Here is a 70,889-nt window from a genome sequence, read left to right as displayed (position 1 = left end):
ATAGCGAGGGCGACAATTTCCTCCCGAAGTCACATTTAAGCCGCCTTCCCAGTGACTGGTAGCATTTATGAGTGCTTCCCTCCCCCACACCCTGTATCTCTTCCACTCGCAGGAAAACTTGAGTTATGGCACGATGTTCCGAGCATGAAAATACACACATTACTTCTGTGCAAGGGAAGGCCTACCTCGGACCGTTTGATGCTACGCCCGGTACCAACCCACGTTAAAATATGGTTTGCGTACGAAGACATCAAACCGGGCTGTAAAAAAACGATAAGCGTCCGTCCGTCCCCCTCCCCTCCTGCCCGTGGCCTGAAAGAAGCTGTCTGTAATTTGACTGCGACCGAAGAGAGACTCCGTCGCAACGGATGATGAAATTGCACTTTGAACGAGCGACCGGGCCCGAGTATCTTCCCCTCCTACAAAGATGGACGCGGAGATGGTTGGGATGTGAGGGAACGAAATAAATTTAAGGATATATTCCGTCCGTCCGACAGCGCTTCAAGTGGGACCATTCCTGATTTGTCCATGTTTGAACTCGTTTTGCCAAGGAATTGTGGAAGTCTTTCCCTGGTTCGTTTAATTTGAAACTATTGTTTGCTGTAACATGATAGGAAAGTAGAAACATACCCATGCGGTTGTATGTTGTAGTGTTATTTTAGCTCAAGAGTATCCACCTGTCAACAACTTCAAAGTATTTTCTAGCTTTTGATGACATTTCACCGATAGTGCATCTGACAGCCGTTTGTTTTGATTTGGTTGAAATAGATTCGATTCCGAAACGAAACACTGTCGGGTGATGCAATTTCAAGATGAAGTGTGATACGAACCGGACGTCACAAGGGCCTCGAGTGCCTTCTTGTACTCTGTGTTATCTTTGTCGGGTTTTTTTTTTCATACAGAGAGCTTAACCGGGCGGTACACAAAAAGTGCATAAAACAGCCCGTTCTCCCCCCACTCGGCCACGATGTAACCTAATAAAGCGGACATCACACATCCTCTTTGTGCTGTTGTTCCGTTTACTTATTTTCCCGGTTGCCAGCTCCGGATCCCGGGTTTACGCCGAGGGGGAACACTATCCCCTTCGTCCCGAACCGACCTAGGCTAAGGTACGCCGTTTTTCCCCAAAGTGAAGTGTGCTATAAGATTTCATAAACACCTGCAGCCCTCGAAGCGGTTCGCCGGGAGAAGATCCGGTGCCCGTCCTTCGCCTCTTTGGCAGTTTTACATTTCGGAACGTCGACGTTCCCCGAGCAAAGTGCAGTGCACTCCTGCTGTTGTTTTCACAGGGCACTTACTGCCCCTTTTTTTCCATTCTCTTGCTTTTTTCCTTCCTTTTCAAGGGTGTACTGGATTCTCGCTGATGAAAGATAGTTTTTGTGTGTGTGTATGGGTGTTGGTCCACCCCCTTGGCTATTATTCTTGTTTTTTTTTTCCTTCTCTTTTCACATATCCTTTTCTGCCCCTTTCCTTCCTTCCTCCCCCAGCACCGAGCATCATCAGCTGGTGCTCGGTGCATTTGCATCACACGATTATGTAAATCGCTCACTGATGGTGTTAAAACGATGCTCCCGGCAACCCCCGCCTCACCGAAGTTCGCCTTTTTCCTCGTTCCTACCTGAGCGAAACGGAGGCGAATTTCCCGGAGGATGGTTATTATGATGTTGTTTTTCCCCGTTAACATTGTTTTGCATTCTACTGCGCCCTTCCGGGCAATCCCAGTGACACACTTTGCTTTCTTACAAGTTTTATGTGTGTGTGTGTGTGTGTGTGTTTGTGTTTGGGAGAGAAAACTTTTTTTTTACCTCCTTTTTCATGTATCCTTTTTAAAGTATCCCCTTTGTCATACATTCTTGGCAGGTCAACACTAAAACGGTTCAACACTTTACGATGATCCCAATCCGGATATTCCCTTTCAGACCACATAATTATAGTACATTTTGAGCTAATCAAAGTTTGCAATTAAACACAACAACGAACTGTGTTTGGTACGAATGTAAACACATTAATTCCTTGTTCAATCGTAACAGCAAAGCAAAGCGTTCAAACATTCGGCCATTTTGGGATTTTCTAGTTCGGAAAAACTTTCTTTCTTAAGTATGTTCATCATCGCTAATGGAATTTATTTTATGCTCAGGATTTATTATCCTTGTCATTGGAGTGTTGCAGCATTTTTGTACTTTTCCGTTATGCTTTGATTCATTTGTAAAAAAAAGTTGGCCAGGATAGAAAGCTGTTTCCTTAATATCGATGTAATGTTTGCTGTAAATTTAATTAAACTTTGAATCGTTCGGAATAAGTTTTTTTTTATAGAATGCACTTCAAAGCAGCTTATGTAAACTTCTCCTTTAAATTTGTTTTAGAATGCACTCTCATTCATTGGAACCGGGTAGAAATCCGTCGCAAGCGCATTGAAGACTTGCAATCATTTTCAAAATTCTAACGAAATCATATCAAGTTTATTTAAACATCTTTTGCTCTTCAACATTATTGTGCTTTTTGGTAGAGAGTTACCTAGTTATTCAAAGAAATTAATAAGAGATTTACCGATATGATTCTCAGCAAATTTATAAGCGGTAATATATTTCACCAAACTTTTCAATGTGTTTATCATGATAGACTGTTAAATAAAAAGCACACTGATAAGAACATATTTTCATAAATTGGAAGGATTTGCGGAATGCTCAACTGAATTTGACATCACTGCTTTATATCTTTCAGCAAAATGGTGAAAAAGCTCGATGCACTATTGAACTGTTATGCGAAGCTGCGTACTATAAAATTCTAATATGAAACTATTAAAACAATAACATTGAATCTTTACGTTTAAAGGTGATATGCAAAAGGTTTGGAAAACAGAAACGGGAAAACCACGACCCAAACGGGCCGTCTTTCGGCAAGCCGGTTGAAGAAAACCAACGCGGGGGAAAATTAAACATCAACAAAAAAGCACCGAATCGCAAACTGCAAACTGTTGTAATGTGCTGACTCGAAGCGGAAAAGCGGCAAACTGCGCACCGCCACGGTCCGGTGCACTGGATTAGCTTTTCCGCGGACACGGCAGCAGCAGCGAAAAACAAAACCAGCCAAACAAACGCGAACATAAATAAAACAATGCACACAAGCACACAAAGTAAAACGGCTACAGCCCGGAGTGGAAAGCGCCATTTTCCGGACGGCACAGCAGGGTGCCCCGTCTCTCTGCTGCGATTCAAATTCATATAATTGGGGCGGGAGGGTAAGTGCCCCTGTCACATCTGTTTCGTTTCACGGTCCCACGGTTTTGGGGGCGGCGTTGTTTGCATGTTCGCACACATACGAGACCTTTAAAGCTTGAGCTTTATTTAAACTTTGGCTGTCCGTTTCTTGGACCGTCGCGGTTATTGTGTCTGCGTTCCATGTTAGGGTGATTCTTGGTGGCTTAGTGTTTATCCTCCGATTCTCAACGACACACACACACACAAACACCGCACATTACCTCCTTCGCTCGGGTGGAAGTGTTCACACAAAAAGAGCAGCGACTTCAGCGGGGTAATGTGCTCAAGGTGCAGCCTCAGGTGTTTCGTTTGAGTAATCCTTTTGAAAATGTTGAAGCAGGTTTATCTAGCACCACGCACTCGCAAAGCACGGTGCCCTACACCCTCGAGGACACTCAGCCAGTTCTACATTGTGCTGGAAGACGTACGTCACTTAACGAAGCTATTTCCAGCTGGAGTTTTATGCAGTTTGTTTTGCTTTTGATCGTTAGATCATCTTTTGAATTATGAAAATCAACCAAAAACTGGTGAGAAGATTAACTAGGTTGGAAAATTACTATACATAGAACTTTGTTTCGATATCGATCAAACAAGCAGGGAAGGAATTTGAAGCAGAGAGAAACTTCCGCCCGAAACTAATGAACAATGTTGGTAATGAAATCATCGACACAAGATCAACGAAGCAAAACAAACACTCTAAAATAAACCAAGCAAAATCTTACAATTTCCTCCGATTTTCCACATAGTTGAACCAGAACCCTACTATCCAGTGGATTGCGTACCGAAAACAGACATTCATTAATGGTACGTCGTTCACGAAGGAATACAGCTTCCCGATCTTGCTCGGATACACTTTCCGTCGACTCATTTTCCGGCTGACGCAGCACGCTTCGCTTTCGCCGAAACTTTTCCGATCGGCAATGAGCCGAACGGGTTATAGTTTGAAAAATGGAATCCTGATCCTCTCGAGGGAAAAACTCGGGCGTTTTCGCGCCTGCAATCGACGATGACCGAGCAGTTTGGGAATGGTGTTCGCTCGATTTGGCTCGCCGCCTGTCTTTGATTTTTATTCCGCATTTTATTTGACCCCTCCCTCCACCGTCATTTCCATTTTTCCGGGCGCGCAGAAGAAAGTTCACCCTAAGTGAGACAAATGGGCAAATTGTAGCACCTGGCCAGAGAGCTGGCCCCCTTTTATGCGGTGCAGTATTACACTTGTGCAATTTCCTTAATCGAACTGCCCATCAAAAGAAGATTTTCCTCGCATAGTGAAGCTGGGAAAATATTCTAAAGATATTACCGTTTCATAAGGAAACACAATTAATATATTGTGAAGTATGGATTGATCGAAAAACATACATAAAAATTTCTGTAAAATGATAAAAGTTCGAAAGCATAGCTGAACAGTGGTATTTTAATGTCAATTCAACTCATACACTCTCGAAAAGAATCACAGTTGATCAAATAAATCTGAAAAATTTAATAAAATCACGATACCAAACTAAAACAATTAATTTTCACGGTAAAATAAGGGTATTACATAACACTCAAATGTAAACATTGAAGAGAAACAACATAATTCATCAAACCGAGGTATTAAATGTTAAGTTTAACCAAAGTTTGACATTAGTGTAAAGTTTGCAATGCGTTTATCATTTAACGGCTTATATCTTGAAAGTTTCAACTTTATAACTCGAAAGTTGCGATAGTTTAAATAAGCTTTTACACTTACTTCTCAACGTAGAGAAGATTTGTTGTTTACTCTTCGCTCTGCTGTGCCTCTAGGTGCACTTTAATTTTTGTTTCCATTTCGGAGGTTGAAGAAAATGTTCGTTTATTGTTTTTTTCATTTTAAAGTAATTTATATTGTTCTTTGACACAGCCGTTGTTTTATATTTTAGAAAGTCTACTTTTGAACAAAGTGTCATAGGCTGAATTAATTACCTATATTTGTGCACGAAATTTGTTACACTAGTGCAAATTTAGTTTACCTCAAAGTCAATAGATTTGAAAGCAGAGCAATTGACCTTTTTTACTAAGTGTGCCAATGCATGAACTTCTCTCGCACAAGTTAGTTCATAATCATATCCATCTCACACCGGTCTTAAATTGTTTGCCACTACTGGAAAACGACCTGCTTTGCACTCTAAGACGGATAAAGTTAAAATTTGATCGCATCCGAACCCACGCTCGCAGCCCTCCACTCGATTCGGCCCATTAAAACGTAGCGAGCGGCCCAGGTAGGGTCTCTCGGGCGTCCGGTAAGCATTTTCCGAACCCACCGGAGGGTTGACTTTTGCCGCCGAATGGGGGAAAACCGCCCCCCCCCCCCCCCCCTTTCGCGACCGGATTCGTCTAATTACAGTCATTTGGAGCAGGTTGCTGGCCGGGAGATCCCGTAATTTCGGGCTGCCGTAGCGGATAGCCCGACACTGCATCGCACCGCGCCCGCCTTCCTCCCCGCGGGAAGGGCAGGAAGGAAAAAGGGGGTCAAATTGCTGACCCCGTCCGCGGAAAGGAAAACCCGGGGAAGCCATTAAGAACATGCAGTCCCGTCTGGCAGCTGGCTTAAGGCGGTGGTTTTGCAGTAATTCTTCGCCCACTTTTCCCTGGCGCATGGTAATGACATCGGGAAGCGACTCAGGGAAAACACACAGCGGGATAGCAAACATACACGCGCAAGGGTTTTGGTAAGAAAACCAAAGAAAAAAGAAAATAGGGATCTAACGTTCGCGTTTTGGGAATCCTGCTGCATGGTTTTCGAACCCGATTTTCTTTTTGCTCCTTCGTCGGATTCGGAAAGAAAGGAAAAGGATCGGACACTGTCTTTGTCAGTGTCTTAGCCAAACCGGATATATAATTGTCCCCGAGGGAGGATGCTCCTAGGAAGCCACTGTCCACATGCACCACCGAGCCTGACGCTCATTACGGACGTGGCAGCAGTCCGAGCTGCAGCTGCCTTGCCCACGGGAAAACTTCCTTCGCTGGAGAAATCGACCTTCTGCTATTCGCTTCATTAAGTTTCATAAACGTTATTTTCGGGTCTCGCTTTCCATCCGAGTTGCGCCCGGCCCGCGTCCTGTGAAATGTGTTAATGTTCATTAGCAAATAAAGGGAAGGGAGCTGAAAAACTGGACGCGTTCTGCTCGAAGAAGTCAAAAGTGTGTGTTATTGGCTGGTGGTGGTGTTCCTCTTATTTACTTCCCTCCTCCTGAATAGAATTTGTGCCCCGCGTCGATGTTTTTCGGCTCGATTCTTTCCACTAATTATGTCGCCGTGGTCGAAAACTACAAACCGTACACCCTTTTGCTTCTGCCTCGGAAAATATAAACACACGGTTCTAAATAGACACAAAACTCCTGAGGCCACTCCTATGTTGATTCACCGGCGAAAGACCGGCGGTCGAAAATAGTCGTAAAGTAAACTGTCTCCAACGTCGGAACGCGGAGGGCTCGGGAAGAGATATTAAATTTTCCATCCTCACCTTCAGGTTGTTTTTTTTTAGGTTGCGGTGTAAGGGTTGTGGGAAGGGAGGTGGAGGTGGAACGGCCACTCCTACTACAGCCGGAAGCCGGAGCGCTGGACCGGATCCTTGTTGCGGGCAACACCCTTTATCGACGGTTGAGTTTGACGGCCAGCGCTCCTTCGGCTGACATTCGCCTTCTTCCAGCCAGTGGACTCGCCCCCTGCACGTTGCACGACGCCACAAGGCCACGGGGTTTAGTGCGAAACGGTCGCCGGTCACGTTTTTTTCGATGGGAGCACCCTGTGGGTGCGATGCAAGGTGCGGCCGCCTGCAGGTAGGCAATCGAAAACTAGCATCACAATCGAATATGGCTGCCAATATGGCGGCGCTTACCTGGTTGCTTGATTTATACATATATCGGTAGGTCGCCCACAATTGCAGCACACTCCCGCGATCCGCCGGTTCCAGATCGAACGCTGTCGGCCGAGGATGGCTAAGATGGCATCGAAACACTTGCCTACCATTAATTGCGTCACGCTAATGGGAAAATCGTTAAACCTTTCACACCCAGTCGCGCTCCCTTTCGCCAGCCAGCCACCTTGAGGGTACCTTCCTGCCCGGTTGCTTCCGCCCCGGGACGGGATGTCCGTACCGGCTGACTTCCTGCACGGTACGCCCTCGATAGTCCGGCAGTCCACCGGGTTATTTAAGCCTAAGGGTGATGCTTAACAGGAGGGGGGGACGGAGGGTGACGAGTTGGTTAGTAATTTGATTACATAATGATAGACGTTACGACACCTCCCATTGCCTCTTACCCATCCCGTTCGATCAGCTCTCCTGGCTGGCGAGATATTGCCGAGGCCAAGCAAAATACACCAGTAAGCAAAGGTGCGCCTCTTCCAGGTTCAAAGTCTGCAGCGAAAAACCGCTCGATAACGATAACGGCACTCTGTGCTGGAATGCGAAATTCCTTCCGAAGCCATAGCTCGAGCGGGTCGAGGCAATTTTGGGGGAAATCCACGTGCAGTTGAAATTCGCGAAAAACTTTGATGTCGGATATTGACATCCAAAAATGCTCCTGGAAGCTCCTAAATTCAATCAATTTTAATTCTGGTAACGATCTATTATCGTCTCTCAATGGCGGAACTTATTGCGTCGTGGTACTTGGCACGCGTAAGGAGTCTCCAATCTTTTTCATAGCCTCAACCCTGGGGTTCCTTATCCTTATGTCTAGATCATCTCTACCATCGGCTCAGTTATTAGCCACAAGGCACTTCCCGAAGTCTCTCCCTCAATGAAGCTCCAGAGGGAGAGACCTACTGTTCCGTTATCCAAAACAATATTTCATAAATTTATACATTGCCCCTGCCTTCCTGCTTCCGGCTTCCCTGCAGGATTTAGCAACCGTACGTTCCCTCTTTTTTTTTGCTGGCGCTCACTATTATGACCTGCCTGTTTGGGTTTTTTTCTCTCCCTTTAGGGGAGATCCACCATGGAGTGGAGACCGATGCCTGCAGGGCCGGAAGTTTGTATTTTGCATAAACGCCAGGTGCTAAACGAAACCGATGCAACACTTTCGTTCGTCTGGGGCCAAAGTCTGAGCCTTCGTCCCTAGACGGCAGACTCAGGGTGCTCCAGTTGTAAACAGGCACTCTTTGTGTGCTCGGGTCGGATAGAGGCGAGAAGTTGCCTAAAGAGAAGTTGCGCCCGGGTGATAGGTGACTATTTGACTGATAGTGATGCTTTTTCGGCCCCTCCCAGGACGAAGAATAACGTAGTCGGCTAGGAAAGCCTTCCAAACTCCTTGGATTGGGAATAAAAACAAACTTGCCATGAAGTTCGGGAGCGAGAGTTCGTTGGAAACCTTTTCATAACGCGCACATCGACAGCAGAGACAAGTCATTCATCTCGTTTGCCTGTCACTCAACTTCTCATCTATCCAATAGCTATCCAGTAGAGAGTTAACGCTTCGGGTACCGGAGGAATCGACACTTGACGGCGTGTAACAGCGCTTACACCTGGCCCTTCAGAGGTCGTTTCGCCTGCTGCTTCTTTTCGCTCACGAAGGATAGCATAAATCTGCAAGGTTCTGCCGATCTGGGTCTGCTGCACTCCCGGCCGGGACCAGAGTTTTCCCCCGGAAGGTCTACGGCGTTCCGGATCGCCGGATAATCGATCCGAAAACCCTCCCCCACGGTGAAGTTCCCATGATAGGTTCGCCCCGAGGAGGAGGAGTATGGATGAATGAAGTGCAAGTGCCCGGATGAAGGTAGTTCATCAAAACAGCACCGCCTCAAACCGAGAGGAGGGGGGTGCAGGGGGAGGAGGGTCGAGTCCTACCATGGCCGCCGATGCGATGGAAGCGATAAACTGGGAAGCATTTCACATTTCCACGCGGTCGGTGCAGGAGGTCGAAAGGTGTATAATTTTGTTGCCTCCATAATTCATCGGAACCATTTAGTCAAACGGTTCGCCATGGCGCTGGGAGGGGTTTGGGGAGTCGGTTGCGGTGTGGGTGCGCTATAAAATATGTTTCAGCACATACTCCCGGCCTTCACGGAGTCGGTGCGGCTTCCCTTTCTTCGACGAAGGCGAACCGAAATGTCCCTTTTATCGGCCACTTTGGTTAGTGGTGTTAACCGGCAGGAAGCACTATGTTGCCAGAAGTGGCTGAAACACCAAGTAAAGCATGTAAAAAAAATGCCTTCGCTGATAACGATTGAAGCAACTTGAAGACGACAAAGTTCTTAAAAGATAGATGGCTTTAAAAAACTGATAACAAAAGTTCAATTCCAAGATGATAATTAAGTATTAGATACATTTTAAATCCTTTTGACGAAATTGAAAACATTAATAATCAGGACATCAGATACAGGGAATGTTCAATACAATGGAATGTTTCAATAGGTAGAGGGAACATTTCAAAAGCATAGGGGAAATTTTCAACCGGTAGAGAGAACATTGTAATCATTTAGAGGAATGTGTCAGACAGCTAAGGAAAATGTGCATAACAAACAGAAAGCGTTACAACCGGTTACAGTACAGAGGAGCAAGTTGTCAACCTTACAAAAGCCTTGTTTTTTGTAATTTACTTGTCTACTTAGATCCGTGACTGTTTGTATGAATGTATGTATACAATATGTACCTTCGATTTTTCATCCACTTGTTTACACTCGTTTTTCAAGAAACGGATTTGTAACAGTAAACGTGGAGATCCTCGCATTAAATACAGGCTTTCGATCCATATAATGGAATGTTTCAATTGATATAGAGAACATTTTAAACGCATAGGGGATATTTTCAACCGATTGAGAGAACTTTGCAATCATATAGGGGAATGTGTCAGGTAGCTAGGGGAATAGTGGAAACTCACTGGGGAGATTAGCTCTTGCTGTTTGTAACATTCCCTTGTATGGTTGCAAAGTTCCCCGATGCGTCTGTAAACATCCCTAGTGTCCATGAAGCTTTCCATTTTCCACTTGAAACATTCCATTATATAGATCGAGACCCTGTAACGTGCCTATATTCTTTCAACCGCTTCATCTTCAATAGTAAACGACGTTCTGTCAACGGGGTAAATCTGTTTAATCATCCAGGAAAATTAAAACATTTTATGAGGTGAGAAGGGAACCTTACCCGCTCACCTGTTGGAAAGGAATCTTAGAGCTTAGGAAAACAGATTGTAAATGTTAAAGTGGTCGCAATGGCTACAAAGCCCTCTTTCGAAGTCTTCCGCGCTGTTGTGAACATCGAAACATTGCCGCGCCTGAAAAACCTTTCCACGGGGTGAACGGAAAACAAGCTGTAATCTAATGGTAGTCCCAGCGACTGGCAATCGATGTAAATAAGCTGTAGCGTCTATCGTAGCTTATCGATTTTCGATCCACCCCGGGTCGTCAGCAGATCAAAGGCCCCGGCACGATGATGAGCTTACGTTTGTTTATTGTTTGTCGTGAAGGAGGAGTGGCAGTCGCTTTTCGCGCCGTCAATGTCCCCTCCCCATCCCTCCCCCCCCGGCCCGTTTCGGTAAATGTTTTCTTTTCTCCAGGGGCCCTTTCCCTTCGTTTCAGAACGATTCCGCCTGGTTTACGGCCTCCAGCCTTAAGGGCTTGTTTTTGAAAAAAAAAAACAGAGTCGACGTTTGTGCTGCTTCTTCCATTCCGAGCACGTGGCTCCCGTTCAACCGGTGCCCCCCCCCCCCCCCCACGCACTCCCGGTCGCTCCGATAAGCCCTACGGACCGCTTTTTAAAGCAGCCAAATAAAGCGACATTCGAAAGTGCACGCGGATAGCTGGCTATTTTATGGCGCTTATCGCGCTAACCGAATCCGGTTCCCCCGAAACTCCGGAGCGGTGCGGGGAGTCTATGAATTCAGCTAAGAAATGACGAACCAAATCGGCAATAGGGTGAGCCTTGGAGTACCGACCCCGTGCAGAAGTCCGAAGCCACACAAAGGATGCTCGGTTTGAATCTCATTAGAACAGATTCGTGGCAGTTCGTGGTTAGAAATAATAAACGTTTGTTTTCAATTTCACTTTTGAGAGAAAGGTGTTAGTTAAATAAATGACTACTTCAAATGATTTTAATCACACTTTAAATGTGTTATCTAAAAATGTTAATCAATATCCATAATTGTTTTGAAAATATTGGGAATAGTGAAAAAGAAACAAATAAGGATTTACAAAAACGTAATAAACCAAGGAACATGTAACTCGCTAACGAAAAAGAAAATGTGACGTAAAAGTCCCCGTAGGTTGTAGATATTACACTCAGTTCAAACACCCAAAATATCGCAACATAAAATGATAATAAAAACAGCGAACACCAAGAAAGACATACTTCATAAGGAGTCAGATATTTTGAGCAAAATGAATGATGTTTTCCTTGAATTTGAACACGCTTGCAAAGTTCAATCTGAAGCGTTTGATTTGCAGTGCATTTAAGAGAATTGGTATAGTTTTTTTTTGTTCCAGAAATTTTCTCCATCCTCAAAGTAGGCAGAAAATAGATTCTTGCAAACGCTGGATAATGTTAACTTTTCAATCAGAAGCCACGGCATCCGAGGATTGAGTGGCACGGCCAAAACGTGACTTTCACAATCCTTCCCAATCACTCCCCGGTGCCGGAAGTGCCTGATGCTTCCGGTAGCAAAAACAAAGAAAAAAAACAATCAAACAAACAAACGAATGCAACGTTTGACACTCCACCACTCCGATCATTAGCGCTCACGATCAGGAAACGATTGCATTTTGCACGCGTGCATGTTTACCCTTTCCGTGGCTGTGAAGCGGATGTGGATGGAGGGGAGAGGGGGGGGGGGGGGGTGGGAGGAGTTATTGTTTTCCCACCGAGCTCTGGTTTTTTTTACTTTCCTTCTTGTGTTTTCTTTTTGTTTGTTTGTTTATTCTCGCCTGCAAACTGGATGCTGTCGATCGGGCGAACGTGACGGGATTAAATTGACTTTTCGTCACCATTCAAACGGTCGCCCCAATTGTTTACAGTCTGTTTGTGTGGGGGAGGAGGAAGGGAAGGGGGGGGGGGAGGAAGCAATTTAAAAAAGCAAAAACAAAGTCTCTTTTGATTCCACCTTAAGTAAACATCATCATAATTATCTCTTTTATGGAGGTGGAATACACACTATTGTTACGGGTTTGGAAAAACACACACACACACACACATTTCCCCCGATTTGCCCCGTCCTCCAAGCGCTCGGGGAAAAATTAATGATTTGTGCAGCAGATGAGCACACAGCCCGGGGGAGGGGCGCGCAAAAGCAATTGAGCCGATGACCTTTGCCTGATGGCAGATGCAGAAATTCGAACTTTCTGATTGCGCCTGCAAGGTAGGCAAACTGCCGAACACGAACCGTTTGGCGAACCGGGCTTTGATTGATATCAACTAGTGATGAGAATAACAACTCTTTTTAGAGATTTGAATCAGAGTGAATAATCATAACGATGATTCGAATCTTTAAGTCACTCTTTTGTGATTTAAAACGTGTAAAATGATTTATTAACCTTCGAGGTGATTTCAAACCTAAACTGGGATTCGAATCCCGAAAGAACGAACGAGTTGGTAAAAGAGTCGCTAGTCGCCATAAAGATTCGAATCCCAAGTTGTGATTCGAATCCCAAGTTGTGTTTCGAATCCCAAGTTGTGATTCGAATCCCAGTTTGGGAATCACTATATGGGATTCGAAACCCAAAAGAATGAACGAGTTGGTAAAAGAGTCGCTAGTCGCCCATGTAGTGATCCCAAACTGGGATTCGAATCACAACTTGGGATTCGAATCTCTATGGCGACTAGCGACTCTTTTACCAACTCGTTCATTCTTTCGGGATTCGAATCCCAGTTAAGGATTCAAATCAAAGGGAGTCACAAAAACTATCTGTTAGGATTTAAATCGTTCATTCAATATTAAGATTCGAATCACTCACTCATTCTCACTCAGAGCGCACATCACTAATATCAACACAGCAACGGGCGCGCGCTTGCTGCACAATGTCAAACGGCGACAAGAAACTCGACCTGCTCCGTACCCGTTTTTCCGGGCGCTTTTCCTTCCATTTGTTTTCTTCCACCTTGCAAGAATTTGAAAATAGGGTTAGCTCATTGCAGCTTCCGGAACCTAAACCGGGGCGCCTCTGTCTGTCAATGTACAACCGGAAAAAAAGGTATGGATTGAAAGCCCATAAGCTAGCAAATCGGCACACAGTTTGGCCACAAGAAGAGAAAAAGAAAAGCGTTCCCGATGCAATCTCGACAAATTTCCCGGGGTCAAACACTTCCGACCTAGAATGGCCTTTTGCACGCATCCTTTCCCGCCACCGTATCGATTACCACCGATTACCGTACCCTCTCGTCTATCACTCCTCACTCTACCCCCCCCCCCCCCCCCCCACCTCTCTCGCCGTCATGTATGCTTCATCAAATTTTGGCAAAGTGAAAGGATTGCTTTTTGTCCGGAAGAACCAGAACAGAACGAGCGGCACAAAAAGCAGCCAAGTAGGATCGCTACGGAAAAACACCCCCCCCCCCGCACCAGATGGCCCGGCTGGTTAACGAAATTATTCGGAACATGCGAAAAATGTGCCCCCCCCCCTCCCACCCCCTCCCTTGGCCGGAGTCTTAGCAAAATGGTGGAGAAAATATAATTGAAAAGCCCCGGCTATATCCCGAGCCATCCAGTTCAATACATTTGGGGATTCGGAACGGGATGCGTTGGGTTTTTTCTTCGTTGTTTTCTTTTCCCTTCGCCCTAGGTTTTTCTTTGCACCCTCCTGATAGCTTTTCCCCGGCCTCAGGAGCTCCCGACGTCGAGGCTTCCAAATGGATTTGGGCTTTGTTTTTTTTTTTTGCTCAAAGGATTGTGGTTGGGTTTAGGTGCGGGGGGGTGAGTGGGGTGAAGAAGGGTTAAGGGCTATAGTAGTTTTGTAATTGAATCTATACACCACACGCCATTTGCCACCCCCCTTCTTCCCAACCCCTCCACCGTGATATCATTGTGTGGTTGTCGCCGGTTTTCATCCTCCCGGGTCGATGTCGATAGAATTTTTTGGGGGTTTGGAAGAATTTTCCCGGCTTTCCAGCCCGCTATGCACCTGTGCACGCCTTTCACACACACACACACACACACCTACACATAATGTTACCCTTTACTTAACCTAAAGAGCCTCCACGGGCGAGTCATAAACGTAGTCGGAACCCGATTCCTGGATGGGTTGTAATAAAAATGAAGCTCGCACGAGAGAAAAACCAGGGGGGGGAGGGAAAATGGAACACCCTCTGCAAGGTGCAGTAGTCCTTGCAAAAACCGAAGCTAATGGCGAGCAGTGCAACAAACCTAAACCTTCTCGCCTCGCGCCTCACGCCAGGCGGAGTTGCGGAAAGTCTTAGTCCGAAGGGATTAAGATTTCGCGGGGAAGGGCGGGGAGGGGGCGGCGCAAATGTTGAATGGGGTCCGTTTTTCCGCAAATAGGATTTCCCACATTCCTTCGGCGGTTTCCGGAGTTTTCCGAGCTGAAAGCAACCGAACGCCGCCCGTTTCGGCAACATTCTTAAATACTGCCTCCCTGGGCATGTGTGTGTGTGTGTAGCTGAGTTGGGTGTGTGAGTATAACCCCTCTCCTCTCCCTTCCCCCCACCGTTCCTACGGCTAAACCTGGCCGGATGCCCAGTTCAGATCGTTTTCTATAAGTGAAATTCCCCGTGATTATGTGTTATTATCGTTCCGGGATGGAGGCCCCAACTTGCTGCCCAGAAAGCCCAGAAGGCACATTCCTTGGCAGAGGTGTGGTGGGGAATATAGGGGGGGGGGGGGGGCCACCATCTTCGAGCTCGTTTCCGAATCGTTTTACGGGGCGTTTAAACGGTCCGAAAGTGGCGGCCAGTTCTCTAGCCCTTCCGTATCGAGCGTGCATCCTCAGCTGCATCCTTCCGAAATCTCACACAAACACACACACACACACACACACACACATACACACACCGTCGCCACCCGCTTGAGTTGGTTTTAATTTTCGGAGCAAAACTCCTCAAATAAAACGGTACAACTCGACCACCGCCGGAGCGGCTCTTGATCTTACAAGAGAGGGGGAGAGGGGGAGGGGAGGGGAGGGGGATGGGTTTAGTGATAAAAATTCAAATATTCATCATCGTTTTTCGGCACCCCGCTTTTTCCGGGGCCAGAGACCATAGGGCCAGAATTGGCGTCGAACTCCTTCGTTGAAGTTTTGCGCGAAAACCAACCGAACCGAAACCAACCCCGGGGTGGGGGGGGAGGCGGGCGGAACAGGGACGAACGAGACAGGGGCGAGCACACCGGTGGACACTTTCCCCCCCCTCGCGAAAGGGGTGGGGTTGGAAAATTAGACGCGGGGTGGTTTTTCCGGGGCGCGAAAGGGCTCCGTATTTATTTTCCGTTAAAACAAACTTTCCGTCCGGGGCTAATTTCTGTTGCTGTTTTTCCACGAGTCTGCCGTTCTGGATGCTGCCCGGTTTTCCCTGCCCCCCCCCCCCCCCCCCCCATGCCGACCGTTTGTACACGCCGAGCTTAACACTGAGTCGGCAACATCCGTTTCTCGGTGGGGCACGTGATGAATGTGACGAATTGCGGGCGGAGGGTTATAAATTTTAGCTCTCTGTTTATTTCAATTTAAATTTCAACAACTTTTAACCCACCCGACCTGTGATTTGCTGCACTTTGATTTTCGTTTACGATAAGCTTAAACGTTGCAGATTTGAAGTAAATTGTAATTCCAATTCAATTTTTAAATTGGAATTTTATATCATGTTTATTTAAATCGGGTTGAACATTCATTTTGCATTCATGCAACATTCATAAAAAGGTTTTAACCAATATTATATCCCACTTTATTGGTTTCAATAATTCTGCGTTCAAATCTCGTATTAATTTATTTATTATAAAACATTTTTCCTGTAAATTAGACACTCCTCACCTTTATACTAACGTTAGATTTGGCATACGTTTTCATTTGTTTCGTGGTGTCTTAATAAGACTACTGTTTCACGTTTGGTACAACTTCTTATCTCATGTTTACTTCTTTTTATAAACAATCATAAAGCTTACATTTATATAGCAAAACAGAAATACAATTCTATCAATTTAAAATTAACAACAATTTGTGTGAACCTAGCTTTAAACCGTAAACCTACACTGTTCTCTGAAATGCAGAGAATTTGAACCAAGAACAGAATAGCAAGCAACATCTAAGGCTCTCAACTTGAAAAAAAACATGGTTTCAAAGATTCCGTGTTCAAATCTCTTGTAAACTAATTTATTCTAATACATTTTTCTGTAAATTATACACTTCTTGTTGTTCTTTCAGCGTTAGTTTTGGCACACATGTTATTTTGTTTCGTGATGTTTTAAAAAGGCTGCTGTTTCACATTTGGTACAGCTTCATTCGTGTCTCATTTTTACTTCTGTTTTTAAATGATTGTAAAGTAATGGTAATTAATTGATGATAATTGGGTTCGTAATGGGTGTTCTACATTTCGTTTAAATACTTTCTTCGTTGGTAGTTTTTTTTTCCTACCAATTACAAACGTTGGGAACGAGAATTTGATATTTAAATCTTTTTAATTTCATTACCATCTTTTTATTTCAGCGTGTTTCATGCGCCATACATTTAAGTTTCACGTTTAACCACTTTTAATTAAAATAAAATGCGCCGAATTTGGTTTGATTTGCATCTAAAAATAACTGTCGGGTTACTTTCCATGTCAGCTCGTGTTTACCGTTACGTTACCGCGATACTACGACGATTTCTCAAGCACGAGACAAGTAAATAACCCGATTACTCCACTTTAGTGGAGGCACTTTTTTATTTGTCAAAAAAAGCCCGTTCTACTCACGATGTTTTCCTTTCACCTCCGTTAGGAATGGGTCAAAACTGGTGTTGCCACCCTAATTCCCTAGGCCAAGTGCAAGCCAGAAACTGCAACCCCGGGCTAAATTCTTCACTTTCCTACTAAACAGCTATTACAATATCACCTCGAACTACCTCGATTTTTCCCCCGCATTCGTTGAGTTTCTGAAGCGAATTAAGCATCAGCAACCGATACGTCTTCGCATGCCGCAACAATTTGCCAGTTAGTGGGAAAGTTTACTTTTCCTACGGTTCGCTTTTTTCTTTTCTTTTTTTCTCTTGGGGGAAGAAAAAAAAAACTCCACTCGAAACTTGCGCGCCAAAACTACCGAAATGTGCTTTCCGCCGGGTCAGACGGTTTTCCACCTGAGGGCGGGAGTTTTCGGGACGGCGCAAGATTTACAAACCTCCTACGGTGAACCTACCCGAGGTGTGTGGGAGGGAGAGGGGGAAGGGGGGGATATTTTCCGGCACCGGAAACTGGCAAGTTTTGCAAATCGAAATGTCGATCATCGGATCGATGTCGGGCTGAAGCATATTGATGGGAAAGCGTAGCAAAAACGAACCCGGGGGTTGGCGTATGTTGCGTTTTCCACGCGTGCCTGTCGGGAAAACTGTCGAACGAATGCCAACGGTACGCCGACTAATTGGGCCCACATTTGGGTCAGCTTGCTGCAAGCGAGAGGAATGAAAAACGAAAAATAAAACCAGCCAGTACAAATAGGTAGAGTTTTTCCACCGTGTTTTTCTAACCATTTCTCCCTGTGCTTTTTCTCGTTTTCCACAGCCCTGTCAGCGGTTAGTTGGGAGGAATGGTGGACGTATGATGGCATCTCCGGTAAGTAACCGAGCGACTCGTTTTTGCAGAAAGATTACTCCCAACAGCTTAGCTTAGCGAAACACTGGACCAAAGTTTTGCTACACAACTTCATCGGAAGGAAAAACACAGGGAGCGAGAAGGAAAGAGTGTCAACCATATGATTGTTTTCCCACAATTAATTTTAATAATGAATAGGTAGCAGCTCAGCTTCCTTCGGGCTTCGGGCCGACCAGCTCGAGATAACAAAAACTCGAGCAAAACTCGGAAGGAAAACCGAGGGGGAAAGCGACACAGGACGATGACTCTCGGAATGTAACCCATGGAACATTGCATGGTTGGTGGTGTGTGCCGTTTTATAACACAGAACAAAACCAACGCGGCAGAAATGCCGCCGGAAATTGGGTGGAAAATTACTTCCAAATGGAACAAACAAACAGCAGCAAATAGGGAAAATTCACACTTGGTGGAAAGCCGCTGTTAATTTGTGCAACGCAGTGTGGAAAATGTAGATCTTTAATCCTTTCGTTTGGAAAGCAAATTTTAATTATTGAAAAGCTACTCAACGACCAAAAGGCAACCTGTTTGGAAAGCTATCAAATAAAAGCTGATAAACGAACTGGTAGGGCCATAATGGGATTGTTGTCTGGCATTTGGATTGTGCATATGATCCGTTTTGTTAGTGAGAAAAACTCAAAAAAAAAACAACAAAAACAAAAGCCTATCCTAACACATGCACGCGCTTTTCCATGTTCGCCAAAACCAAAACAAAAACCAAACCCACCAGACAGCTTGTTTTTCGTGTACCATTTTTGGTGTTTTTATCGCATTTTCCACAACCCGCCCCCCCTCCCTCCCCAAATGAGCGTGGGAAACTTTTCAAACCCCGACCGAATCCTGTTGCTTTTTTACGGCCAATATTTAGGGCATTTAGGCCTTCGTCTCTTTTTTTTTTTTTGTTCTTTCCTCCACTCCCGCGCTCTCTAGCGTGCGGCGCGTTTCTCTAAATCGTTTTCCCTGTTCAAATTATGTTTCCATTTTCCAACCCATGGTCCCGCAGCGGTTTAGGGGCGGAAGTCTTTACTCATCCATAAAATTATCATCCCCTTAAACGCACACCGCACTTCAGTTGATTTATTTGGTGATGGTTTGTTTTTTTTTTCCACATACACTACGGCACGGGCAGTGTTGAAACGATTCTTTTTGTTGGTGCTAATGGGGTTTTACTATTGCGATACTTCCAAATGAAATGTGTTTTTTGTGTTTTTTTGCATTACACTTCCTCCCTTTTGTTGTTTTATATTCTCTTAATTTATTTTCATTTATAATAAGGTTGAGTTTTCTACATTAAATGTAAGTGTCGCAAATCAATTACAAAATCATCGACCAATTTAAAACAATATAAATTGTTCTTCTGCAATTTCTTTAAAGTTTACCAGAAATAACTTTAATACAGAATAGACTAATTAAAATTAGTTTTGGCTTACTAGATAAAATAGACTGGAAAAAATGCTTACTATAAAATAATAAGGTATGAAATATTGCCACAACATTATTTTACAACGCATTGTACATGAAATGCAGTCATTCGTATAGTAACTTAATGTAATACATCCTCGTTTTAATAAGCCTGACTAGTTTTTGTTTTTGACTCATTTTGATATAAGTTTTTTACTTTACAAGGTTTTTGTTTACATAGAACATAATAAACTTTACAATAGTTAACTAATTTTAAAATAAACTAGTCTTTTTCGTTGTTTTTCTTCAAAGGTTTCTCTCACTATGACTTTCTTTTTCATAGCAATACATTTTGCTCTAGTTAATTTAGAAATTATCTACTTCAGTTCCAGCAATGTTTTGTTTTTCGTTTAAATCTTTTTACAGTTCTTATACATTGTGTGCATTTCGCTTGTACCTTGAAATTAGAAGTAAACCTTTAAAGTGGGATCTTCTTTTCATATTGTGTTTTCATAAAATCCTTTTCATATTGTGTTTTCAACCTGAATCTTCGGTTTTAATTTAGGCAGCATTAAATCTTTGATTAATAGTATTCCGAAAACGGAAAGAATGTGTTGCTAATCAAAGGGGAAATTTAGTTTTCATTAGCTTCAAATGAACCTACCAACCTTTCCCTTCCCTCCCGTCCCCCCACCGAAAGTAAAACTTTGGCGTTTTCAAAAACAAACCGTGGGGAAGTATTTTCTTTTGGGTTCCATTCCGATGGGCCAAATTTTAAGGACGAAATTCTTTTCATCGTCACACACACACACACACACACCAACGGGCTTCTTTGCTCCGGGTTTCGGTAGCTGACGATTTGACGATCTAATAAATATCTCGGACGCCCCGCTATACGGAAGGTACTCACGGTACGCGAGGAATCAATTTCATCACGAAAAGGAAAACGATCGCGTAATAAATTCCTTGCCAGGTGAAGTGGGTACCTTTAATTTCACGGAGGAGGGGTGGGAGCGACCCGTTCATCTCCTACCCCCGGGAGGTTGGAAAGCCATCTTAATCACTTCGAAGCGGGAGGAAAACGGTAAAGTTTCGGGAACTGCTGGAAACTGCACATTATTTTTTATTAAATGGTCTTTCCGAGCGCACCTCGTGAAGTTGCTGGTAGGTTGTTACGGCCCAGCGAGGGCAGAAGGAAGGTGCAAGGGGAGGCTGCCGGTCAAGAAAACAATCTGCACTTCGACTTCGTCGACCCCGCGCGCCCCCGAACCCGAACAAAACGATGGAAAACTCCTACGTGCCACGTGCCTCCCTCCCGAAACGGGCTTTCGGTTGTTCGACTTCATTCACTTGCGCCAACCTGTGTGTGTTTTTTTTTGGTTTGTTGCCCGTGTTTTCTTTTTTATTCGGCTCCTCCACTTTCCGGCGAGGTAGTAAAATTTGCATTTCAATCATTTCGAGCCATTTCGGGAGCGGCTTTTTCTTTTTATTTGATCTCGGCCGAACCTCCCGAAACTGCTATCGCCGATCGAAAGATTAGATCGTTCGCCCTTTTTTGTCGAAGCCGGGGTTTTTCATTCGCCCCCCCGGTTTTCTAGCATCCCGTGTTTGTATGTGTTTGTGAGTGTTTTTTTTTATTTTTTCTCTCTACTTGTTCTCGAGAAAATAAGATGCAAGGCTAATAAAACCAACCGTCGCCTTCTGAGGGGCGCTCATTTCCATCAATCTTGATCTTGCATCCGGGACGAATTAATCGATCCCGGTGCCGAACACCGAACCTGCCCCCTGTGCTCTTGCTCGATGTTCCGTGCCGGTGAGCGTCTGCTTTGCAGCAAAGCAATTTGTTTTTTTTTCCTCCAGCTTTTGTTTCCGTCGGGGGTTAGAGGGGGTTGTTTAATTTCCATTCTCTTCCTGCTCCGTTCGAACGTTCAAAAACGCTTCCTATAAATGAAACGGGCCAAAGATAATTCTAACGACACTCACCGTCGAGCTTTCTGGGGGTAAGATGTACCCGCCCGGAGTTTTCTTATCGATTGCATCATCGCCTCGCCTCATCGAGTCACTGTTTCGCAATCATACCGATCATTAATGATCTGTTAACCGGCTCCTCTCGGTTCTGCCGCAAAAGCACGGTGCGCGAACTGCTGAGTAATTCAAATTAATACCCCAACGTCGTAGGCCCTGAACAGGCTGAAACTTTTCCCAACGCCGCGCGTCGACAAAAAGGATCGTTTGCTTCACAAAAATCTACTCTCGGGCGCGCGTTCAACGATGGCGTAATTATCAGTGTGAATTTTCGCATCTGGACTGTTTGCTTCCTTCGGCGGTGTGTTTGCCCTTTTTTTCGGTTTGCTTCCCTGTTTGCTTCTTTTTTTTTTTCACCCGCCCGCCGGCTCATTTGCTTGGATTTAGCCACAAATTAATGCGCTCACCAAATTGTTTTCCACCTCCCAAAGCTCCGCATGGGAAGACGTTCTTCTACCTCCCTTTTTTTTTTTTGTTTCGAGCCTCATCATCGTGAGCAAACAGAATCGGGCCGCTCGAGATGGTAATCATCATCGAACGTAAATGCAGATGCGGTTCGCCGGCCGTTTTTTTTCCATCTCCGCACGCTGAAAGTACGTAATCTTTGTTCGCGATGTATCATTTGCTGTCATTTTTATCTTTATCTTTAATTGTATTTGCCTCTATGGTTACTTTAAATAGATATATTTTATTTTTTTTTTTGGTTTACTGGAAGCGATTGTTTTATTTTTAAAACATTGCAATGTTTATTGCTTAAGCAAGCTAAATTGTTTTATTTCGTTCAAAGAAACTATTAAATAACTACCTGAGTCCCAAGCAGTAGCATTCAAAACATTTTCGAGTTCTATGCATCATAAAATTTTCTAGGTAATAAATAAAAACATTAAGATTTTGTCTACACTTCCACTCAGACTTTAACACGTTGACTGCCACGTCGACCACAAGTGGGTGACAGCAAAAGTTAGTTTTAACGATTTTTGGACCCATAAGTAAATGAAAATGCAACATAAAAACTGTAGAAATATTAAACACAAGTTCTTCGGGAAGCTAAGTCTAAGCTAAGTAACCTTCGAAAATCAACGGTTCAACCAATGTTATAAATACATTGTATTTCAAAAGATTGTAATAAAAAAGTAAGCTAAAACCGCTTGACAGTCATTAAAATTGAGATTCAATCATAATTTAGCTTCATGTTATTTAAACAAATGTTTTTTATTCGTCTTATTTTGCGCGGTATAACTACATAAAAACACAAACAAAGAGCATTTTTCGAGTTTCGCAAAGCAAACAATAAAAAAGGAACAGTTCTAAAGCGAAATAAGGTGAATGAGTTGATAGGCACAGGTTAATGTTGGATTACATCTAAATAAAGAAGGCTTTAGTGAAAGCGGTATAACTTTTGTGGTGAACCGTTTATAATGTACCATTTATGTAGGTACAAAATTAAAGTAATCATACCATTGCAAGATGTAGGTAAAGATGTGAAAGGTTATTGTGATGGTTTCCATACCTCAAACGATTACAATGCGCTCCACGATTTTATGGCTACAACAAATTCGATTCCTCACAAACATTGGCACAATGTCAAGCAGTCGAAGGAGGTACAAGGTTTGCCGTTTTTCCGCCAGCTGATCTCGTTAAGAGTCACTTCCTAGCCAACCCTAGCCAACTCCTCCTCGTTCGTGAGTAACTCCACCCACAGCCCACAACCTTTCAGGCCACCAGGGGCCATCAACAAGCAGCGTAGAAAACCAACAAACTTTGACCAGCAAAGTGGTGGCAACCGTCAAAAGGAACTAACATTTTTTTAGTCCCGATGAAAAAATACTCCCACACACACACAATACAACACATGAAAAACTCCCGTGGAAGGCGAATGAGGGAATAAGGGAAGGTGGAAAGTCCATCGACGAGTTTTTCCACCCAAAACGGTACCACCGATACCTACTTTCGGCGATGATTTGGGAAGAAATAAACGAACCTTTTTTTTCCTCCCCCCGCTTGCTTGCTTGCTTGCGCAATGCTTCTTTTCCTTAACTTTCGCTCTTTACAGGCTTTTCCTTCTCGTTAGTTTGATTATCATTACAGCCAAAGGTGTTTTCACTTCCTCCCACCAGCCGGTGGAAAACGCTACGAGTGTTTTCAGCCAGATTTCGGTTGCTTTTTCTTCATACGTTTACTTGTTTGAAAAAAAAACAACCCCACTGCACCTGGGAAGCTGAGCGAAAAAAACTAAGAAAAATGATAGTTCAATGCATCGTTATTTCTTTCCTTCGCTTTTTCTCAATCCAACTTCTTTCCTTAAGGCTTTTTCTTGCTTTCTTTTCTTTCTTTTTATAGTTCCGCAAGACTTTCCGAGGCAATATTTGTTTTTTTCTTTCTTTTTTGTGATGTTCTCGTTTGCTCCCGGAGAGACCTTTCTTGATGTGCACTGAGTCAGTTCCATTTTTCGGGAAAAGGGGCAAAAGAGGCTAATGCTTTCACGGCAGAAATGTCATTCCGCCGACCGAAAAAGGAATGGTCACGTAAGTGCACGAACGTGACTCAGCACGCCTCCCTCCAATGACCAGCTGGGAGTATGGATGTTTGTGTACGTGTGTGTGTATGTAGGGGAAGAACAAAAGACAAGAAAACCATAACCCGCGGCCGCATCCGATCTGCTGGGAGCTGGGGAAAATCCCGGTCCCGGTAAGCCGTGGGGAATTATGACTCCACTGCCAGAAAACTGCCCAGCGAGTGCCGGTCAGCAGATTTGCGCAACATTGTTCCCCTCTTCCACTTGCTCGACAAATATTATTTAAAGAAGAAAAAAACCGAGCACCAAAAGATAAACGTCATGAAAGGAGGAAAAACTGGCGACTGGTTCCGCGCTAAACGATTTATCAAGAATTCATGAGCAATCAATGTGATTTGAGACGTCGCGCTCTCCGTGTTTGTTCAATGTAGGGCAGAGTGGGGCCAAAGCACAACGACCATTAAACATGTTTAAACATACAATTGCTTGATTTCTTTTTATGTAACGCTCAACCTTTGTATGGTCATTGGAGAATGTTGAAATATAAAGTAGAAAAGTAGTTTTGTCAAATTTCAAATAAGAGTAAATTGAACTGATGATTTGAACAAATGCCAAACTATTTTACATTTTTGAGCGAAATTGCTTTTGTGCAGCACTTTTCAATTGCTAGATAACAGTTTATATGTTTTACAGCCTAGACACCTAGAAACACCTAGACCTTTCTTTTCTCGTACACTTTTTCCATCGAGCCAACGCTACTGTTAATAAACTTTTCACACTTTTTCTATCAACTTCTCCTGGTTTTACACATTTTATTGTAAACCATCATGGAAAAAAGGAAAAGATAAATTTTGTTTTATCAATATCTTAAAAAAGGTCATGTACAATATATTTAATTACGACCCCGGGGTGACAAGCAGTCAAAAAACGTTAGATTTGACGGAGTTTTACAATCTTTCGTTTGAGAAAGCTTGAAATAGAAACTACCCTACTTTCGTTCTACACTTTTGACTTTTCCGATGAAATTAATTCGCCCTGTAGAAGGTTCAGAGTTCATGTGGTTTCATTAGTCCTCGAATATATCAATAAATAGAACGAGTTGCACGATTCTGAATTCCCAAATCCTTCTGAATACTAAATAAGTACAACAGTTACGACATTATCGTTACAAGAGGATACGTTGAGAAGATGTTTTTAAACAGATGCTTTTTGCAACAACATCACAATGTTAACCCTCATTATACATTCCTTGTGGCTGATTATATTTTAAACACGAGTTTGATAGCTTTAACAATGTCAATTAGAACACCAAAATCAGTATACATTAAGTAGTTTTTTAAAGAAATATATCGTGTAATATACAGCTTACCTTCTGTTACTTTTCAATTTGAAAGGCAATCGAAGACAAGTCATTTTATCTGAATAGATCTGATTCGTTACATTTGACATTTAAGTAGCACACAAGTTTGCCCCATACTGCTCTTCTAACTACGAGTGATAACAAAACCCTTCCGCTTCTTATGTGGCACAACATCCCAAAGTGCGACAGGGCCTCTTTCGAGATTCGATCCCACACCTGTGGCGTGGTGTTTCCTCGCGCTACCGCTGCACCATGGGCACCTCGTCAAAACAAAACCCTAGAAGCTAACAAAAGCTAATCGGTTTGACCAACACTTGTTTGTGGCTTCTTGCAGGGCCCGCCTTCTGGGGCTTGATCAACCCGGAGTGGTCGCTGTGCAACAAGGGACGTCGACAATCGCCGGTCAACCTGGAGCCGCAGCGTCTGCTGTTCGACCCGAACCTCCGCACGCTGCACATCGACAAGCACCGAGTGAGTGGCGGGCTGCAGCCGGCCGGAAGAGTGACGGGAGACGACGCACGTACCAGAAGAGTAATGCCCACTAAATCCCCCTTGTCGTTTCCTTCCTCCCCCTCTTGCCAACCAACACCAGATCAGCGGGACGATCGCTAACACGGGCCACAGCGTCATCTTCACGGCGGACAACGAGACCATCTCGGCGTACGGGACGCCGCAGGTGCCCGTCAACCTGACCGGCGGGCCCCTCTCGTACCGGTACCGGTTTCACGAGATCCACATCCACTACGGCCTGCACGACCAGTTCGGTTCGGAGCACAGCGTCGAGGGTTACACCTTCCCGGCCGAGGTGAGTCGCACTGGTACGGCGCGAGTTCGCGATGTTCGAAGCTACTACCCGCGGCTTCCCTATTGCAGATACAGATCTTCGGCTACAACTCGCAGCTGTACGCTAACTTCAGCGACGCGCTGTACCGGGCGCAAGGGATTGTCGGCGTCGCCATCCTGCTGCAGCTGGGCGACCTCTCCAACCCGGAGCTGCGCATGCTGACCGACCAGCTGGACCGGATCCGGTACGGCGGCGACGAGGCGACGGTGCGACGCATCTCCGTGCGCGACCTGCTGCCCGACACCGAGCACTACATGACGTACGAGGGCTCCACGACGGCGCCGGCCTGCTACGAAACCGTCACCTGGATCGTCATGAACAAACCTATCTACATCACCAAGCAGCAGGTAAAGCACCACAGATCTTCCTTTGCCTTCCGGCGCTTGTCTCTACTTCTTCTCTCCTACCTCTCCTACATCTCCACCATCAGCTACACGCACTGCGGAGGCTCATGCAGGGCGGACCGGATCACCCGAAGGCGCCGCTCGGCAACAACTTCCGGCCACCGCAGCCACTGCTGCACCGTCCCGTGCGGACGAACATTGACTTTCGAAACAAACTGGAAAAAGGGGGAAAAATATGTGCAACTATGTACAAGGACGTTCACTATAAAGGTAGGTTGCGGGAGGACCGAAAGGCGTTTTGAACCATCCGTTCCGAGGCTGGGATGCGATTCGACTCCAAACCGAACCTCTGAGTCCGATCCGAATCCTTCCTGCGTTGGAAAACAAATAAAACCAATTTAGTTCATTTTGTTCTTCAACTTTACGAGGAACTGAACTCCTAACTTTTGTGAGATTCACCTGGACTAGGATAAATCTTCGGGATTCACGAAACTCTCAGTTAGAGATTAATAAATCTCCAAATCGAAACCAAGATTAATTGAGATTCATGAATCAGAATCTGAATTACCCAACTCTAGTTCGAACCAACACGCAGAGTTCCGACAAACAGGCCTTAGCTTAGGAGTTACAGTATTTCCAACACTACCTGAGTTATAGCAGGGAAAGATTCCGTCCATAGTAAAACACCTTGCAATTAGTGTTGTGTTGGAAGCGAAAGAGGTACCTCCAGTGATTCGCTCACTTAACTGAGCGCACTCTTGCGCTCTTAGTTGGAGGTACCTCTTTTGTGAGCGATTTCCGCTCCGAATAGCTGTACTGAGCGCTACGGGGTTTCATAAAGCTCGACAGTGCTCTTCAGATAGAATATCGATATCGATCTGTAGAGCTCTTAGGAGCAAATATCGCTAGCGCTCTGTATTGTGTTTTGCTCGAATAAGAGCAACCCCTCGTGCTCCGCTCTCCAAGGCGAGTGAGAGTGACTCGCTCTGCGCTTTAGAAAGAGCTTCTTTACTCAACATTACTCGCAACGTCTAGGAGCAAACCGTGAACTCCCTTTTAATGATCTTTTCTTTTCGACTTCTTTGCGGGCTTTTCTTCTCTTCCGAACCAAAGCTAATAGCTGGAAACACAACTGAACGGAGGCGGCGGGAGCAGGAGCAGTCGGATCGCGAGCCGAACCAGCAGGACGACGATAGTTTGGTCGTGTTCGTACCGTGAGCTCGATGGACGGAGCCAACCCAGACGGTTCCGGATCGGATCACCTGGCGGAGCGGAGCGGCCAGCGATCAGCATCAATGTATGTTAGCATGGATGTGTGTGCGTATGTGTGTCTGTGAGTGTGTGTGTGTGTGTGTGTGTATGTGTGTATACGAATGATAAAGGGTCGGGGCAGGCGCATCGGTAGGAGTGAGCTTCGGTGGGGGTTGCTGCAGGCGGTGAAGAAACAAAACCAAACCAAAACCAACTCCAGCGTGTATCGAAGGATCTTCCAATCAAAATCTTGTCCTTATGAGGTTGTCTGTACGTGCGACCAATCAAATGATTGCAGGTAACTCCTATGTGAACCCTCCCTTATGCTATGCGAACCTCTTCAGTTCGTTTCTAATGTTTGTTTACTGTGCCTTCCATATGTTCGTGTTTTAAAGGATGCCCGCTTGACTCATGTCTCAATGTTATGTTTTTAACCTAACTAGTACCCCTGTTTACCTCCTCGATCAAAGCGCTTGCTTAAATCTTCAAGCTGTTGAAGGGCAAATGTTTAAAGGTTTGCATCTTCGATGAGGTAATGCAAAACGCTAACAGAACCGAGCTTCTTTTGCCGTTCAATATCGGAAAGGTATCCAACCAGTGTGGAAGAGAAAAGGCACATCGAAGGTGCAAACCAGACGAGTGACGTGCGAAAAAAAAAAAAAAAATGGTGAGAGTCATAAACGAGCGTCCTGATAAAGTCCACCCAAAGGCAGGACTGCTCAAATCCTTGCGGCGGAGTTCCATTTTCCTAGGACGCGGGGTAGCGAAATAAAAGCAACCGGAACACAACGTCCCGCTGCGGGCTCCGAGGCTGGGACACCGTCGGTGTTGGTCCCGGCACGGTAGGCATCCCCCCTTGGCGACAGGGCGAAACTCTATTAAAAGTTTCAAATAATTTGTAAATAATATTAATACAAGCTGCACGTCGTGATCACGGGCACGCTGTGGACAGGCTAGTTGCCCCGGTTTGTTCCCCCCCCCCTTTCCACACCTTTCTCGTCCTCGCACCGTGGGGAAAAGGAGTGGGAGGGGCAAGATATAATGTAGCCAGTAAATTTTAAAGCTGCCAAGAGCTGGCTATAAACATTGAAATAAAATTTAAAACACCGGACAACCGGGAATGGACCGAACCGGAAGGCAGGTGTGAACCAGGAGGCGAGGTAAGAAGAGGGGTTGAGGTGGAAAAACAAGCTACAACTACAAACTGTTGCCGAAGGTACCGAGAGGTTCCACGTGCTGGAGCTGGTAGTTGTTTTTTTGTTTTTTGCAGTTCCCATCCTTCTTTCGCCATTTTGCTTACCCGGTTTTCTACTCCTGTTTTCTACTCCCGTTTTCTACTTCCCCCTTTTTGATGCCTCTTTAGTTGCCTTTTTTTTCCCCTTCTTCGGTCCATAAAAACTAATAGGTAAAAAGGCTGCCCACCCAGTTGGGGTGGAATTGAAAAAGGAATGTGACTAAATTGAGTATCTTGCTTTTCACTCGCTTCCCGTTTGATGGTTAAGGAGAGAGAGAGAAAGAAGAAAAAACCCCATCCCCAATGCCCGGGATGCGCCCGGTGAATGTTTAAACTTATGTTCCTTTCACGGAAAAACCTCTCCCCCCTACCCCTTTTCCGGTGGTCGACTCCCCCTTCCCCCCCCCCCCCCCCCTACCCCCTTCGCTTCACTTAAGCGTGCAAAAATGTTCGCAAAGTGAGAGGTCCCAAGTGGAATCGAAAACTGCACAGCAAACGGTGGATTCTGGGGGGGAGGGGAAGCGAAGGGAGGTTGGTGAATGGTTGTTAGTTACACCGGAAGTTTATCCATCTTCGCTGGGGACTCGTTCGCCGAATATATGTTACCATCCGAATAATTCTCCAACCCGCGCGTGGAAAAAGTGTTGGGTGGAAAAGGTAAATAGTTCAGGTGCCAGGATAATGAACTTCGCACTGCAAACACACCGGCAAGGGTGGTCGAAGGAAAGCGAGAGGGATGTATGATGGGGTGGGGGGGGGGGGGGGGGGGGGGGGGGGGAAAAAGAACACCCCGGAACGGCGTAATTGAGTACGCGAGATAGGACGATAATGTTGCCGCCAGTTCGGAGGCGATGTTTTTCCGAGCATAATTTTTGATAAATTGTGTTGCCGGGATGTTGCTCCCCACTTCGCAACACTTTGGCGGGGGGGGGCGGGGCGTAGTGGTGCATGTTTAGCATTATTGACAAAGGTTGGCCAGCGCGCCCCAGAGGCGGCCGGAAATTATCCGAAACCACGTTACGAATGGGTTTCCCCGAAGCAGAAACCAGTGCCGGAAACGAACGTGACTGATAAATTGTTCGTGTTTCTCACGAACCAATTCATCGTACAGTCAACAATATTTTTATCGTTTTATGGTGAAAATTGTTTGAATAGTAGTTTTTTTTATACGTTTTCAAACATTATTAATAATGAATCAAAAAACATTATTATTATTAAAAGAAATTAAAACTTTATTTCGATTAAAATATTAATATGCGTAAAAAATTTCCTTAACAGGATGACTAAACAGTAACTTACATCTCTTAAAGAGGTTGTTGCTTGGAAGCTTTGTTTTAACGCTTTACACATAAATTTATTGCTCAATCTGTCTATCAATCTGTAAAATAGTTCATGAAATTATATAACTAAGTTACGAATCAGCGCATGTATTGTTAAAAAACATTTAGCTCTTGTTGAAATATTTGTGGTGATCAACTGATTGATCTTTAGTATGATTTAGTTTGTTTGTACTGATTTGCAACTTCTTTTCGTGTGTACTTGCACACTGCGATCAAACTGAAGATAAAAGTGTCATTGGTTCTATTTTTTTTCATTTTATGTTGATAATTTCATATGGTAGTCTTATGAGTCTATCCCATTTATAGTTCTTTGTGTCTTAGTGAGGGCAATATATCAATTTAACATCTAGTTTTAGACCAAGGTATACGACAGTTGCTCTCCAGTTTATGGTTCTCCCATCAATTTGTTTATTTTGGAGAGGTTTTATGTTACTGTGTTTGTTTAATTGTTACGGAGGGAGGTTTTCGAGGCGTTTATTTTAATTTTCCAGCTCTTGAAGTTGTCGTTAAACTTACATAAATAAACTTTGTAGAGTGAGATTTAGGCCGAGTCATCGGTGTAAGTCCCCATGACACATTCTCTTGTGGTGGGAATATCAGAAGTAAAGATAAAACAAAATTAAATGGTAACGCCAACCAGCAATGATTCACAAAAAATATTAACGACTTTCAACTGTTTGATGATTCGTTTCGAAACTACTCCACTTTACAAACATGCCAGCTGGATTGGCATGGTTGCCCTCGCAGTTCAAGTGCTGAGATATTACACAATGATGCATTTTCCTCCAAGAAATCCAACGATTCTTGCCATTCTTCGTCTCGTTCAACAAATACTTCGTTGAAGTCACAAGAAAAGGACAAAACGGGGCAAAAAGAATAACCCGCTTCAGCCGAGGGCAGGATATCCGACCGGTGTTCCTTTAATTGACACACCAAAGCGCATTACACAATCTCGGCGAACACTTGCACAAAGAAATTGCGCGCTCCTTTCGCCAGCGGAAAGGCAAACGGAATGGAGTTAAAATTCCAGGATATCCTGGCAGGCTGTCATTAATCACCGCCATGACATTTTTCTCGGTTTGCGACGACGGAGAGGAACCGAAAACAAAAACCGGAAACTGAGCAGGGAAGATGGGGGGGGGGAAGGAAATGGGTTTGGTAAAAGTAAAACAAAAAAGCTGGGAAAACATTGGTTAATGAAGTTCATTCCGAACGCTGTTCGATTGTTTCACCTGCCCGCCAGAGGGAAGTGGGGGCATGCCGAGGCAAAAAAAAAGGTCCGTGCTGCGGAGTGCGTTTCTTTTCCGGTGTTTTTTTTCGCTCTGTTGTTACATTTTCAATAAATTCTTTGGTAAATCTATTGCTTTGCGGAAATTTACACTTTACGCTCCCATTGCTTGATATGAAAAACTTCTCTTTGTCCCTTTCGATTCGAGATTCTTTTTTATCCTCGCTCCGGATGAGCTGCTGGAGGGTTTTTTTTTATTAGCAATCTACCAAACATTTTCCCTTTTTCCCAACATAACGGATCGTTGAACCGAACGAGACAATAGTAGACGGGGCAGACAAAAAGCGTTCGTCCATTGGAGGTAGCTTTGATTTGGCATAAGGGGGTTCGCACTGGCACAAGGGCAACGGCACCCTACCCTCTCATTTGGGGGTTCAAACTTTTCTCGTTTTCCTGCCAGTGAGCAAACGCGGCCTCGGAAAATAAACATGATGGTTTCGACTCCCGCTTGCGGCAGCCTCGAACCGAAGCAAACCAACCTTCCGACGCGCAAAACCACATTGCAGCCGACCACCGACCGGGCGAAGTTGTACAATTCAGAAGCACTGTAAGATAATGGGCAGGAGGAGGATGCTGCCGGCGCACAGGACGCGCCTTCGGATGACGCTCCAAACGGGTTGCCGAGCGAAGACGAACGAACGGTAGGTAGCGAGCGATGTCGAATGCCTCTACCTGTGCGTGGTCGACGGCATTGTAAATATAGAATCATCATATCTATACGCAGGGATGGAGGAGAGAAAGAGAGAGAGAAAGAGAGAGAGCGAGTGCAGTAGATAACCCTATCGAGCACGCATGGAAATCGGTAGGAATAAAAAAAAATCAAACCATACACACCAAAAACCTTAATGGAAAACGAAAAAAACAAGCATGCCGCTAACATGAATAGCCTAACACTAACGCCCAGCCTTCTTACTCAACCTTCACGGACCGAGCGATCGGTGGATGGAACTTACAGCTACGCTTATCAAAAACCGCAAACACTTCCGCAAAAGGGGCTAAACTGAACTGATAACATAATCAACAACGCATGGTAGGTAAAGAGGAAGAGGGAAAGGAGAGAAAAAGCGGGAGACAACAAAATAAGTAAATTAAAAAGAGCAAAAATGGAAGAAACAAAGAGAGAAAGAAAGCAAAGTAAAAGGAAAAGTGAACTATAAGCAAACACTCATCAATGAAGATACATAATAGACAAATTACAACAAACAAAAAAGCAAATAGACAAATAACGGTAGTACTAACTAAACGGGAGATGTGACAAATATACTATGCTAGTTAAAAAAGTGAACAAAAGGGCATTAAACCAATGTACGCGCTACAAAAAACTTTCCTCCCCCTGTACCCGAACAACTCGTTCTAATGAGTTGTATCAAACATATCCCAGCAGCATAATGCCATTGGTTTACGGGTTTATGTTTCCATTCGGTTGTTCTGGTATTTGCTGTTTGTTATTATTGCCTGCTGCGAAGTTGAAAACTGCAACGGCACGCACAAACTTTATACTGAAGCAGATCGATGGAGGTATTCGAGGTCAGGGGATAGTGAATAGAGAATGGAGAAAACGGACACAATATGGCGACTGTTGTTGTTAAAAACCTACGAGATTGAATTGCCCCGCCTGAGTGCGTACAAGCGAGGGGTGAAACAGTAGAGATATCAATAATCTAGGCAAACTTAATCACGCAATGAAAAATCTACTGGAGAGTGGGCAATTCGCTGAGGACGAGCGGCAACATTTACTCCTCCGAAGCGGAGGCGAAAAGAATACGATTGTTGTGAAGCCTTTCCGCTTGCAGCGCAAACTGGCAGACAAATATCCAAAAAACCAAATTCTAATCTATACATATACACATCTACTACCTTGCTAGTGAGCCGGAACAGGGCACCGGAACCGCAGGAAACGTTTGCTAGACGGCGTTGTAAATGCAGATGTAAGACGGTGGAACGGGAATACGAATCGCAGGTATCCGGCCACCTTCCGACGTCGTTTTAAAGTGTGGTTAGGTATGTGACGGCCAAAGGCATATGTTATACGCGCCGTCGGGGCGTTCCTCTCGCTTGCAACATGTATCTCCCAGGTCAGGTCAAGGCACCGCGGAAGAAAGGAATGTCCGACGAGGACCGGAAAGAGCTTCCTTCCACCAAAAGTGCAGCCGCGTGCTACAGTCGCATATGGTTACAGTTAAGTAAAAATCGTACTTGAAACAAACAAAACTCCCGAGTTGTTCTCCTTTGGAACGCAACCGCATCCGAAACGTCATCCCGAGGCGAAATCCTCCGTTAGGGGGTTCAACTCTACGTCAGCCTTCAACCATCGATTAACGAATATTTATGTCGCACATAGCATTCTTCTTGTAAAACCTCTCCCCGGGGAAAAGGTAAGTCAGAGTACGACGGATATGAACAGAGACTGGGAGATAAAAACGGAGAGAATGTCATCCAGTAAGAAGAATGGATAAGGTCTCCAGAAAAGTAAGGATAGGATAAAATTAATATCATCTATTTTCAAGCTTAAATCTTGTTTACCTTATTCGTTTCCGGACTGTTTAATCAACGAAAATAATAGTTTCATTAAGAAACAAATAAATAGTAGCAAACAAAATCTATCTTAACGCTAAAATAAATGATTATTAATTATAGTAAAGAGGCGCTAAAATACCTTTGATCCAATTAATACTACAACAACTTCCTTTCAAGACTAAACAAATGGCAGTATGAACAGTTTTTATATCATTAAAATGGATGTTGTGATATTTTTTAAACAATAATAATTTTATTCAACAAATAGTAGCGAGAGTTAAAAAACTATTTTAAAATCTTATACAACCTTTTGGAAATAAATAAAGTTGTAATAAACAAAATCTCTTAAATCTTAAAGCTAAAATACATGATCATTCATTATAGTAAAAAGGCGTTAAAATTCCAATTAACACCAAAACAACTTCCTTTCAAGACAAAACAAATGGCAGTATAGTGCATTTTATATTTATTGAAATGTTTCCCAGTTGGAAGCCAAGATTGAACTTGCTTACAAGCTGGCGTTTTCGTCTTTATTTACTGATGCACAGCTTGCTTGATTTATAATATTTTACTTAGCCCAGTTATTGCGATATTGTTTTGTACACTACAGCAGTATAAAATATTTCAGAATAATTGAAATTGATGTTGTAATATTTTTGAAAACAATAACAATTGTATTCAACAAATAGTAGTTAGAATTTTTTCGTTTTTAATCTTATACAACCTATTAGAAATAAATAAAGTAGTATCAAACAAATTCAAGTTTTTTGTTAAAATAAAACATTAATAGTTAAAGTAAAGGATTAAAAGTTAAAGAGGCATTAAAATACCTTTGATTTGATTAACACCGAAGTAGTTTCTTTTCAAGACACAACAAATGGCAGTATAAACAATTTAAAAATCATTGAAATTGATATTGTAATGTTTTTAAAAACAATAATAATTTTATTCAACAAATAGTAGTTAGATTTGCAAATTATTTAAGAATCTTATACAACTTTATCATAACACAATAAAAACTATTCAACTAATTTCATCAGCTTTCAGCTTTGAAAAAGTTCTAGACAAAAGTTTTTGAAACTTAACACGTGAACTATGACTTGCTTCAAAGATTTTACACCTGTGGACATTTTAGATTTTACAAAAAAAGAACCTAAAACTCACTCCTCGTTGCAACCCCTAGAGTGGTTTTTCAACAAAAAACATATTCTAAATCTGATCGCGTCGGTACGGTTTCTATTCCATCACAGATACTCTTTCAGAGCCACACATATTCCACCGGGTTTTAACCTCAGCTCTTAGCTTTAAGTGGATTTGCTCAATCATATTAGGTCGGTCCAGTGAGTGGCTGTGTGTGTGTGTGTGGGTTTGTGTGTGTGTCAGGCAAGGTCAAAGCCAAAATTTCACGCCCAAAAACCTAACCGGTGGATTGAAAGGACGAGAAATCTCTTGCAATAATCGAGGATCCCCGAATCGATTCACCTTTGAAGATGAAAGTTACCGCTTCGCAAGCCGGCACGCCACGGTATCCGCTTCCGGTGCTCCCCAAAATGCTCCCTTTTAAATGTATACAGTGTTTCATAATAAATAAAATCACTACGTGACGCGTGTACGGAATGAGGTTGGAAAAATTTGCCCTCTGCCTCTTTTGCCTCCTGCGTTCCGCTTCGGAAAGGACGTTCGCTGTTCGCTTTTTTCTTTACAAGAAACGTGCTCCTCTTCCTGTCGAAGTTTGAGGATATTTGTCTGTAATGATTTCTTCCCCCCGCTACTCCCCGTCGACACACCGACCGTGTAGTCCTATGGGTGAGGGTGAGATGATGGAGGCGCAAACTTTCACCTACCCCTTCACAAATCGCTATCTCGAGTTCAAAGGAGATCCTCCCCAAACGCACCGTGTCTTCTGCTCCCTAAATCTACCGATCGGGGGCTCAACTATCCTCGTCATTCTTTTCCGCATCGCTGCGAGAGTTAACTTACGAGTGGCGAGCCCTAAAACCTCCTCCCCCCCCCCCCCCCCCCCCCCCCTAACCTAACTTTTAAGATCGACTCACCTTGGGGACTACTTATGCTTTCGTTTCCCTTTAATTGCTGCAAACCATGTTTGCCACCGGGAAGATTTTCCACCGCCATTTGCGATAAACTTTCGGCCAGTATATCGACGTCCGGCTACCCAAACGATGTGTGGTAAGTGGCGAAAAAGGGGGTTGACCGACAAACTTTCCAACCCCCGCCGGCGAAATATGTCACGCGCTAGGCTTAGATCGCTGAATGATTCATATGGGGTGCCGTCGGGTTTGGGAACGTCTTTCGGTGAGTGGGAAAGTTTATTGCTGTTTGGTTTGGTCGACACTTTTAGCGCAGAGGTTTTCTCTTTTTGGTGTTGTTATTATTTTTTGTATTATGCTGACAACTTCTCGTACCAAGCTGGTTGTTGTTTCGCATACCTTATATGATTACCATTTTATCATTGAAAATCGCGAAGGTTTATTAGTCGAAAGGCCAAGCACCGCAAAGCTGGATACCTTGAGACTATGTACCGAGAGTTGAACACACCAACGTTAAAACAAAGCAACTTAAAAAAAACTGGAAACCTTCATTCGTGTTAAATCGTAAGAGAGTGAAAAAGGAAGATGATGAAGCTTATAATGCCAGAAGATTTAAAAACCAAATAACTGCAATAAAATCATAGAAAAATGTGTTGTACAAACAACAACATTATCAAGAAACAAACCATAAAGTAAAAGGTAAAAATATAAAACGATAAGAATCAGGACAGCGTACATCAAACATCGCCACATTAAAAAGGTAAATAAGTTGTGTTACTTTTTAGAATACCACCTCATTTGTCCTCTTATTCATTTTTAATTAAATGTGTTTGTTTCTTGAATATAGCAGCAGGACTTTGCTTAGAATCCAAAGCTACCATCGACAAAAAAAAATTATCAAATTATCAATTCTTTTGATTTCTTTATATTTTTAAGTCGACTCTTACGAAGTTTTTAATGCTTTTTGACCTAATGTGAGTGTTTTTGTAATGTTTGATGGCGAATAAATAATGTTTAAATGCTTAGAGTGTTTCGTTTTTGATAGTGTTTTATAAATTTTATAAGCTATACTATCCTATCCTGCAAAATACGACAGGAAGTTTTCTCACCCTGACAGATTCATTTTTCTTAACCTTTTCAGCTGCGCTTTATGGTTTGATTAATTTATCTGATTCCCTAAGTTAGTTGCCTTAGCTACACAATAGAATCAAATGTAGTTCCTCGTCGTACAAACAAAACGTGAATGTCAAAGTACACCGAGCTCCGGAGAGAACATTGAGGCTACTTGTCTTACGCCCGTAAGAGCGTAACACAATTCTTCATCAAGTTGTTCCGGCGCTAGAAATAGAACAGGGAGCTGGACACACGTCGACTTCCGGTTCTAGAGCTCGGAGAATCAACACAGCGCGAGGGGCTATTGACAACATTAGTTCCTTTTTATTGTAGTTACCGGCGTGGCTCTTGAAGGATTAGTGGTCCCGCAGTTCCCCAGCCTACCGAACCCGAGCCATCAGGCGTCGAACGCGTCAACACCACCTCCTTCAAATCATCATTTACTCGACGCCGAGGCGGAAAAGCCCTGTCCAGTTGTCCATGGGTCCAGGGTCGCTGCACATTTATTTTCATTTTAAGCTCAATCGTCACCGGGTTCCGTCCATATCCCCCCTCCCCCCGTGGTCCGTGGTGTGCTTCACGATAAAGTGAGGTTTCTTTTTCCACGCCACACCAGGATCACACGTGTCCCGTTCGGGCGACACTAACGCCACCAACCGGGATCAACCACCCCCGCTCCGAGTCTCCGGCGCTCGGCGGAGAAAGCTCTCGGGACACACCATAAACTGCCCGGAACCGGCCAGTGCCATCCACCATTAACGGGGACCGGGGAGGGGCCGTGCGATGGCGGCCCAAACAAACATTCATTCGAAGCGTCTGAAAGCTGTCACCTTAATTTAATTTATTGCCATTAAATGCTCAACCTTTTGCGCCTTTCGGGCTGCCCGGCTGCTTCCCTCCGATCTCAGCTGCAAGAAAAGGCTTTCTCCCAAGAACGGCTGCTGCCTGCGGGCGGGTGCGGAACAGAACCACCGTTTTGCCGTTTCCCTTCGGTGTGTTGTGTGGGCGCTTCATCTCCCGTTCTACCCCCGGTCCGAAGTCTGTGGTTTGACGGTGGTTAGGGTGTTTTCTAAATTTATTTATTTATCACCCTGGCACCGGACTACGGGCTACGAGCTGGGAAGGAAAAACAAACTATCAGGCACAAGAAACAAACAGAAAGCAGGAAAAATGAATAGACATGCTAAACTTAACCGTAAGCGCCTGCCAAAAGCGGGCGACCGAACGAGGAAAGTGCTAACGGACATAAATTCATTTCGACGAACGAGCGACGAGCTCTTAGCAAACGGGACTGCAACCTTCCGGGCACTTCGGGTTTGGCTACGTTCGGAGTAAAGGGTGGATTTAGTGCCTTACAAGGGACTGGCAACCGCAAGTGACATTCTAAATATACACAGTATTACCCACCGGGTAACAGTGTCGCCATCTGATTCTGGCAAAGTCAATCAGTAACATCAAGGTGTGACAGGTCGTGGGTTTATCTATATGAAGCGAATCGCGCGGGGGGGAGATTGCCGGTGCAATCTTCGAACGCCAGTATGTATCTAGTTCTCGTCATGTTAGGCCTTTGTCTGCCGCCACGACAAGACGACAATTGGGCGGAAGTGATGGTCTTGCACAACGGCTATAACGTTTACCCAGATGTACTACTCTTCAGAGATGTACGGGCCTGTTGTTGTCGTCGCCGGTCAAGTGGTTTATTCAAAGCATGTACATCTCAAGATCCCCGGAGTTCAAGTACGTGCGAGGGGGGTATAAAAAGTCTAGCGTCGGGCGTAGACGCCATGACATTGGTTGCAGTCTCCCGAGCGATTTGGCCGCCCTAATTTTTCGAGCCCATCCCGTACCATCATGAACTTCAAGCTAATTCTGATCGTCTCGCTGATGCTGATGGCGCTGTTCTTTGGCGAGGCGGAGTGCCTCCGGAAGCGACTGCGTCGGCTGGTAAGTGCGAGTGTGATTCACTCCACCTCACGGTGCCATTACTCTGCTCACTCTGTTCTCATTCTTTTGCAGGGACGTGCCGGTCGCAGGATTGCCAATGCGGCGCAGAAGATAGCACCGGTGGTGGGTGCTCTTCGGGCGCTCGGATAGTACGGGCCCCTACCGAAACCTCTGCGTCCCCTCGATAGCATCGTAACGACCAACTTCAGCGTACATACACAAGACTCACGCGATATCAATAAACGAGAACATCCTCCCCAAGACGGTACTACTCTGCGAGCTCCTCTGTAGCGAGCGGAGCTAATTGCAACAAAGTGTTTTCTTCCTGGTACGCGATAGCAATTGCTGCGGCCTTGTGCAACCAGACCTCGTTTTTGTTCGAACATCTTTCGCCTCGCTACACGCCGCCAGTGAAAGTGTCACATCCCGATGTCGACACGGCTCACGGTCTCGGATGAAAGTGGACGCGTTAGTGACAAGGCGAACGACCGGTTTCTCGATCAATCGATCCGCGTAGGGTGTCAAAACAGTCCAGGTTTTCGCTTCCTTATCCAACACGACGCCATCGCCAAATGGAAACCTCCAAAATGAACCGTTTTTTTGAAACGGTCCCTGTTGATGGTCTTGTCGCCCTCTTTACATCGACTTCGACTCAGGCGTCGCTCTGGGGGATTCTCCACTCTGGAAACCGGTTCTCCGACGACCAGTTGCTGGTAGATCCCGGGTAGAGCTCCGTCACCTGCATTTGTGGCCGATTGGACCGATGTTTACCTCTACCATTGCCAAATGATGTATCTCTCTTCCGCTCGCTTCTTCTGTTTGTCTAAATTCTATTTGCCCTGGCTTTGTGTCTGGACACACTTCATCACAGTGCACAAATGAACGCCAAACATCATTAGACGTCAATACGCACAGGCCGCATCAATTACCTTACGAATCACCCCCGAGGGAAGGTGGCGGGCTCGGTGGCGCCGACGGCGCGGCGAGGGTAATTTACATCGTACAGCCACACAGTGTGAACCCGCGGCACGACGTGCCATACCTCGACGGGTCTCGCATGCAGGTGCGGATTAGCTTCGCGTACTTTGCGGCTCTGTGTGCGCCAACCGGCGCGTCGGTGTAGTGGTCACACGGGCAGCAGCAGCAGCAGCAGCAGCAGCAGCATCATCATCACCTTCGCGCTGTGAAGCCGAGGCTGTAGCCCTTGCCCGGACCCGCCGCCGCTCGCTCACGCGGATGCGGGATGCAAGAAATGCCTGTCGGGTCGGTCGAAAGCTGTACGCTCTCCGCGTGCCTTGGTTCATTCGTGCACGGGAGCTTCGACGAGTCAGTTGCGGCCACATTAGGACGCTTTTCGGTTGTGTGAATCCGTTTCACACCTACTCTGGAACGGTCTCTAGTGCGTTTGTTCGTGAGATCTTTTGTGGCAGTAGCGAGAGTTAGTGCGTTCAGCGTCAGTGTTACATTTTGGAAGTTTGGTGTGTGGCCGGTGTGTCTAGCACGGTGTGTAAGCCCTTGCAGAACTGCGCTTCCATAGGTCAAAAGAACGTCTACTATACACCAACTCAGCAGTCGCTCTGATACATCGGTTGGAGAACTCCAGCTACAAGTGCAGACAATATGGCGCACCATCCGTTGAGGTTATGCGCACTCGTTGCAGTGCTTATCACGATGGTGCTAGCGAACCCCATCGACAGTCCCGCGCCCGTTGCGGAAGTGCCCGTCACCACACCCGCCGAGGAGGTCCAAACTTCCACCCGAGGCGCCGACGTCGCCAGTTCCACCGAGGGCAGCAAGATGTCCCGGTTTCTGGACGACGTGACGCTCGCCTTCAAGCAGGGCACGGCGAAGATGAAGGAGAGCCTGGAGAATGCCGCCAGCTCGGTGAAGGACGGCGTCCTGCAGGGATACGACTACGTGCGCAGCAAGCTGACCGGCACCAGCGCGGACGGTCCGTCGGAGTCGGCCGACCTTAACTCAACCGTGGCCGCCCTCACCTCCACCGTCCGCACCGACGATGGGTCCACGACCTCGTCCGTCGCTCCATCAACCGAACGCCCAGCAACCGGGGGTTCCCACGCCGGCAACAGCCTGGCGGGCTACGGCGGTGCCGTCGGTGTGTCCAACGAGCCGGCCAAGATCGTGCCGAACGACGAGTACGACGAGGATCGGATCATCTTCAACGACAAGGACATGCTGGCGGAGAAGTCGCCGGAGGGCGACGACGAGCGGGACGTCACGGAAACTCCGGCCGCGACAGGTGTCACCATCGACAACCGGTTCATCATCGCCAGCCCGCTCACCTGCAAGAGCGGCCAGGAAGTGGTCAACGGGAAGTGTCGAAACGTATTCTGAGGACGTACATCTACTGCTTCCCTCCAACTCCCTCCTCGCTCCTCCTCCTGACACTTCTGAGAGGCTAAGCAAGACCTCGCGCACGCAACGTACCGTGTGTTGAGCCACGATTTCTGTGGAGTGGACGTGAGTGAAGCTGAATCCCTCATCCTAACCTCCCGTCCATCCGCTCTCCAACATCTTCTCCTCCTCCTCCTCCTCCTCATCCTCCTCCACCGTCTACCCACGGTATGCAAAAGGCACGACACGCCGTTATCTGTTAGGATGTGTGATTTTTTAATTTAATTCTATTACCGTTAATATCTCGGCCGCGTGGCATCGAGACGCATTCATCGGTGACACGTACGGTGGTCGCGCACACGTTAACCATTGCACCCCAGACACCTCACCATGACCAACATACACACATTGAGACATGCCACGCACGCACGCATCAAACAGCATCAACACGAATTTACACACTTTCGCAAGCGGAAGCGGCCTCAACATCGAGCCGGGGCGCAGCGTGTTTGAGTGAATGAAGCAAATAAATTGATTTGATTAGTAGGAACGAAATTGGTGTGATTATGTCGGCACTGTCGTCATTGCCCTACGCGCGGTATCCTCCCCGAGCCAAGTCGTTCGGTCGCCCAAACCCAGCCACTACCACCTTCATTCACCCTTCCGAGACCAAAACTCGGGTACATTATTTTGATTGCCGAGACATTCTCGGGTCATTGCAAGCATCCTCCCATCGCTGTTACGGGCAGATGGCAGATCTGGTCGTCCGATAAGATCTGCGAGAGACACCGGAACCGGGTCGTTGTTCCGAGCTGGCCCATTGTGTAGCGTAACCAGACGCCCATTATCTACCTTCAGCTGATGACTCATTTGAAGCGGTACACTTTGGCTTTGCCCATCCAGAATCCCATGCCGACCCATCCGATACCCTCGTTGGATGGGGACTGGGGATGTTTTAATTGGGTTTTAACGATTTCCCTTCCCTGCTACCGGAAGTGAGCGGATGGACCAGGGTGTGGTATCGTTCAGATGTAAATTGAACTGCCTCGTTTTTCCCTAAAGGGAGAACACTCGTCCTTCGCCGTCGGTAATGACATTGAGCAAAGCAACAATGCTTACGATTGATTCGTAGCTCCCACTATCTGAAAGTCGATTTGGCGCAGCTGCTTGGATGCTGTTCAGATGCTACTCCCCCTCCCGCAAACATAGCGGGAGGAGCGGGGATTCGAGGCAGGCGGTAGACCCTCGTTTGGTATTCATCCAATCAGCGTTGATTTAATAAATAAATTATATGCATCACCACCACCACCACCACCCAGTGGGGAGGATAACGGCGACGAGCTTGTATTAAGACGCAAAGCGTCGACCTTCGCGAGTGCGAAACGGAGCTCAACGGATTGACGTACCGCGTACCACTCACGAACACCGGAACCGGTTTCGACCTCGGATCGGGGTTACCCTTCGGCCAAGCTGGGGGCAATTAGTTCCGATGGCCGGCGGTTCAGAAGGCGAGTTTTCTCACAGGGCATCGACGCAGTAGCCTTCGCTTCGCCGCCGGGGCGTCCAATTGATGGAACTCGGACTCGTCAATCAAGACGGAGCTCTAGTAGGTGCGCGCGCCGTAGTCGCCTGGTAGATCATCGGCGCGGCTTCCGTCAGTTGGTTGGCAAAGGTTTTAACAGCCGGTCGTACAGCGCACGGCTGCATTCAGTTCTCGCATCAAGTGCAACGTTGTGTAGATTGTAGAGTGTATCTTCACTTCCTCCAGAGTTTTCGCAGAGTGCGTTTTGTTATTAATACGAAGGAACCAAGGATGGCGTCGAAAGTGATACTGCTGGCTGGTGCGGTGCTGTTGGTGGCGGCCACCCTCGCGTCTGCCAAGTCTGTGCCGGAGCAGCGCACCGATGTCGACCTGGCTGAGGTGGACTCGTCGAGCGAGGAGCGCCCCGGAACGATCGATCGCGTGAAGGACTTCTTCGGCGATCTGTCCGTCAAGGTGAAGGAGGGCGTACAGGACGGGGTGGGTAAGGTGAAGGAGGGCGTCAAGAAGGGTGCATCCAAGGCGAAGGAGTACGCCTCGAACGTGCGCGAGTACATACGCGACAAGTTCAGCAGTGAGTCGAAGGAGGTGGAGATCACAACACCTTCGCTGAAGATTCTTGCGCGGAAGTAGACCATGCACGCGGATGCTGCACCACGCACCCCACCCCTAGGACCATCGATGCTGCCTATCTCGTGTGCTAGAACCCTGTTCGTTCGATGGGCTGCGGTCCAACCATGACGGTCCCAAAGTCCGCAGTGAGGTTTGACGCGGCGTCTTCCACCATGTTACCAATGAATAAAGTATTTGTTTCTGTTGCTTGGCAAAACAAAGCCGTGGTGTTTTTGTTTCTTTTTCGTTCGTCCCCCCGCTCCCCCAAACGGTAGCATCGGGGGCATCACCTCGTCATCTAGGATTGCTTCTTTCGGTAGCGATAAGTTCCCGAGTCGAGCGGCAGCGGCGCGCAGGAAGGTCAAGACCTACGATTAGCGTTGGCAAAGTTCGGCAAGTCTGCGCGGCGTCCGATGGTCAGTCGACCGACTGCTAAGCTGCTGTGCGTTTGCTCATCACGACACGCTCGGAACGTTTACGCCGAAGTCATACTGTTGGGGATGCACGCACTGGTTGTGCCCCTGCTGGTGCTTGCCGCCCTGCTGGGCAGTGCTAGCTTAGATCAGCTGAAGCCGGACTACCTGCGGTACCTCCGTACCCGCAAGCCATCGCACCCACTAGAGCTGCACGTGGAGGAAGTCCTCGAGGTGTTCCGCACCGGGCAGCGTCCATCGAGCTACGGTGTTTCGAACCAGGCCGTGAATGCGTTTCTCGCCAGCCAGCGATTGCGAGCGACAACAACAAGACGTCCGTGCACGTCCACCACAACAGTAGCGAGCACCACTTCTACCACGGATGCGAGCACCTTCCCGACGCCGACCTTCGAGAATAGCAATCCGGACTACAAGTACCTCTTTAAAACATCGATAACGGCGACGAAATACAGCGGTCACCCGGCGCCCGGGACGATCATTATCAAGGAGGCCGATCCGAGCTCGGTGCCGGCACGATCCGCACTGGTGACGTCCGCTGAAGACACCGATGCCACCTAGGACGAATCGTGTGGATGTAATTTGCGCGGGTAAGAGGGATTGTGGTCAAGTTTATTTGGGGGGATTTTTCGCTAAATATCGAACGGTCCGTGAGTCACCGGTGAGAGGTATCAGGTATGAGGTCATATGGGTAGAGGAGTTTGAAAACAACAAAAAAAAAACGAAAACAACGCCCGAACGCTTATCTTATCAGCAGTTGTGTTGAGCAAACAACGTGCCGATTTCAGCCCCGGTTCGAACACGATCGGTTGTTTGAGCGCTAGTCAAAAGTCAGGCTCCCCTCGACGGTGAGCAGCGTAGACGTATTCCAGGAAGTTTGCTCACGCTATAGACCGTTCTTTGGTGCGCTGTTTCGAAACACTGTGAGTGAGCATGCGTCTGTACGGTGGAAGAACACTGTGGCTGTTACTACTGCTACTGATAAGTAGTGCAATACCTCCGTCGGCCAGTGATTCGCAGTCCCCGACCGCCAAGGCTAGAGGCGGTGTCTCGGGGCGGCGGGTTATCTTTTACAAACCACAGCGCGACAACGGCACCGTCAACGCATCCAATATAATGAACGCGCCGACGATCTGCCCGCCGGGCCAGCAGCTCGATCGGAACTACAAGTGCCGGCGGGTGTTGGGTTAGACGCGAGCCAGCACCGCTTCACCATCCGTCAACCATCCATGCAGGCAGGCACCGTCAACCGCAATCACCATTCAATCCACTTCAATCGTCCCTTGCAAAAGCGTGCGTCACAGTGTACGTGCGCGATTGCGCAGCAGGCAGTCCAACAAGATCTGAAAATCGTTAGTGAAGCTCCGGCCGGGCTAGTTGTCACTTGCGGAAAGTTCTACCTTCGACGCCCGCTACACCGAACCTCTCGCATTCGCTTCCCGCGGTGCAAACTGTGTTTGGTTTCGATTCTCCACTCGATGGTTATCGCCTCACCGCGGCAAGATGTTCCCACGAACGTTTGTGAGCTTGGTGCTGCTGGTGCTGCTGGGAGTTCTGCTGTCGCCAGCGCTAGAACCGTGCGCTGGTGTGCGGGTCATATTCCAGCGACCGATCGAGGTGGATGATGCGAACAAAGCCAACATCCTGCGCTCACCGAACTTCGCCGGCAGCAGCTGCGGCAACGGCCAGGTGACGGACAGCCGTGGCATCTGCCGGAACACCGTCTCGTTCTAGCGCGGGTCGTCCAAAACGCCCCTCCTTCTCAGCCGATTACCGTAATCGGGTGTCGATTTGATGGATCAAGTTGTCGCTAGCCCTGACAGGTGGGTCCGAAAGATATGTAATCTCTTCGTAGCTTCGACGAACACTGCGATATGTTGTGATGCCAGATGCCGGTACCGCTGATACACGGTTCTGTTTATCGTCAGTGCCGCTGCTACCGGCGTTGTGTCGAGTTGTAGGAGAGATACGCTCAGCCGGATCGAAACCGAATCCAACCGAAGACCATGAGCTCCAGCTCCGTGCTCAAGTTTGTCCTACTGCTGACAGTAGCTGTGTGTCTGTTGGAGTTGTCGCCCGGTTCGGAGGCGAAGCGTGTCATTTACCATAACCCCGATCCGCCCAACTGGGTGGCACATCTGCTGAGCTCCCCGAACAGCTCCAAGTGCAAGGCGGGCCAAAAGCCCGACCGGTGGGGCTACTGCCGACATGCGGTCGCTTTTGGATGATGTCGGGAATCACCTTCGGTAGCTGGAGTCGGCACGGACGCAACTCCATTTGCGGCCCATGCAAGCGTACTCATGCAAGCCTCTGTTGTTCCATTTCAGGTGACGAAATCTTGATAACATCCTGTACCAGCCTCGGATACGGCCCAACTGTCCTGCTGCACACCCTTCTTCCCCCCTTCTACCCTCCTGCTTAAGGCTCTAGTACGTAAGCGCGTGTGACTTTTGTTGGTAAACAAAAGTCACAGCTACACTATTAGTTTAGTAGCGAGATTTGTACGATTTCTTTACGGCTGCTCTACGCCCACGTGACAAATAAAAACCTATGATTTAATTAGTCAGCCTCTCGTTAATCACCGTACGATAATTTCGAAACGAAACACGAATCAAAGTCGGGCGATAAGATTACTGCCTTTGGTGATTACGAGCGAAGTCGCTAATGCATCGTACAAGGTTCAATAAGCGGAGATCCCAACTAGCAAAGGGGAATGTCGACGAGAAGTATCGGCAACTTATCAGGTGCCTGTTTAAATTGTGTTCTAGATGTCGGTCTATCAACACCTGTCGGTCGCCAAGCGAACCCGTCCCTCGGTCCCCGCTCTTATCAGACATTCATGATATCGATTCTGGGAACAACTGTGATAAACTAAACCATGAGCCTTGGTGCAGCAGGCAGTAGCAGTTTGTTTGTCCAAGAAGGAGTCGAACCGGGCCTGGCTGCCTGCCGAACCCGGCGGTGAAAACGGTGCAATGACAAATGTTATAATAAATTTTCAATCACACCGATGCCATTGGATGCCGACACCGATGCCCGAGCCGATGCACATTGGCAGGCCAATCGGTGTGAGCACAGGTAAAGCAGCACAAGATAAATTATTACATTTTATTAAAATAGCTTCCCTTAGGGTCGGCGCCGTTTCGCTCGCAAATTCCAACGGACGATTTCGTGGTGGAAAGGTGCATCGGTCCAGCCGCCGTTCGGTTTCAGTCCGCCGGCACTGTGTATGATGTTGGCCGGCCATAAATCACAATCAGGTTCAGGGTGCTCGGCGCAACGGCCCGCGCCTCCACTGGAAACAATCGCCATCGGAGCGTTATTTTTCACTACCCCTTTTTCCATTCGGCCGGATTCGGGATGGGGAGTTGGAAGGGGAGTTCGAAAGCATGCTGGCACCGGCCGATACGAGACAGTGGCCATCTTGGCTCGGTTCGAAGAGGATAAGGCACACCGCAGCTGGCCGTTGGCAGGAAGCATCAGCTCGGGGTTTTCCGTTGAGCGAGCGCCTGCAAGACGACTCTACACGCACCCAAAAGCACAGCGTATTGTCTGAGCTTTCGGGAAAGCTCGCCCACAATGATGGAAAACAAATGCATTTCCATCCGGAGAAAAGGAACAACAAGTTAACATATTTGCCAATTGGGTAGTTATCTAAATTTAATCAAGAATTGGATTAAATAAATCGACATTCGAGGAAATCTCCAAATTATTCAAATAACCGCACGAATAAATAAGTACTTCAATCAACAAATCAATCCACAAACTGAATAAAGCAACAACAACCTCTTGAAACGGCTATAAATGACAAGCTTTTCGGACAAGTAGAAAAAATATTCAACATATATTCAACAGGAAATAAACCAGTGTTGTAAAACATATAATTCGAGTTATTTAAAGACTCAACAAATATGCACGATACTTCAAAAACGGCACGCTTCTTATGAACGGCTTGAAATGCGTTACTATTAACTAAACTTCATCTATTTTTTTAACTTAACTTCATCTTGCAAATCAATTTCACAAGTTAAATGTGTAAACACAGAAATTTGAACTGTCAGGTTTCCTGCAGTATTTGGTAGCGAGATTGTTGTGTTAATCATACCATTACCCAGTTCTCACTAAAAATTTCGTGAATAATGTGTAAAGCATGCTCGTATCAAACGATAGGGAATTGATTCATTCATTCAAATTAAACTTTCTTGAGTTACTCATTTCCCGATTTGGTTAGTTTTATTTTGTACAAAAGTGTTACGTTTGGCTTATTTTACGTTTTTTTTTTGGTACAAAATCATAAATGTTTTCTTTTCTTCATAACTGTTTCCACACTAAGATCTTTTGAAATTCCACAAAAGAATGAGTAACATTTGATATAGCTGCATCTTATTTACCCAAAGTTTCCCAAATAGTATTTTTTCACAAATCAGCGTAAACTGCAAAGTGCATTTCAAACTCATATCGAGTGGTAAAAGAGTTGACTCAGGAAATGATTCGGTTTAGGTAGTCACAGTTGATCCGGTTTCTTTCAGTTCTTATGTTGTGATCTATCATTAATGTGATTTTTTGGTTTCGCTGTTCATAGTTGAACATGTCTTCTTGAACTTGAAAGTTTAAACATTTGTCTATTGTATTCTGGAGGGAAATAGGTAAAAATTCTTTTTAAAATACTATCATTTTCTCAAGATTAACCAAATAGACAATAATACAAGGAATGTTTGTTTATTCTTGTGATTTTTCTAAATGAAATTACATAACCGTAAAAATGTATGGGAATCACTTCACCAAAGCATTTCTCTTATCAGTCCTTTTACATAATCGAGAAGAACATCGACGTTACTCGCTAGATAACATCCTGAATGTTCGTTTATCTCCTTGAACCTCCTGTGAATCCCCGGGACCATTATTCAATCTCGTATTTACCTGCATCCTATGAATGGTTACATAAGTAGAAGGAATGTTTCGATAAACGGAGCGGTCCTGGACTCTTAGTACAACTTTGCAAACAACATCCCTCTGGAGATCGAAGAGGAGCAAATGCTCCGGATAGGGGGAATAACCTTGTGGAACGTCAAGTGTTTCCATTGTTTCAGTGACTGCTTAAAAAGCTTTCCCCGGAGCAGAGGATAGCACATCAGTTCGAACTGCACGTTTGTTAGATTGTTCGTCCAGCGTCGATCCAAGATGAACTTCCGGAGGCTATTCGTGGTATTGATGGTACTGGTTGCAGTGTTGATGGTCGGCGTGCCGCCAGTGGACGCTGCGCCCAAGCACCTCGGAAAGCACCTGGTAGGATGGCGCCTCACTTCGCTGTCATCCGTTTCGCTAATCAAGCTACTTTCTTTCTTTCTCGTTAAGGAACGACTTGGCAAGAACGTGGCGAACGCGGCTAGGGAAGCACTTCCAGTGATCGCAGTTCTAAAATGGTTCGGTTTTTTTGGTTGAAAATCCCCCACACCCCAAAGGCTTGACGATGCAAAACCGACCGAGCAACGAGTATTGGTACCCTTCCGATCGCCATCAAATGTTCAACTGATTAACACCCCGGGAACCTTCAACCATCCCGTCATCCTGTGGATGTCTGCGTAGAGTTTGGTCCTCTGCGCTGCTGTATTGCAAATATTTATTTCTAAGTGAATGATTAATAAAGCACCGTACTCACTGAAGGCTAGACTTCGGACGTCATTGGGCTGGGATGAGAGGTGGAGCATCACCAAAGTGCGAAATTTGATCGAAATTTTGGGGCCAAGTCTCAAGTTCAACTGCAATCGACGCCATTTGCCATTTGGCGGGTGCTGGTGAAATTGCGAATTCAATGTCAATGCGGTGCAGTGCAGCGAGCATGTTGGTGGGCAGGATGAGCAACGGTGTGCCGGTCACAACCTTGACGCGGCGACGACTTCCATCGTGTTGCCACATCTGCACGATTCATCTCGCTGCTCGGAAAAGTGCTCGCCCGGGTCGTGACTCCTCCCCTGGGTGACATTGGGTGACGCCATTGGTGTGTGAGAGTGAAACCGAGTGACACCTTGTACGCGCTCCGCTTGACTTGGTCCTACGTTTATTGAGTCTTTTTAGTGCCTGCCACCTGCTGTATGCCTGCTAGCCTTCGCCGCTCGTTGACACTTATTGAACGGATTCGTTCCCTCCACAGCAAACCCCGCGAAGGTTAGCAATGAATGCCCCCTATCCACTCCCTAGTACCTCGTTGGACTCGTTCACATCTTCTCCCCCCCGGGGGCTTCATCCCTGAACCATTATACTAGCCTTACACCTAATCCCTATGGCTAAATAGTAGAAACAAACACCTGCACACCTATTCTCATCAGGAGTTGGAAACACGAAAGCTATAAACAAGCATGGATGTGGGGATCGCCGGAAAGACACCTCACGTACGCACGTCTTTTCTAAGGACTAACGAGCTAACTAAACTGGTAAGTGTCCGGCGAGCGAGAACGAGTTGAAAGAATATCCGCCGAGCCCCGGAGTTGGGTTCTTCTGGTAGTTAGGAGTAGGAGAAAAAGGCGGGCAAGATTATTCCCCAAACGCTACACCGAGCCCCCGGACGTTCCGGGTCCTGCTCCCGACAAGAACTATATCACAGTGGTGTTGTAGTGCGCACGTACGGCAATGTCGCTAGGCTGACTGCATGTGGGCCTCCTCAGGGACTCTTCAGCTTGGCATCCACCTGCACCGTGAGGTTCGCTCCGCTCGCGCCGGCTGTCCTGTTGCGTGGCGGAAAGGCGGAGTTCTTCAGCTCCCGCTTGTACCCATCAATGTTGTACTTCGTTTGCTGCGGGGAGAAACCCGTACCTCGTGAGCTACCAAACAAGGGACCCCTAGATAGTGCAGACGCAAAACACTTACATTCCAGGCTTCGTTCCACTCGAGACGGAACAGCTTCTGCAGACCGCGGTAGTTCCGGTTGAGGATGCGTCCGAGCTCGGCGCGCGAGATCCGATACTTGGGCGTGGTGCTAGTGGCCGGATCGGGTGTGGTGGTCGTGGTACGTGGCTGTTCGGCGTACGGGAAGAAAGATACACATTAGTCTGCTGTACTCCGTGGGGGAAGCTGCACGGGGAAGGGACCTACATCGGGCGTCGTGGTGGTGAAGGTGTCGGTGAACTCGTTGCTCAGCAGGTCGTACACATTCTTGAGCGTGTAGGTGGTGTCGTTGTACTGCTGGTACAGCAGCGACCCGAGATGCGTTATCTTGTGAAAGAACCCGAGCCCTCGCGGTGCGCGTGCCAGCTAGAATTGGGCGGGAGGGTACCGACTGTTAGATGACTGTCTAGAAACCGGTTTCCGGCTGCCATCGGACTCACCGGCTTTAGGGCGGGATCAACGTCGGCACTGATGGCACTCGCCGCCAGAAGGAACGCCACGAAAACAAGCTTTCCCAACGGCGACGGCACGTCCGCAACCATTCTACAGGATTCACTGGGGGAGTCGGGGAGGGTAGGTAGTCACTTGGTATGCTTAGCCAGCACCGGGGCTCATCTGTGGTACAGCTCACCTACCCCGCTAAGACACTGTTGTTTTTTGTCGATCGGCTCTAGAACTCCAGAAGGCACCCGCACTACACACTGTCACTGTACGGGGACCGTAAAGATCAAACGCTTAATTAGAACATTGATCGAGAGAACAGCTCCGAGAGAATAAGAACATTGATCGAGGTCCGCAGTCCCTTCGAGGGCGTCGTTTGTTGCTTGAGGCTGATTGACGGATGCGCTTCGGCTGCAGGTTCGGCTGCACAACAAAACACCAAAATCACTCGACACGACGACAGTGACTGGCGCCCGCTGCTCGCAGGCAACGCTGCTGATGAGAACGGCCAACGACTTCCTCCCGCAACCGTGCACCGTCGCACCGGGCGTGTGGCGTCCGAGGTCCGGTGGCCTTTCGCGTTCGGCCTTGGCTCAGCCCACCCAAAACCCGCATCTGCAGTCGCCCCCCCACAGGCCGCACCCGCTCCGTGACCGATCTTCCGCGTGAACCAGTTTTCTTTCGCAGCAAGTACGTTCACTAGCCCGGGTGGACTTGGGAGCCTTGGGCGACGCACACTCGTTTGGTGTTTATCGAGACACACAAAATAAAACTAACCACACACACACACACACACACATGAACATCCACAACAAAAGGTATAATTTACATTCTCCCTCCCGGTTGTGCGGGAGCTGTGAACTGTTTGATCGGGAACGTCGATGAACCTGCCGCGGTGCAATGCCTGCAACACAACGGACGACCTTGGCGGAAGAGTGGAACGAGTGGAGCCACTGGGACTGGGAGGTGGACTACCTTGGTCCTCCCCACCCCAGAATAGCTCCACGTCCAGGAAACATTCTCCCGGAAGGTAGCCATCGGCAGGTTCCCCAACTTCCCCGATATGTTCTAAGGCCACCCTGTAGCCGTTCACCTTCCCGCCCGGAATGTTTACTCTCTGCCCAATACTACAAACCTATGCGCGGATGGAGTCGTATGGCTGGAAGCTGGAAAGCAAACACACCCCAGGACACCGAGCAATCCACTGCCAGGCGACGCGATCTGTCCGCATCGGCGTGGCGTTACGTTCGGTTGGCGGCGACTAACTAATGCCTAACCCGACAGATAAATCCGAACACCTGAGGGCTCCGGCGGTGACCGAAACGCGGTTGCTAGATATTCGAGACCCTCCACCTGGCGTCCCCTCCCCTCGGCAGCGGAGTGCGCTCGGCGGTCAATGGTGAGCGGTGTTGGTGAGCTGGCTCTGTGTGTTTGGCAATGTTTTCGGCCTAGCAAACGGCGGGTAGTGGTCGAGTAGTGGTCGTGCAACGATCGAGTAGTAGTCGCCAGCACCGGCACGCGCGGGGGCCATATGCAAAGAGCAGTTGACGTTGCGCCTGCGTTAAGCAAAGGATATGGGAGTAAGCCCAGATTTGACGGGGGAGTGAGTGAGATGACGATGGTGACAGAATATACTCGTCTAGGCTCGAGCTTCCTAGCCGCCTCGAAAGGGGTTTGAGATCTACAATTTACATTGTTGTACTCTGGCACGTGCTCCACTGCAGCGTAATGTCAAGTGTGAGAGGTTCTCTTGTTCCGCGTGATGTAGGATTATATTACCCACCGATCAGGTGAGGTGCCTGGCGTTAGGATGGCGTTAGCTATGAAATATTGCCCCTAGAAAGAGACTGTAGGCAACAGTTTTGTAGGGCCAAGCTGTTGCAAGCCCTCAGATAGATCGGTTAGGCAGATTTGTCCCATGTTCGGTGGAGTAGGGAAGGCTGTTGACACCGATTCCAGCCATTCCTCTTGATCGCTTGTATCAATGCAACCGCGAAGAAGCAAACAAAACTTTGCCGTCAAGTTCGATCCAAGTACCCGAGTGAGGTAAAACGTCACCGGCGGTGTCTAACGCCGTTGTTTACATTCGCCTTTGCTCCCTCCACACAAAAAGAAAAACAAGCGATATGCTCACCAGGTTCAATGTTTTCCGATTGTGAGAGTATTTTGTGGTTTCTTTTTCCTTCTGGTACATCTCGCCGCTTGGTTCAACCTCTTCTCGCGTGCCGAACGCGTCGCTAATGGTCTTATCTCTTTCCGACGGGCGTCTCCAATTTCTTCCAGCCCCACTTACCGACTCCAAAAACCTACTCGAACAACCTCAAGTCGACATGGCAGGGCGACCTTGACTCGTTTTTTCTTTCATTCGCTCGTTTAGTTTAATTTATCGTTTTATTTATTTTTCCTTTTATCGCCCGGGCCGGGTTTCGTGGCCGTTGCAAACCCCGTGCCGGACGCATATACATGCTGACGAAATAGCATGCTGCGAGGGGGTATATTTTGGAGTTTTTTTTTTCTTCTTTTTTTGGTTATCTGCCCCCTTGTTTTGCCTCCTTTCGGTTTCGGTTTCAAGCCGCGCGCGTTCGTTAAACTTTGCAATCGATGCCCAAAGTGTTTCGTTTTTTTCCGTTTTCGGCCAAACATGTTTGGAATTGTGAATTTTTGACCCTTTGCGCACGTTTTCTTTCAAGCAGCAATGACAATTAATCCTGTTTGCAATCATAATTGAACGAAAAGCGTTTTGGTTCCAGGCTCCAAAACCTCCGCGTCACTTGGAAAGAAAAAGGAATGAGGTGGCCATTTTTGTTTTTAATTCGCGATCTTCCCTTTCTATATTTTCCCGGCGTTGGACGAGCCTTTTCGGATGCTTGGTACATCGATGGTTTTAGGCTTGCAGCATGCAAGTCGCCATGCTCGGGTGGTCCAAAACCTCCGGGGCCCGGAGATTGCGAAGCGAATAAACCTATAGTGGCTTCGATAAAAAGCACTAGCGGTGGAGGAAAAAAAAACAAGAGACGTGACAGATTCACTAAAGGCCACTAGGTTAGGTGGCGCCTTTCCAAATTTCCACCACTCAACCGGGGCCGATTAAGGACATGTCCGCGCGAAGGCTTTCGACAGCTTCTGGTGACTCGCGCGGCAAACTCCGGTGCCACCGAAAATGGCAGCCGAAAATCGATTAAGACGCCTGACGGCCCGTCGTGGCAGGCCAGGTTAATTAATCATGTCGTTTCCTGCATGCGGCGGCGTTTAAGGTTAAACTAAATATTGTGTCGTTAATGCGCTCCATGAAGGACGTACGCTCGGAGGGCACTCGGAAGTACTCTCCTGTGGGCTCTGGAGGTCACCGGAGAAGGTGAACCATTTTCCGTGCGAGCACGGAAGGCGCAGGTTGAAGTCCAAGGTGATCCAGAATTGGGCCTCGAGGGGGATACCGAAAGAAAAACAACACCATCGGTACCAAGCCGCATGCTGTAAGTGTTCGCGGAGGGAGAGGATTGCCTCACTTACTCCGGAGCTACGAACGAGTCGCCGGCGTTCAACTTTCAAACGAGAAGGTCAACCCTAAAATATATATATGACATATTACATCACCAACGCGCACAACTACTGGTTGAGTGAGGTTGTATATCTTTCCAATGTTTACGCGCAACACTCAACCGGACTACTTCCGGCACCAGCTATTGCATGCCTGCATCCAATCAACATTGAGCTTTCCCACCGCGGGAAGAATTCTCTCTGCATAGGTATGCATGCACCGGGGAGTTCCTGCAGCGATTCTAATCTAGAGAAGACAACACCTATCGACTACCGCCATCGGCAACGTAACAGACAATCCCCAAGACATCGACTCAGAACAGGTTCCGCGTCTATATCCGTACGAATTATCGGTGAGAGTGGCGTTGCACTAACCCCACACCGGGACGTAAACAACCGCTCGGTGAGACGTGCTGTGCGAACGCATAAGTACAATCGTCATTACGCTATCGCCAGGCGTAATCGTAGAACCTGGCCAACGCTCGCCTCATTCGTGTCGTTACCGCACACCGTAAAGTCGCACCTCTGGTAAGAGGGAGATACGTTGCACTAGACACGGCAAGGCGTAGGCTTCCTCAGTGCGGTGCATACGCTCATCAACATGCAAACAGAGGGTGAGTTCCTGGGATTCCTGAAACTAGACTACAAGGTTAGTTGGAAGTCGACGAAACGAATGATCGGAGTTTGGAAACGGAAGATAACAATTTATTCATCGTTGTTGAACTTAAACACTATCAGCAGTGATTCGTAATCTAGCTTAGCCTACACGGGCACACAACTTAAATCCACCTCGGCGCACCCTTGATACGTCTAGGGTTGGCGCTTCAGTGCTTGGTCAGCTTGCTCGACAACACACACCGACGCCCGTTGTACACCTTCCCGGCCGGACACTCAGGCATTTTAAGGTTGTGCGGGTTGATCGACGCCGTCAGTGCGGAGGGCTGCGCTTCGCGTTCCACCTTCTTCTGATCACGGTGCAGCTTCCGGTCCACCCGCTTCTGCTCCTGCCCCATCTGGAACTCCTTCGAGCGGGCACGCACCTTCTGGACGGTCTCATCGAGCCGCTGGCGTATGGACTCCACATGCTCCAGCGTCTTGGAGCCCTTACCGGGGGCAGCGGTGGTCAGTGCCGCCGTTGGCGTCGTGGCGGAGCGGCTCTTGAACAACCGACCGATCGCTTTCGACGGTCTGGTATCCTTCAGGGGCGCCACGGTGGACGGTGTTGACTTCTGGACGCGCCGGCTAAGCCTCGAGAACACACCGCCGGACTCAATGGCGGGCGCCGCCGAGGTTCTCTCTGCTGCGAGTGCCACAACGACGATCACCGAGCAGACCAGCAGCAGCCAGCGGTTCACTTTCCGGGCAGTGTTCATCTTGTTAAATGTTTTGCACAGGTTGATTGATCGACGGCCGGCTCTGAGACGTGTGTTGATAGGAAGCGTCGTCGGTCGCGACTGACTCGGGATCCAGCGCCGATAACGGAGTGTCCTCACGGAGACAGCGTGCACAGAGAAAGGCTTTAAACCGGTCCACGGTTGGCTTGCAACTGAGAATGGTTCCGAAGTGGTCGGCTAGTTTTTGGGGCGTACAATGGATGGGCAAACCCGAACCGAGCAGGGCACCAAGACATCCAGGACCTGACTGGGCTACCTGCTGGACAACAAAAAAAAGCGCCTATCCTAGTGGGCACCTTCTACCGAGGGTGACTGCAAGCCGTCGCCGGAGAGGGAAAGTATTCGCCGTCGGTCCACAAACTGGTCCACAGCTCAGCGCGACAGGTTCGCATGATTTCTGGGTCACACCAGGTTTCCGCAGAACGGCCGGGAGAACCCGTTTTGGACGGAACGATCACCTTGCTCCACAAACGAGGTCCGCAAACACGCCGTGGTCCCTTTCCCAGCCTTCTCTTTCTCCCGTGCGGCGATTGCGCAATCGCATCCGCGGCATCAGAACAACGCACCCCAGGAGAGGCGTCATCGGAGGCGCATTAAAACGCATTCACGACCTTGGCTCGTGCGCGCGCGTGTGTATACCTAACAACTACCGTGCGGTGTCTGATGAGCACTTGACTTGTTGCACCGCATGCATCTGCCGCCCACCACCCGCCCTATAATAATAACACCCGGGGAGGGGTACTTACACCCGAGATGGTGTACGTCTCACAAGCAAAAGTTTAATGATGCGTGACGACGGTGCGTTCGTAAGCTGTCTCGGCTGTCAGCGACGCCACAGTGTTTGGTAGCGAGTGCCGGTAGCCAGCGTCACGGTAATTATAGTCATGTTTTTTCTCACCATCCGCTCACCAGCGGGATTTGTCGCCATTAAGGGATGCCGCTTGCCTCGTTCTCTTCATGCTGCGTACACGGCCTTTTTTTTCCTTACACCTCTTCCCACCATTGCACGGTGGGAAGCAGTCAGCATGAAATTGGGAAAAGCTTAACAATTCCTGTGGCAATACATCTCTCGACGTTTGTTAGTGTAAAGTCAAACTCGAGTTTAAATTCCTCGTTGACGAGACTTTACATCTCTTAAAATCTAATTAAACGATTGTTTCCAGAATTTAGCTCACGCTTGCTATCAAACACTTTCTGGACCTCAAACCCGCACTAATGAACGACATTGGGAACAAGAAATACCTTCCGAGTTGATGAATTATTGTGTTTCTTAACCATTTTTAGTTGTGTTTCTTAACCACAAAGCAGTATAATTCGTTTGTTGTTCTCGACCGAATGAATTACATTGTCTAGTTTTCTGACTTATTTAATAAATTATGAGTGTTTTCAAGTTTGTTTGAGAAAAGTAGGCTGAAACTATTCTTCAGAAAGTTAAATACCACATAGTGAGAAACAGTTTTCAGAAACTTTTAGTCCTGTGCTCATCGTTCATCTTCAATTACCATATTTTATATCAGACTTTTACTAATTGTTGTGGTATTCTATTCAGAAATCGTGTTGCTGATAGTTTTTCCATCACTTTATTTTTCTGGTCAGTTGCTAAGTAAGGAATGCAAAGAAAACAACTCCCTTTTACCTTCTATCTAGTTCGTTTGCATTTTCGTTTTTTTCGTTTTGTAATAAGGGTGGATGAACGGTTAATTCCTTCTCGCTCCCCGCATTGTCGATTGTAAACAGCCCTTTTCAGGGTCGCACCTCAGTAAACTCGGCGCGAAGACATCAGCATAGCAGCAGCTTCACGATGGTTTAACGTTTTTTCGTGGCGCATCCATCTTCTTCGATTTCCATCTCCGCCACGGGTGGACAATTGTTGACATTTAACATTTGCTCCACCCCGCTCGAAGCCGCGCTTGCTGCTCACAAACTCGTTCTGCAGCCGTTCACGCAAGGTCTCGCGGCCTGAGCCGGGTTGCGCCTCTTCAGCGACCATTGCTGCATCGCCCTAAGTGCCAACTGGTCCGAGAGCCAGCGAAAATAAATGCCGTCGATTGCGAACCCGACCGAACGGGCGAATCTTGTTCGAATTTCGGCCCCGCGGGAGAGTGGGGGAGGGTCCGGGGAGGGAAGGGTAATCGCGGCGAACCGATTGCTCAACGGATTGTAAAGCGCGCTGGCCCCAAAGATTGGCTTATTTTTGCACCACTTTGCGGCGTCTTTCGCGTGCCTTACCGAGTGAATGTTTGGGGGTTTGAGGAAAAAAAATGGGCATACCAACAACCAGCAAACACACAAAAACACAAACACACACCAAAGATGGGATTCCTAGCTGCCGGGCAAGGTGAAGGAGCACCGTTAAAAAGGGTGGAAAACCGAAAATTCGAGCGCGTGCGTCGTTCACGTTCCATTAAAAGAAGCGAAAAATTTGGCGCGCAGTAGCCAAGATGGAGGGCCAAGATGGCGCCGAGGGCGGTGTGGGAGGCCCCAGACAATCCCAGGCAACCCTCGGGACAAACTCTATAAACTCAGTGCGATCGTGCGCATCGGGGAACGAAACAACCCGATCACGCTCCGACCCCGTTTGGGGTTTGGTTTCGAAACCGAATCACACACACACACACCCCATAAAACAACCCCTACGGCTACGAAAACCATCGAAAGCCAAAACAAAATCGAGCGCCAAAAAGAAGTGAAAAAAAAAGTGAATGCAACCTGGTCCAGTGACCGAGTAACCAGATGGCGATGCGTTCGGTTTTGATCGAGGAAAAGGGAAAGCAGATCCAATGATACGCCAGAGGAAGCCATCAGCAAACCGCTCAAATATTATTTAACCGGGTCAACGGTGTCCTTTTCTTTCAAACTACATTGCTTTTAGAACATGCTGTGACGTTGCGCGGTATTACTTAACGCGGTAATCACTTAACCGGCCAACAACTAACAAACCAACTCCAGCACAGAACACAAAGCAGTGAAATAAAGAGAAAAAACGTAATGAAAAACAGTAAACGAGAAAAAAACAAAAAAGGGGGCAAACGAAACGAATAACACAAGAAACTAGCCAATTACATCCTCTTAAACAATCTTTATCAGTTCAAGTCAATCAAAACATAGCGAAACTAAACGAAAAAAACTACCTAGGTAAGTTTTAAGCAAAGAGAGACGAAGTAAACAAAGCATTAGTCTCTTTCTAAACCAGTTACCAGAATAGAAAGCTGCACAACAAAACAAGAAGTGAAATTGTTAGCAGACAATCAAATAGTAAGACAATAAAATTCTTGATTTTTATTAAAACGTAATAAGCAAAGTAAATTGAGTAACTTGAAGTAAACTAAAACGCAACTACCTTCAAAGGCTTGAGAAGGCTCAAAATAGCTTAAGAGATTATTTATTCAACTAAACACACGAACATTTCTAATGTTCTTGTTTTACTATATCATTTTTTTTTATTGTTAGATCCATCTATGAATCTATTTACCTATCTACTTATTAAACGCTTTACTGATTCGTACCATCAATTTTTAACGGTTTGCGTTCCTTTTTAGTCTCAAATTATTTGCATTTTAAGTAAAAAAAGTTCAATCTAGTTATTATCCAGTTGGTATTTGCTTAAAGTTGGCTTTATCACTTTAAAGTGATTCAATCGTTGAAAAAGTTAGACATCTTATGTTACGCGAAGGCGGCAAGGAGCTGCGTGTGCAGTGTGACGCAAAATAAATTGTTAACGAAAGCCAATTTTCCAACGTGTTCGATGCGTAGTTGCACAAGCAGCCAGCAGGAACGTCTTAAAAAAAGAACCGACAGCGAAATGACTCTCGGTTTCAGTGCTCACGGCACGCTGCGATCGGCGCGTTAGTCCACGTGCTTCTCGTCGGGTCTCGACGTTGGCTATTATGTATGCAAAAGGGCATCCTTGCCATCGAGCGAGCCCTCGAGCAGTGCGAGCTTTAATGAGCGATCGCTGATCGGAATACACTCGGTTCAAATTACTCCAGCCCAAAAATTTCGGCGGAATGCGAAATATTTCGTCGTCGGCCGGTCGCCGGAAGAGTGCTTGAATTCGGTGAAAACCACCACTGATCATGATCAGATTCTTAATTAAATGCTCCTCGTGGTAGAGGTAGAAGTCTTATAGTTAGTGACGCTAATCTAGTCTGCATTTTGAATGGTTTTGTTTTCAAAAATGAGGGTTTAAATCTATCTCAATAAAATTCTCTCTATAGTTTTGGAATCGTTTGCTTTTTAAGCAAACCAAAATTAATTTTTTTAATTTGAAATTTTCTACCAGCTAAACTGAATCCAGCGATCAGCATGCTGCACTAGGGTAACCCTATAAAGGTTACCAGAGGTTCTCAATGCCCACATCTATGTTTAGCAAACATTTTTTATTAAGCGTGAGAAATATCTTTACTTTTCGGTGCATGCATTAACGAGTCAAGTTACAAAATCACAAACATCAATCAGAAATATTAAACTTAAAATTAAAAAAAAACATCGATTATTCCTACACGTTTGAATATGCCTCATCCATGAACTAATATCATGGCTTTTTGAGCAGCATAAGAAAATCTTTTAACGAGGAAACCACCAAGAGGACTTTTTTTTAATTTAATGTATTACAAAGCGTTATAAAACAAACGATTTCATGTCATTCCTTTGGCTCATTTGCTTCTCCCCTTCACCCTCGGACTTTCGATCCGTGTTAGGTGTTTGTTTGCAACGGCGTTCTATATCTAGCTGTCTCGCCACTAAGCCAGTATGTTTTAAAAGAGGAACTGATCAACAAAGTTTTCAAAAGTCGATGTTGAGCCCTCAAAAGGTTCATATTAACATTTCCGATCCTTAACAAAATGTATATTAGTACACTAAAGAAATTATTTAAATGCCAACAAGGGTAATAAAAAAAGTAAATAAAATTAAACTGATGTAGGCTTGAATAACCAACTGACTTTTTTCGAACCGAATAGATTCATTAAGTTATTTTAGTTTTGTGTTTGTTTGCATTTAAAACACTGACTCACATATGCTTCCCCAATGATTCTAATGGCAAAACAAACCAAATCTTCAATTCTCAAATGGTTGAGAACCACTGCGTTGCACTATGTGTTCTGCTCGAAGTCGCGTTATTTACAATTTTCCAATCAGCAAATCTTCACTGAGGTCACAAAAGTAATGGACCGCTCGGTAATAACAATCTTTCTGCTTGGGGCGGCAAGAATTATTACCTTTGCGTGGAGGCTAGAAAGATGTTGTCGTTTCCATAAGGTCGCCCGTCCTAACCTCCCCGCTTCGCCGGTTAGTGAACTCGCTGTGCGCAGTGTTCATCATTCGACATGCTATTGACACTGTGTCGTTACGGCCCTCTCGAATGCACATTTATTGTACAGCTTGGCGGGGCCAGGCCCTAACCTCCCAAGGAAAAAGCCCTTCTCCCGCACGTCCCTCCCCGCTCGCGCTGGGGCGGTTTCTTTCGAGGCGGGAAAGCCATTGAATAAAATTGACTTAATTGGACTAATAGATTTTCCTACGCGATCGCATTCGCCTCCGTCGCATATCGCTTTGATTGCTTTGACAGAAGGGGTGGTAATGGCGGTGTGGAGGATCGGAGGGGAGGGGGGGGTCGAATTAGCTGCAAATGTGGCCGTTACCTTGTTTTTTTTTCCAGTGTCTTTTTCTTTAATATCTTCATGTTTTTCCTCTCACACTTCGCTGAACCGCCGCCATTCGGAGTTTCGTTTTTTGTTCGGCTGACTGGTTGATTGGGTTGGGAGGATTGACAGTTGATGCTCGCACAGTGTATGCTAACCCCCCCGCCGCCGCCGCGGCTCCACTCGCGAGCGACTCCCCCAAGGTTAGGACTCAGCGACTCACGATTATGATCGGTTTCACCCACCCGTCATTGATATGTTGTCAGGTTGGTGGCTTTTTGTTTCGATGTCAATGTTTTGCTATGTTCTCGGGCACTATACGGGCAACTAACAACTCACTCGAAAAGCACACACACACACACACACACACACACAGCGTTCGGTCTATCACTCGCGCAAGCGATGAGGCTTTAGGAGCACGGCCTAAGCCAACACGTCGTGGCGATTTCGAGCTCGCACTCGAATGCGCGTCCACGCTGAACGGTGCTGGGACGCAACGTCGGGCTCTGCCGCTGTCTGCCTGTCTGCTCCTGCAGCGCCATTGCGCAACGCTCAAAACCCCAAGTGTGCGTAAGGCTTATGCCCACCGAGCGGAGATGCGCTGCATTTCAGCATTGTTTACTAACCTTCTTCGGCTCGTCTGCTTTCGCACCTCGCTCGAAGGCGCCCTCAGTAGGGTCCTCGCTAACAGGTACCAGGGGTAGGAGTAACGCCGTTATCTTTACAAAATAAATAAACGCATGGTAAACCACACTTGTACCTTACAACGCAGTATCGCTGGAAGTTTAGGTTCTTCAAAGTATGATAGTTGATTTTCCCAAGGTCCTGGAACTCCAGAACTCCCAAGAGTTGGAAGTTCTGGACCTCAGACTTTACAGGCTCTCGATTCAGAAATAGTCCAAAGACTTAGAAGTTCAGAACTTATAATTCTTGGAATTCCTCGAGGATAAGAACATCTTTGAACAGAAACTTCAGAACTTCTAACAGACGTCCCATACCACAGACGCGTAATGCCGACGAGACAAGCAGCGAGATACCGACGAGATCTGTCATCTGATCAGAGCTATCCACGCGACACGCTGCGGTCAAGGTGAACACGTTACTTCGCACCCTTGACCAAGTTGATCGGCCGCGTGCCGGGCTGGAATGTCACCAGCGCCCATTTGCATACCTCATTCGCGTGTCCGGCTTGGATTTTCCGGACCACTCGGGGCGTCACGCGCAGCACGGCCACATCCCGGACACGGTCCTCGCAAAGCACACAGCGTCACTGTAGGCAACTGTCGCGATATTCTTGCCCGCACCGAGGAGCTCAAACAAACGCTCGCTTCTACCGAATGCTTCTCGCGCACCTTCCACTTCTGATAGTGCAATCGAAACTATTGAGCCGCCATTGCAGCCAACCACGCTTTACCACCCTCTCATCAGTGTTGTGCCTTACTTCGTTTACCAATTCTTCTTTCTTCTTCACCACTCGCTTCGATTCTCTTCGGGCCCGCCGTGCTTGCCTTCTTTGTTTGCTCACAGCGTGCACGCTTTTGGGGCCGGCATTTTCCTACCTTTCTTCGCGCAGCCGGGAGGGGGGAGGGTGTTTGCTGCGTGTCGCCCACTAAGAACCGCGCGTGAAGTGTCGAAGCCCGGTTGCAAACTGGAGGATGGACTGAGGGCAGCAATAGAAGGCACGCTAGTTGATCGCAACAACCGGACCGTTTCGATTTGAGTTGTTATAAACGATGTAATAGGTTGAGCGTTGCAGAGATAGAGAAGTAAATAAGAGAGGAACAAAACACACTCACAGAAGGTGCGTAGCATACCAAACCATCGAAGAATACATTAGTCCTGACGTTAGTCGTTCGGCGATGCGCGTTTTATCGAAGCTTTACTTATTTCAACGCTATGTCATAACGCTTGCCTACCTGCAGGCGCAACAAACATGGACGGGACAAGCAAGCGATGCTGGGAAATCACGCAAAAAGCTTTCACCTTACCATTCAAATGCAAATCACTCCAGCTCAAGACACTTATTTTACTCCTTGGGGTCGTTTATGCGCATTTTATGTAATTTTTTATGTGTAATTATTAAGTATTCCAATACGATATCGTTTCTTTGCCGTATAGTTTTTCCCCAAAGGAACAAACTGACTTCTTGTTTCTCATGTTTTATTTAATGTCAACTGTTTATTGGAACTTTTGAATAAACATTTGTCTCATACTGCAATTCTTTGAAAAGAGCTTGCAATCGAATTCCGTCATCTAAGTTTACTATTTTATAACGATTGATACGAATTGTCGGTTTGCTGCAAAAACAAACTAGTTCTACATTGTACAGTATGTCTAACACTAATAACAGAACCAATGTATTCTAAATCATTGTTTTCACTAATTCAATAATTGAACAACATTAACAGTTTTATTGATAAAGGATTCACAAACAACTACTTGAATTTATCTAGGCACAACTGTTTGTTTTAAGACTTAAACTGAGTATCATCACATTCATAACCGGCATCATTTGACCAGTTGTTTTTAAAGTTTGAGATTTTAAAAAAGGTAGAAACAAGGTTTTCTAGGATATTTCGGTAGGTATTATAATTAATTTAAAACGTTATTTCATCAATAACTAGGATTTTAGTAACTTTAGCTTTAGCTAAAGACCGATGCGAATAATATTGTTCTTCTTGTGGTATTTTTTAAACTTTACTCGCTGAAGATAATACTTTTCTAGGTCTACTAATCCTACAACAATGTTATAATATAATACATTGTAAATAAAAACCATACTGTTGCTATTATAAATGCTTTTCCGTCATCTCCACGACGTTTAATATGTATTAAAGATCCTTCGCGCTTCTTCATCTTCTTGAGAGCTTTTTCAACCATTCGCTGGGAACATTTTCCATCAGCAGCATCGGCAGGTTATAATTAATTCGTTCACCAGCACGCACGTTAACTGGCCGCTAAAGGTAGGAATCGTGGTTGGAAGCGGTATTTTCGTGCGTCGCAAATTGATTTTCACGGGCAAAGGGGAGGGGGGGGGGCGACCCGGATGGAGGAACCATTAGTGAGGCGACGACACGGTGCATTTTGGGATTTTGGCCCGCCTCGCACCGATCAATCATCGGCGGATCAACTGACGGCCGGTCCACATCGAAGTGGAGGCCGATTTTCGGCTTTCCCATCGGCTCCCAAAAACCGGTCGTTGATGCGCTTGGCGGTCGGATCGTGTCATATGCCAAAGGTTGATCGTAGTTCGGAAGCGTCGGAAGAAGGCAACCGAACAGGCCTTGGTGTCGACCGTCGTCGCCGTGAAATTATATTCGAATTAAAAAGCAACAGAACGCTAGGAGTAAATTATTGCGCGGAGATGTGTGTTTTCCCTCTGACTTTTAAATTACTCTGCAAAAGTCAAAGTGCGTGGATAAATACAACCACCCTCCCAGGCCTTCGATGGTGTCTCCTTATCTTGAACTTAATTCAAAATCCCTTTACACGACGCCCGTTTTCCAGGTGCTCGGAAACATACATGCAACAACACATTGGCCAAAGCAAACTTTCACCCGGGTTACGTTTTCCTCGGGCATCATTTCCCAGGTTTTCAATGCGTTCGTGCTCGCGTGCGGTCGTCAATAGCAACCGCAACCGCCCACCAGATGTGTGAAAAGTGCTGCAACTTTTCCCACATCAGGCCCGACGCCCTTTTGCGGCGAAATAAAGGAACGGACCTGAGTTGCAAGTGTTTGATTTCTCTTCTCTTTCCATTCAGCAGCGCTGTCTGTTGCGCTGGTCGAGTAAATAGAATGTTTCCTTATCGGGATTGCCAAAAACTGCGCTCCTGTTTGCTCGTTTGGTCAGCTTTGCAATTGTGCAGCTTCGTTAACGGCTTTGCCTTTTATCGGTTTTCTCCACTATGGATGCAGATTGTTTTAAAGCAATAATTGATTTGAAATCATTATTAAATTATTACATTATTTTAAGCTTTAAAAACTTCAAAGCTACTTATATTTACATTAAGTGAAATTAGGAAGGGAAAGTTAAAGTATAAAGATTAAAATAGAGCAAAAAACAAAATAACCAATGTTTAGTTTTGAGGCTCTTTTTTCTAGAAAATTGTGAGCAAAATAAGTCAGAACAAAGCAGTTTCATGCTCATCTAATTAGCTCTTCCTGTTTGGATTTAAAAAACCGAAAACTAATAAGAATGCAGTTGATTTAATGCTAAACAATTTAATAAATGCAAATTTACGAATATACAGTGCTTCGTCAATCGAATGCTACATTTTTATCAGGGAACGATTCACAACACATTTCAAAACATGTGACAATACACAAGAAACTGATGATTTACGTTAATTTTATTTATTGAAGATAATCATCGAAGAATTCTGTCCTGGCACAAAGTCAACCAGATGAAATCGTCACCATTGAATTGAAAGCGTTAACTTTTTCTGTATAAATAAAGTCATTTTCTATTGAAAATTTATTTTGTTGATCGATGAAAAGCAGCTGAAATTGCAAGGTAACTATAAACAGGTGTTAGCGTTGTTTAGCTTTATCTACTTGATATTTGAAATTACCAAAATATCATCTACATCCAAATGGCAACCGGCTCGACACTGGATGGTCAAACAAATTCAAAAAGGTCACACTTTGGATGCATTCCACAGTGCATAGTGAACCAAAGCAAAAGAAGTACAATACAGCAAACCCTGGTGGAGTGAAAGGTGGATGAATAGAAAAGGAGGAGCAATACAAATATAATACAAACAATGGTAGATTCTGGGAAGCGTATATATAGCTACACTATTACGTAGCGTCAGGATCAATTGACGCTGACCCGCCGGAGAGTGTTGCGTCGGTGAAAGCGTTCTAGAGCTTGCTAACGTTACGTTCTCCTGAGGAAAATGAGTCCGAAGAGTATTCTCTTGCTGGGATTGGTGTTTTTCTGCCAAGTCCTTGGAAAACCAATTGAATCCTCCACCGAATCGTCATCCTCCAATGACATACTGGACTTGGTGACATCTGCTGCGTCATCGACAACTTCTTCAGAGGTACGTTTTATAGGCGATTTCCCGAAAGAGATCCTCAGCATAGGTTTCATTTCGTAGAATGCACTTAGAATTGATGTCCTCCCCACCAAAGCGCTCATCAGTGCTTCATTGCGGGTTCCGAAGGACTCACCTGGAAGGACCACTACCTCCACCACCGAAAGTATACCCATCTTCAACCGCACCAAGGTTCAGCTGGACTACCCCAACGAACTGGTCCCGTACACTATGAAACTGACGGATGGGCTTTTTGGACCCCTCGGTAACTTAATGCGGGTAAATGAGATTCCCTTCAGGACCTAAAACACATACACCTCACCATATCCATACCTATCCAGCGATCCTTGGTGCGCATCGCGCAAGAGGTCCGTTTCTTTCAGCCTCTATTCGGAAACCATCTGATGGTCGTCATTCCGAAGAATTTGGACGTCTGAACCCGAAAACATTGGAGTGATAAGTGTAATAATTTATTTTCATACAACTCGTGTAGTCTAGCCTTGGAATGTAAAATAACCTCGTGAAAATTCTGTGATGTAGAATTGGAAAAAATACGCATGATAATTCGATTAAGTAAAATGACACGTCAATTGGTATTGGAAAAGTTCTCTAATCAAATATTTTGGCAGTCCGTCAGTTCCATGCATGGTTTTCAGTTCTATTGTCGTCTTCATCATCAATTGCTGCTCCAGGTGGAGTAGATCCTGCGTTTGTCAGCATTCGTAAAGATCTCATCCAACTACTCCTCTTGATGAAGAGTTTAAAGTAAAGTTGCTAGCGTTTGTGGTTCCTACAAAACCTTCATTTGCAACATTTGTTTATGAAATTGGTGACACCAACAGTTTTAGAAAACCTAGCAAAGACTTCACTTCCCAAAGAGTAATGTTTTTCGGTGAAACAACATTTTAGAATTCATTTCAGATGGTTCTTATAAACACACTGATTAGTTTGTTTTTTTACTAAAAGATATGTTTAAAATACATAACATCCGGGTGTTTTTATAACCAGATTCACCGCCTACATACTGCCTCACTTCCACCGAAGCAAACCGACCAAACTGTTGGCATTGAACTGAAAACATTGAATTTGGCAGGGATTAAAAAGTAAAGTAATTTGCTTCGGAAAATGTTTTTTGGTGTATTTCAAGTTAATTTCAATCAGGTGCCCACTTGTTTGTTGGTTTTATTGATTTATCTCTCTGACAGCTGGCATTACCAAAACAGCATAGCGACGGCTCGACACTGAATGCGTCGTTCCAGAAAGGTCAAACTTTGACCGCATCCCACAGTGCACAGTGTAAACCAAACGAGAAAAGAGAAGACAAATCCCAGCAAACCCCTTGATCGAAAGCACTTTACGTGCGTGTACTGCTGCCCTGCCTCCGCTTGGCAAACAACGTGCCCCCTTCCCCCCCTCAAAGATGGCCGCCTACGCGCCGTTACATTCGTCGTACGGTTTCGCGGACATACATAAACCGGGCGGATGCGCCACGTGCTTCTTCTTCTCTCGCCGATAAGGACGGTTGAGGGAGGGAGGGAATGGGTAAAAGGACGAACGGGGCGGGCCCCCGCCTTTATGCTTCGATTACGTGCAACAACACGCACGCACGGACGCGTGGTTGAACATTTTTCCAAGCAAACGATCCGAACCGATGAGATAACAGACGCAATTACCCATTTTCACTTTCCGCAGCGACCTTCCATCGACACCGATGGCTTTGTTTCAGTCGCCCCGCTTTCTTTCCTTCCCCCTTTTTGCGGTGGTTTCATTTTGTTTTCATTATCTTTTGCCTCCCTTTTTCCCTCTCATCGATCTCTTTCTTTTGTGGTAACAACCTTATCAGCCGAACGCGAAAACTCGATCGACGATGACGACAAGTGCATCATGGGGGAGGGGGCAATACCGGCGCGGGGTCGAAGGTTGGCACAATAAAGATTTCCTTTTACGGCGATGTCAAGGAGAATCTGTCAAGGAGCGCTGTAAAACAATCAAACCCGATCGATCTCGTAACTTCTGAAATTTCTCCTTGCGATCGTTTTGAGCTGAATTTTTCCCTGCAGTGTTCGGAAAAACCTGCGACTTATCCTGGTCCCTGGTCCTCTCGTGTCTTCCAGATGAATGCACGCACACACACACACACACACCATCGCCGCGCACTTTGACCCGCATTCGCCGGGAGAAATGACTTTCTGCCTGGGCCTCATTGTGCCTTCGTTTGTTTCGTGTTTCCTTCTCCGTTGTGTGGATGTCTTATGATGCGTGCTGGATCTCCGGTATGCTCGTGTCCGCCTTGGTTTCATCCACACACAGTGTGGTGCGCGAAAGAAGCAACTCACGAGAGTTCTTTTATGATCAACGAGAATTTATATTTTCTTTCAATATCGGATAATTCGTTATTATTATTACAATGCAAAATATTGTGGTGTCATTATAATGGTTTAAAATTCATATTTTTAGTTTTTTATAACACATGAAGCAGCGGGAAACAAAATTAATTATGTTAAACATATTACTTGTGCTACATCTCGCTAAATCCTGAACTAAAGCTTTCAATAGAATAGGTGAAAAGCTAGTTTACACAAGTTAAACAATGTGTAAACAAAAGTCTCATTATTTTTAGCTTGTCGCCCATCTCACAATGACTTTGCAGTTTCTTGCTCACTCAAGTTTCCTAAATTCATTTGCAAACACTTAAACAAAGCATTCGAATCCCACTCCGAATACTGTAAAACTTGGAAATTAAAACACAATAGTAAAAAAGTAGAGAACATATTTCACGATGGACTGTTTTCATGAAGTAAGCAACTTGATACTCTAGTTCGATAAGTGATCAAATAGATTATTTGTTTGGATAAGCTAGATTTAGCTAGGTTATGATTTTTTCTTTCTGTATTTTGTTAGTCCACCTTTAAAACTGTGGGTTTTTCAAAGTCTTTTATTCCTTTTCTCTCACATACTTCCTTAAATTTATCCCAATACTATTTTGTTCAATAAAACACTACTACTTCTATTTCCTGCTTTGGAAGTTTGATCAACATTTGTATTTATTTTAGATTTTATTTCATTTGGTTTTCATATGAAGAGTTTTTATTTTCTTTTCGCTTGCCAAGTATAAACTTACTGATAAAAATACAATTATAAATTTGAAGATCATGATCACACTATTCAAATGTGTTGTAAAATGTAAAGTTTTAAACTGTCTATTTGAAATGCGTTTAAAATAAGTCTAAAACTATGAGTTTCTGTAAAAAATTATCTCTCAAGTTAATCAAAACAACCATAATTCTGTTTGACAAATGTTTTCTTTAGTTTCTAGGTACTTACTTGTTAGTTTATTTTTCTACGCACCCTATAAACTTTTGTTATTACTCTCTTACCCGAAATAATATTGAACCATACTAATGAAGTATTAGAAACAGGTCTTCGATTTCAACCATGTAGTTGCTAATGTAAGAAAAAAATGCCCTTTTCGCATTAAGATTTTTTTTTTATGTTTTTTACTATCGAAAACATCGTTCACCACTGTGATTTGTGTGCGACACGTTCGTGTTGTCTCTACGCGAGGGAAAATATAAATGGTGAAATATATGGAGCGGGCGAAGGAGCGGAACGCGTTGTGGGAGAGAAGCAAAACAAAAACCATCGGTTTTGGACCAAAACCGCGAGATGCAAGCGGTTGCGGGCTGCCGTGGTGCCGTCCTGCTCACTTTCTTTCCGAAACGCCCCTCTCCCCCCTCCCCCCCTCGTGCCAGCTAGGAAGCGTGCGCTGCCACACGCCACATCGCCAGATCGGTCGGGGCCG

The 70,889-nt window shown here is 46.1% G+C and overlaps 6 protein-coding genes across 6 annotated transcripts; 5 read left to right on the top strand and 1 right to left on the bottom strand.

Moving 5' to 3' along the window:
• Positions 1–15,919: 15,919 nt before the first annotated feature.
• LOC131269744 (carbonic anhydrase-related protein 10) lies at positions 15,920–27,613 on the top strand (the record flags this gene model as incomplete). The annotated part of the gene is made up of 7 exons (XM_058272251.1): positions 15,920–15,953; positions 17,902–17,952; positions 25,624–25,760; positions 25,882–26,094; positions 26,163–26,480; positions 26,564–26,747; positions 27,591–27,613. Coding segments are annotated over 7 exons (960 nt in total), but the record flags the coding sequence as incomplete, so codon positions are not given.
• Positions 27,614–39,072: 11,459 nt separating this feature from the next.
• Positions 39,073–39,492, top strand: LOC131269745 (cecropin-C-like). Its single transcript, XM_058272252.1, has 2 exons — positions 39,073–39,212; positions 39,285–39,492. Exons 1-2 carry the CDS (start codon positions 39,120–39,122, stop codon positions 39,360–39,362), a joined length of 171 nt encoding a protein of 56 aa, XP_058128235.1. The 5' UTR covers positions 39,073–39,119; the 3' UTR covers positions 39,363–39,492.
• Positions 39,493–40,883: 1,391 nt separating this feature from the next.
• LOC131268941 (uncharacterized) lies at positions 40,884–41,567 on the top strand. Its single transcript, XM_058271244.1, has one exon. The coding sequence runs from the start codon at positions 40,884–40,886 to the stop codon at positions 41,565–41,567; it is 684 nt and encodes a 227-aa protein (XP_058127227.1).
• A 1,673-nt stretch (positions 41,568–43,240) lies between these two features.
• On the top strand, positions 43,241–43,934 carry LOC131269743 (uncharacterized). The gene has a single exon (XM_058272250.1). The coding sequence runs from the start codon at positions 43,381–43,383 to the stop codon at positions 43,738–43,740; it is 360 nt and encodes a 119-aa protein (XP_058128233.1). The 5' UTR covers positions 43,241–43,380; the 3' UTR covers positions 43,741–43,934.
• A 198-nt stretch (positions 43,935–44,132) lies between these two features.
• Positions 44,133–46,696, top strand: LOC131268940 (uncharacterized). Its single transcript, XM_058271243.1, has 2 exons — positions 44,133–44,740; positions 46,478–46,696. Exon 1 carries the CDS (start codon positions 44,133–44,135, stop codon positions 44,709–44,711), a length of 579 nt encoding a protein of 192 aa, XP_058127226.1. The 3' UTR covers positions 44,712–44,740; positions 46,478–46,696.
• Positions 46,697–50,808: 4,112 nt separating this feature from the next.
• Positions 50,809–51,574, bottom strand: LOC131269741 (uncharacterized). Its single transcript, XM_058272248.1, has 4 exons — positions 51,473–51,574; positions 51,240–51,398; positions 51,015–51,161; positions 50,809–50,940 (listed from the first exon to the last, which is right to left on the bottom strand). Exons 1-4 carry the CDS (start codon positions 51,572–51,574, stop codon positions 50,809–50,811), a joined length of 540 nt encoding a protein of 179 aa, XP_058128231.1.
• Positions 51,575–70,889: the final 19,315 nt, after the last annotated feature.

This window comes from Anopheles coustani, chromosome X (assembly GCF_943734705.1).
Source record: "Anopheles coustani chromosome X, idAnoCousDA_361_x.2, whole genome shotgun sequence".
Taxonomy (NCBI): Eukaryota; Metazoa; Arthropoda; class Insecta; order Diptera; family Culicidae; genus Anopheles; species Anopheles coustani.
The sequence above is the reverse complement of the archived record's forward strand: the minus strand, read 5'-3'. Positions and strand labels throughout refer to the sequence as shown.

Excerpts from the sequence above, each read along its gene's own strand:
- LOC131269745 (XM_058272252.1), top strand. The coding sequence starts at position 39,120 with ATGAACTTCAAGCTAATTCTGATCGTCTCGCTGATGCTGATGGCGCTG. Across the intron at positions 39,213-39,284 it reads GGAAGCGACTGCGTCGGCTG|GGACGTGCCGGTCGCAGGAT; the intron begins GTAAGTGCGAGT and ends ATTCTTTTGCAG.
- LOC131268940 (XM_058271243.1), top strand. The coding sequence starts at position 44,133 with ATGGTCAGTCGACCGACTGCTAAGCTGCTGTGCGTTTGCTCATCACGA.
- LOC131269743 (XM_058272250.1), top strand. The coding sequence starts at position 43,381 with ATGGCGTCGAAAGTGATACTGCTGGCTGGTGCGGTGCTGTTGGTGGCG.
- LOC131268941 (XM_058271244.1), top strand. The coding sequence starts at position 40,884 with ATGGTGCTAGCGAACCCCATCGACAGTCCCGCGCCCGTTGCGGAAGTG.
- LOC131269741 (XM_058272248.1), bottom strand. The coding sequence starts at position 51,574 with ATGGTTGCGGACGTGCCGTCGCCGTTGGGAAAGCTTGTTTTCGTGGCG. Across the intron at positions 51,162-51,239 it reads TCACCACCACGACGCCCGAT|CCACGTACCACGACCACCAC; the intron begins GTAGGTCCCTTC and ends TACGCCGAACAG. Across the intron at positions 50,941-51,014 it reads AGTGGAACGAAGCCTGGAAT|CAAACGAAGTACAACATTGA; the intron begins GTAAGTGTTTTG and ends TTCTCCCCGCAG.